Source organism: Saccostrea echinata, unplaced genomic scaffold (genome assembly GCF_033153115.1).
Source record: "Saccostrea echinata isolate AGI-Se365-2 ecotype Australia unplaced genomic scaffold, CSIRO_AGI_Sech_v1 ptg000036l, whole genome shotgun sequence".
Classification (NCBI taxonomy): Eukaryota; Metazoa; Mollusca; class Bivalvia; order Ostreida; family Ostreidae; genus Saccostrea; species Saccostrea echinata.
In genome coordinates, this window is record NW_026889785.1 from 7,446,270 (window position 1) to 7,518,358 (window position 72,089).

The window sequence follows — 72,089 nt, forward strand, 5'->3', positions numbered from 1 at the left end:
TTGGCATAGGCAACTTTCTATCGCATTTCCTCTAGCAACTTATTGAGGCTTTTTTCACCGACTTAGTATAGCTTTTCCAAAAAATAATAATAATAATAATAATGAAAAATAAATAAATAAATTTAAAAAAAAATTAAAATAAAAATAAACATGTATAAACATTTACTTTCTTTTAAGAACACTTTTACATCTTTTTTTAAATACGTACATATAATTATAGATAAATACTGTTGCTTGAAGTTTTGACTTTGTTGCTTGAAGTTTCGCTCAATATGAGAGCCTATCTTTAAGTAAGAATTGTAAGCCTTCGATACCAAACCTATGGAGAGAAAGATCATAGGCATCTATGCCTGCTTTTCAGTCCATTTCAGGTAGAGCATTCGCTCCGTGATCGGGAGGTCGTGAGTTCGAATCTCGGCCGCGATCGACCTATGTCGATAAAAAATAGGTAGCAACTGTTCTAGCGCTCGGCACTTTGAAGTGAAAGTTGCCGGTCTTTCGGATGAGATCTTAAAAACCGAGGCCCCGTCTCATGGTAGATTCAAACTTTTTTTTCACAATCAATTTTTCCCCCAATACACTAAATTCCTAAACTTTACCTACGCTACAGCAAACAGAGGGGGGAGGGGGCAGTCTTTCAATGAACATTTTCAAAGTTTGGGGAAAAAGTGGGAAGGGGCCCTGCGTCCCTGATTCTTCGTGCCTGATAAATAACTTGTTTTCAGACAGATAATTTTGTTCCACAGTACTTATATTAAATTGTGTGGTACACATTCACAGTCGTAATGAGGTGAAAAATTTAGTGACAGGTAACCTTGCTGAAAAGTGAACCCCTCATCCGATACAGCTTTTTAATTATTTTTTTTTGTCCGAAATTCTTTTTTGGACCTTTCTGTCGCTTTCTCATTCTAGTCTTTTTTCAACTTCACTGGATCCTCGACAGATAAGAAATCACAACTCTGTTATATGTGGAATGATCTTAAGTAGAATATACGGGTAAAAAATTTTACTAGGTGAAATATGAGTCTTTGTTTTTATATGCATAATATTAACAGCAATGTCTACAATGTAAACTTATGCAGATGCAACACGCTTATATTGTGCGTCGAATTGTAAAATCTGAAAATATATTCAAACATCAACCGTGCACGTGTGTAAATGACTGAAAATACAAGACTTCAGAATATTAATTAACCTGATCAGTCCTGACCAACGGCATCCAAAAGATTAAGAATTTATCCCCCCCCCCTTTCCAAAAAATAATGTGTTGCAAGGGGACCTATTGTGACGTCATCTTTGAGTTTATTGCGTAATTTATTTACATACATGCAGACGTCAACTAGGCCGTTTCAGTAGCAAAATGAAATAAAGGCTCGAATTTTTAAAGCATTTTCTTTTCTGCAATAATACCTTTAGTGATTTCATTAGTCAGCTGAACATTTTTATTTTATTGCTTTAGTTTATTAAATTGATCTCTTCCCTTCTTGCTGGCAACATTATCAAGTGTAAGGCTTACTTGTATAAAATAGTATGCCATTTCTATAAAACATTTTTTTAGTTTTTATGCTATTTTCATGACAAATATATTTGTATGAGCAATATAAATATGGTCAATCAATAATAAATATATTTTGTAGCATTATTACACGAAATGCACCATTATTATTACTCCTAGATAAGAATTAGCCTCTCGACTAACTTGGTATCCGCCACCGGAAATAGTCATAAAATGTCAAAATTAACATACTGCACATTCCTCGATCAAATTCTTACCATTATTTTTGCTTGTCTTTTATCAAATTATTTTCAAATATATATGTTTTATTTTGCTCGAGGGATGTGCACTACTTCAATTTTGGGAATTTGTTGTAAAAATAGTGGAAAAAATAGCAATTTCCGGAAAGAACGGATGTTTAAATCCTGTGAATACCTCTAATCAACGTCTTTGTGAAATTTTGTTATGCATATATCAAAACTACCAATCTTCTTCTACATGTACATAGCAGTTATATTTTTGCAAACGTGTATTTGAAAATACGAAAAATTGTGGGCCTTCGAATAAAACGTAACGTACTTAGTTCTTTCTGGGTTGGATTTTTTTTCACTGGGGTGGACCTTCCCCCTGGAAAAAATTCCTGGATCCGCGCCTGATTCAGGCATTTAGATTGATTGAATAATTGTTTAATTCCGTGATATAATATTGTCAAATTTATTCATTTTATTTTGTTACGTATGGAGACATTGCACATGCCATATTTTCTAAAGAACAAATTAAATTTTGTTTCCCGTGTTCGATGTATTTTTCGTAAGTTTCCTAAATGCAGATATTACATGCTGCTACTCAACTAAAAGCACATAATAATTAAACATATTGAAAAGATAACCAAAGCTAATAAGTTCAAATGTTTGTTTTTGCTTTAATTGTATTCCGAAATTTTAATTTTAATCAATATTTTTTTTTTATTTGTTCCGTATTGACTAAATATTTATTACGTAACTTTTAATATTTCATAGATTTTTTTTTAACAAGACGCATGAATTCAATGCTTAAACAGTGAAAAGGGTAATCATGATCAGTTTAATATGTTTGATATGACCATTTTTCTTCCAGAATTTTACTGGAAAATAATGACGCAATTTTATTGAAATCTCTAATGAGGAAATATACATGTACGGCGAATGAATGAAATTGTTTGTATGACAATCTATTTTCGAAAAAGATTGTTTCTTTTGTTTATTTTTTTTATTAGCTCTTCTGAGCCAAAGGCTCAAAGAGCTAATGCTATGGCCATTTGTGCGGTGTGCGTAAACTTTTTAGAATATGGGGCATAACTCAAGAACCCCTTGGCCAATCATTGTCAAATTTGTCACAGGGTATCCTTGGCCCAAGGGCTACCATTTATACTAAAAGTAGGGTTGGGACCCTTAAACAAGGGGATATAATCAGGAAAATAAAACCAAAAGTACTGTTTGCTAAAAAATCTTCTCCAGAACTACCAGGCTGATTTTCACCAAACTTACATACAAGGATCAGGATATGTTGAAGATTAAAATTTGCACGGGGAATTACCTTGGGGCAAAGGGCGTGGTCTCAAGGTCACTTCAAAGTTGACCAAAATTTTACTTTATAAAAATATTGATATTTTGCTTATAAAGACTAGGATCATCAAATCTTGTAAGTTGATGCATCTTAGGACTTCACATCATGTTAACTCAAAAGTATCACGGTGACCTACTTTTTTAATTTTGCGGGCATTTGTTTTGAAATTAATTTTGAGACATATTTTGCACACTTTTAGGCCTATGATCATCAAACTTTGTCAGTTGATGCATCTTGGGTCCTCAAACAACGTCAACTTAAAAGTAGGTCACCTTGACCTACTTTTTGAATTTTATGGCTAATCCTTTCTAAAACATTTAATCTCATTAATTCAGACACCGAGAGGTTTAGAATCATCAAATCTTGTAAGTTATGCATCTTGAGGCCTTAAAACATATTTATGAAAAATTAGGTCACTGTGACCTACTTTTTACATTTTGCAGGCATTTGTTTTCAAATTGTTTTAAAGGCATATTTTGAATACTTTCAGACCTATGATCATCAAACTTTGTCAGTTAATGCATCTTGGGTCTTCGGAAAACATCGACCAAATAGTAAGTCACAGTGACCTACTTTTGACATTTTATGGCTATATTTACGTATCTTAGGTACTTATTGGCTTAGAATCATCAAACTTTGTCAGTTGATGCATCTTGGGTTTTCGGAGAATGTCAACCAAAAAGTAGGTCACGGTGACCTACTTTTGAATATCTCAGGTACTTATTGGCAAAGAATCATGAAACTTTGTCAGTTGATGCATCTTGGGTTTTCTGAGAATGTCGACCAAAAAGTAGGTCACCATGACCTACTTTTGACATTTTATGGCTATATATAAGTATCTCGGGAACTTATTGGCTTAGAATTGTCAAACGTTGTCAGTTGATGCATCTTGGGTTTTCGGAAAATGTCGACCTAAAAGTAGGTTACGGTGACTTACTTTTGAATATCTCAGGAACTTTTTGGCAACGAATCATCAAAAACTTTGTCAGCTGGTGCATCTTGGGTTTTCGGAGAATGTCGACCAAAAAGTAGGTCACCTACTTTTGACATTTTATGACTTTATTTAAGTATCTTAGGTACTTTCTGGCTTAGAATCATATGATGCACCTTGGGTTTTTTTTTCCGAAAAATGTCAACCAAAAAGTAGGTCATGGTGACCTTCTTTTGAATACCTCAGGAACTTATTTGCTTAGAATCATTAACCTTTGTCAATTAATGCATCATAAGTCCTCAGAAAATTTCAATTAAAAAGTAGGTCACGGTGACCTACTCATGGTACATGTATTTTATAGTTAAATTGAAATATCTTCAGTCCTAACTGGTTAAGAATCATCAAACTTTGTCAGTTGATGCATCTTGGATCTTAGGATATTTAGAGTTAGGGCTTCAATATTAAAAGAAGTGATAGATTGTACAATTTATCAGAAGAGCGATTCAAGGCCCTTGGGCCTTTGTTTTATTTTGTTATAAGTCTATTGATCTTTCTATTTTCATCGTGTAGGATATATCCTAAATACATTCCTTACACTACAGATTATTTAGATTTTTTGCTAAGGACGTAAAAATTGCACCTCCCTCTGATGATGACTATACAAAATCAAGTTCACGTGTACAAACAAGTGTTATATATTTTTCCCTTTGAATTAATGCTAATCATGCATCAGGTTAATGATATCTTGGGGACTACGTAAATATTAAACAATTAATGAAAATCTATTTAAAACTACAGTAGAAACTTGCCTAAAGCGCAAAACGGGAAAGGGGGGTGGGGGGTGGAGAAAAATGAAAAACAAGAAGCAAAAACAATATATTAAAGGTGATTATTTTGAAAATTCTCACTATTGTTTTCGGCTTCAAGAAGAAAGAAAAAACGGCAAGGGGACAGCCGTCTTTGAGTTTAAAAAATATAAACTAAATACATGCATTGTATTACATCATAGCAAATGACTACATATTTCATTTTTAAAAAATGGGTGAAACTCGATCCATCCCCATCCCCCATCCGTTAGAGTACGTACGTGCTACGAAATATGCGATTTTTTAAATATCGACCTTCTCTCTACTAATTCGTGTGTGTTCCATTTACATTATGAAATATGTACATGTGTGTAGTTGTACCTTTGAAAACATTTATACAGACAAATACAATTAGAGAGAGAGAGAGTAAAAACACAGTTACTAAAACATGCGATTTAGTTTGAATTGTTTTGAATACATTATTATAATGCTTTAAACTTATTGATTGACTTCTTCAATAATTCTCAAGTGTTGAGTTTCTCAGTTAAATTAGTATAACATAAAGTGATTGAGCATTGGGGGGGGGAGTATCTTTTCTTTAATTCGGGGGGGGGGGTTGTTAAATCTCAATTTATTAAATAACTGTTCATTGGAAAGGGTCCTCCCCCCCCCCCAAAAAAGGGAGGGGCTACATTACTGCAGCTAGTTTTATTAAACCACCAATCCTTTTTAATTATGTTACCATGAATATTTTTTAGATACAAAATGCGAAAAAATGTGGAATTTTGTGAAGTCTCATTTTAAATTTTAATAGGGTGAGTTTATGTATTTTAAAAATATTTATGTTAAATCATAATACGATTGCTATCGCAGAAATCGGTACATTTATTTAAAATTTTGATAACGCCCAATATTCGGACACTCGGATTAGGGTTGAGACGCGAAGAACCGGGTCTAAAAAATTAATACACTATATATTTTTTTCTTTCCTGTTAAAAGATCGCAAGTGGACTCGCGTAACTGAAAAATATATTAAAAGATAAATGGGCTTCGTTCCAGTATTGCAAGTTGATAATAAACCAACAGGAAGGATTAATTACCAAAAATTAAGGCGATATACTAGTATATGAATCTTTAACTTTAGTGATCTAATGGAGGGCTATTTTCATAATTTGTGGTTGATATATGTTTGAGTAGACCATCCATCAAAAAATGCAGTTTATGTTTAATCTTGTATCAAAAGAAGCATGGAATCGGATACAAAGCTGACGGACTGCAGGTAACCTGGGATGTTAAGTTTTAAAAACTATGTACAATTCATGAGGCGAGTTGGGGGGTCCCTCATTTTGAAATGTTCCATTTGAGTTATTAAATATCTATATGTAAAAGTAACGAAAAACCAACCTTAGGAAAACAAAGCCCACTTAAAAAGTATGAGGAGAGAGTCGTGTATTTGGAAAAAAAAACTTAACCAAGTCCCTCCCCTATCCCCTCCATTCGTATACATGAATATACCCGGTACACAAAATATGTTTTTCACGTTTGAGCTGGTTGCTTCTGACTCGTATCCCACTAAAAAAAAAATCTGCACTCGCCACCGATTTCTGAAAATATTGTAAATTGTATACAAGTACAGACCGCTGTTTGAGACCGGAGAGGCCGTTAAATGTTTGAAAAATGAAAAAAAAAGCCGCTTTACCATTATTCATTTTCTTTCAAGTTAAACGAAAGAACATCGGTCACTGTACACGTTAAATCTAGAATGTGCATCCACTTCCTATAACTATGTAATTGTTGCATAATGCTTCAATATTGGCAATTCTATCAAAAAGCAATGTACATGTATATTCATTTACGTTTAATATGTACTCTATACAGATTGAAAATAAAGTAACAGTACTTATAAGGGTTGAGGTAAATCATTCACAATTTACTTGGGAAAAGAGTTGAGGCATACAAAGTTAGGACTATTCTATTTTCGACTCTCAGTTTTCAAAGTTCGTACTAGAAAATAATTATTTTTAAAAAATAAGTAAATAAATGAGAAATGACACATTTGATTTTTTTTATTTCATGTATTTAATGGCATAAAGGTTTGGCGTGTCAGGAAGACAAAAATTTCCTAACAGTATTTGAATTCTCTAAACAACAAGGTATAGCAATAAAATACGTGCGATTTGTTTTAGGTTAGTAAATTCTTGATAAAGGCGATACCCTCTATATTACACGGTCTTCTTATCAGTGTAGAGTTTCAGACTAGCTGGTTTATAAGTGAACGTGTTTGTTGGGGTATATCATTTTTTCTTTAGGAAAAAAACCCCATAAAATTTCAAACAGAATGCGTTCAGAGTACTTTTATTTTTAAACAATGTATTTATCTTCCGTACATTGTAAATACATACCAGTATGCAAAAAATGGAAAGTTTACCAATTCATATTCCGAAGTAATTTTAATGGCTATAATACATCCACTTTCCACTACATATACTTCACAGTAAATTTACCAAATTATCAATCGGTGCATAATTTAATTTAAAAAAAATATAAAGAATCGACCGTGCAACTGTGTACGTGTTAGAGATGACGTTATGTTCAGACAACACAATTTTTTTTAAATGTCTCTTTCTTTTAAAAAAATTACTTTGTCTCAGATTATGTGTTGAAACAGGATCTTCCTCGCCTTGATAAAATTTGTTAAAATTATACATAACGCAGGTGCGATTTACGTCATTGATACAACGTAAACCCGCAATTATTAATAACGTCACAACTATTGTAACGTCATTTACGTGTGACGTTACGTTTTTTGGCAATTCAAAAAATTACGTTGGCAGCGAAAAGGTTAAAATAGCAAATCATTTCATTTTGTGGTAATTTGAAGAACATATATATTTGTGTGATGTCATAGTAAGCATTTCCCGTAAAAATTAGGCCCCGCCTCCTTATTGCAGCCTTAACTGTGCTGCGCAGTTCTTACCATTTTGGCGCGTTCGCTGTTCAGAATGGCGCTAAAAGAGGGTACTCGTTCCCGATTATTATATATATATATGTGTGTGTGTGTGTACAGGTAAGGGAGAAAAAAGGGGTGAATCTAGGTTTTGAATGACAAATGAAAAAAAGTTAAAATATCTATTCTGGCAAGTTCTACAACTTTATTTTATACAAATCTAACACTATTACAAAAAGATATAATTTACTTTCGTAACACATCTCTACGATTAGATAATCGAGACATTGTTTTTCAATGGACAATAACACGTCTAACACGTATCAACAAATCGATATCTGAGTGTTCTGTTCCATCGAGTTTCAAGGGGGCAGTTGTGAAACCATTGCTTAAAAAATAAGGTTTGTTGATTGATTGATTGATTAGGGTTTAACGCCGAGTCGGCAATATTTCAGCCATATTTCGGCTGAACATTAATTCTACGAGGGCCGTTCAAAGATTACGCGGACTTGTTGCACAGAAAATATATTTGACGACATAATCAAGCAAAAAGTCACAAATGATATAAAAGAATCTATTTATATATGGTCATCAAAATTCCACATAAAAATATTGTAAATTAGTATCAATTTCGGGTGATTTAACAGGACATATCATGAAGTCACGGCGCAGTAAAACCTTCAACGTCACGGGCATTTTAAAAAATGGGAGCTTTCATTATCTCAGTATTTTCCCTTAGTATATGATACTGTTTAGTTTGGGTTACCTTAACCACTCAAAATAAACATCCATATACCATTTTTGATCCAGCTTAATAACTATAAAACTAGTATTATGTGTTCTAGTTTGTGTAAAACCCCAAAACTGCAGATATTTCTGAAGTAAAGTTTGACGTCAGTCGATCTCAATCACATTCTTAACAGTCCAGATCAGTGTTTTGTCGATGAACTTCTTCCATCACTCCTGGACTGTCTTTTAACTAAGATCTAACAGTCTAAAATTCTTTTCTATATTTTGTAGAGATGTGTCGGAAATTCCGCTGGTTTACTATATGTTTCATCAAGCTTATTTGGCGTTTTCCCAGCACGATTCATGACTTGATAAAAGTGCGCTACTCCGTCAAATTACGAGACGTCATTTTTGAAATTGATTTCGTAGGGGTCACATCGGAGAAAAATTGCAATATTTCTGTTAGTACTTCAAATATTACGTCAGAAATCTAAATACTTATAATACAACAATAAAAAGAAATTTTTAGAGAAAATTGTTGAATGATATCGTGAAATCTGGAAAATAAATAAATAAAATATTGAATACCGCATTTTTGTATTTCAACATTTTTGCCGTGCTCCGTACATCACCATCAGCAGTATCAAAACAGCAATAATTTTAAGAGAAATTGAATAAAATCAAAATATTTACCAAGGATTTATTGGAATCTTTCAGAAATATGTTTCTGTGAAATTTCAATTCTATATGACGTCTATAAGAGTAAATAATAGTAGAGTCCGCGTAATTTTTGAACGGCCCTCGTATATGATCGGTTTTGAAAGATTTTTGGTTTCTCTGGCGGCCCCCAGTGAGCCTACTCTTTTCCGAAAACCAGAAAAACGATCTTTTGCGTGCCAAGGGGGTTGCAATCCTTGACACGGGGCACCATTTAACGTCCCATCCGACGGACTTAAAAATTTAAAAATAAAAATATTTAAAAAAAATTTAATACAAAATGGTCGCATTTTGCTAGGTATAGGAAGTTTCTGGGTAGGTGTTGACTCATCATTATATGCGTGCCATGCACAACTACTTTCACCTGTTGAAGGAGTCCTCGTAGGTTCCGACAACGGGGTTGCTGTGTGTCGAAGATGAGTAGATGGCTTTGCTGTGCAGTCATTCATCTTGTGCTCAGTATTTACTTCACCATGATCCTAATAATCCTGAAACTCCATGACGTATTCCTCCATACCATCACTTGCGGGCTTGGCATAGCTATGGTCTATGCACAATGGTGGTAGAAAATCTATACATTCAATTAATTCTGGAGTGACCCTTAGTTTAGGTATGCCTACAAATGTTTCCAAGTCAATGGGGCCTTGCTTTCTCAATTCCCATATACGGTCAGCTATGACCTGACCAACACCTGGTAGGACTCCAAGATCTTCATAGGCACAGGTGTTGATGTTTATTTTGAATGGATTCTGCCTGTGTTTAGGCATCATGTTACTTTGGGGGGGGGGGGGGGCAGAATATATAAACAAACTAGTGTGTTTAGTTTATTTTACAAAAATGTACAATAAGTTATATAAATCACCAAAACATATGTTAGCAGCTTAATTTAATTCAATCTTCCAACTGGCAGGGAAGCGGATTCGGTATTACAATACCATGTGCTCGACCATGTGCATCTTCCGGTGATTAGCCTCACCGCGCATTTTTTCAACAAAATGCACAAAAACCATAATATTCGTCCAGAACCCTGCGGCCCTGATGACTATCACATCATGAATAAATAGAAATTCTCATAACTTTAAGCTAATTGTCAACCAATTTATAAAATTTACCGTAAATAAACGCGTGGGACTTTGACAGCTTCCCGCCAGAAAAAAAAATTAATGAATTTCAATACACGGTTTCTCGTGCAGAATCGATTGCTCGCAGCGGCAGTGAAGTATTGTATGTGTAAACTGACAACGCTGGTAAACGTTTATATGTGTATTCAGTATTAAATCATACAAGACTTGCAACAGTATAAATGTGCAATCTTTACTGCACGGTCTCACGCAACTGCACACTACCGTTCACCACTCAAACCAGACGACAACTAACTCGCACATGCGCATCACACACGGACGGTGCCAGGTTAAGTCGTTCCTGCACACACTCATACCACACTACAATATATTGCTATACACTAATATGCACAGTTTTCATTGTATATCTTGGGCTAAGTGGCATATATGATTTCAATTAAGTACAATAATGTCCAACTTTTTCAACATATGTGTAATTGAAAATTTAAATGTTTTATTTTATAATATAACATTGCAATTCCTTCAAAGGATCAGACCTCTATCATCATCGAAAATAAGAGTCAATAAGGCGAAGATGATGTGTCTCGCTCTGCTATTTAACTTTTCACACGGTTACAGATGTAAGAAATGTTGGCTACAGTTTTGAACTGTTTAACTGCAAGTAATGAGTGAAGCTTATGGTGCCAGAGGCCTGGAAAACTGTTCGCGAACTTCTGACATCAAGATGTCCCACAATTGGATGGACCAATAATGAATCGCGGATCGATGTTAACCTTTTAACACATTCACTATTGTTTGAATAGATTTTATTTTCCTAGAACCGAAAACTGGTGATAGTGTAGCAACTTATAGCAAATCCCCTTCTGGGATATCCGAAATTTCCTATGCGGTTTCAACGGGAACTTGTCTCGAAAACAATCTAGTCTTTGCAAATCAGGACCGGCAATGACTTCCTCAATATCACACGGTCTTTGCACTTTTTTCATTTTTTTGTTGGTTTTTTTTCCTGTTGATCTTTCATAGTTAAGTTGTATATCATTTTCTTTAAGTTCTTCAATGCCGACGTTCAGCTTTGCCGGATATAGTAAAAAAGCTTCCTAGGCTTGGACACCGGCACTTTTCCTGAGGGTGAAGTGTTACAGGATACTTGTCTCCTTTGCTTCATTCTACAATAAATGTTTGCGCCCCCGGGAGGATACACTCTATTATTCTAGATGGCATCCAAAAGCAAGATACATTAGGGTAGTACTTTCTGAAGAATGTGCAGAAATCTGGTCTTGGTTATCGTTGTCCTTGAGAAGCTGTACATGTCTCCATGGAAATCTCACTCTTTGTCATCTTTACAATTTCCTCATGTTGGCGGATGCTCTCTGGAAAGGAAACTTCATTCCTATCTAATGCACAGTACTGTGGATTTTTTAAGCTCGTCATCTTCCTCTAAGAATTTCGCCTTTGTAGAATGTCTGCAAATAATGCAGTGACAAAACCATGGCGTCAATGGGTGCTCCCTTTCGTTTGATTACAGTGTTGATGCTTCCAGATATGTTCTTTGTGATCCTCGAATTAGGGTCGTAAATACCTGGCGAGGAACCATGAATTTTTCCAAAGGGTTGGGGGGTGGGTGTTCATTCCCAGTCAAAAAAAAAATCACCCCCCCCCCCTCCCAAATAAACGTTAACTCCTTTCCGAAACGTAATAAAAAATATCAATCAATCAACAATCTTCACAATAAACAGTTAAATCCAGACTTGACTTCGGTTTCATCTGGCGTCACCAGTATGATTGGAGGCAACGTAAAGAACAACACTTCACCGTGTACTCGGAACTGCAGAAGAAAAGAACATCACAAAGTTTGTGAATGAGGCAGAAGATGGCATACCTTCGTCTTGAGGTACAACAGCTAATGCATGGGAAGAAAGAAAAGATTTGCTAATCATGTCATCAAAAAGGACATCCTTAAAAAGAACCGCCTGAACCTTTCTAAAGATTTAAACAGGAAGAATCTGTCGTTGCGAGCAGGACGAAAGGAAGTTATACACGTATACAAGGCTCGCTCGTGAGGAAATATTCTGCTGCTGTGATTGACATTGGTGGTGTTACTATTGAATGTATTATGTATTGTTATTTTTTTAATAAAGTCTAATGACACTGGATCAATAAAATAATAAAAGCTTTCACAGCAGTACACACACACACACACACACACAAAAACAACGACACGCTCTTCACAAAATAAAATGGCGTCCAGAAACAGAGCAATTCCTGAGAAATGGATGTCGACATCGTAGGACCAGCAAAGGATTGGCCATTGTCCACTAGACGATTGTTTTGGACTCCATGTTTGAAGCACTTTCAAAGAATTATTATTAGTGCTTTCGTTTGTATCAACGGTTTAAATCCATGTATTTTTTAGGGATTGGGTTGCGTTAATGAGATTGGCCAAGATTCCTCGGCCATCAACCTCTTTAATGCACTTTTCAGGTAAGGTTAATTAAAAAAATGCAACTTAAAAAAAAAACATTTCGACGTTACTTCCAAACCATAAGTTAGATATTTTAGAACTCAATTGTAGGTTATTCTCCAATGGGAGAAATTACAACCTCTACGCATGGAATGTCAGGGCTAGGCGATATGAGCATATAGACGGACGGGTAAGAAGATACGTTCCCAGATATTTACGTTAAAATCTGTACATTTCAAGAATTAAGATATGTATTCGTAAACTTTTAACATGCTTTCTTTTTTTTCTCTTTTTATTTCTCGTTTGCCAAGGATTTCAGATTAGCTGTATTCAGTGCAATTTCTGGTGTGACGTCAATACCCCGCCCCAAACTATACATATTCAATTATTTTAATTACATTGTAACTGGCCTACACCCCCCCCCCCCTTCACGTTATAAAATGAACCTTCCCAAGAATTGTTCTCAGTGAGCTCTAGGTCTGCCCGTGCAAAACAAGGAAAAGTGGCGGGAGCTACCGCGAGAGACGCACAAACGACATTCTAGACATAACTCCCGCAGATTTCGTCAACCCATGGTACTTTTTCCAACATTTTTCAAGGTCTGACAATGAGCTTTACCGATGGTGTAGGCAAAATAATCTGCTGGCCACATCTTTTGGTTGCCCTCTTGAGAACTGTGCTGGGGACATGACATAAGCTACTTTATCACGTGCTTCCGGTGGGGTCATTTTCCGCTGTTCCTTAAACAGACTTCACACCAAGTCCTCAACAAGATATTCATTTTTTGACAGAAGCAATTTGGTGTTGCAGGACATTGTATTGTTTATTATATGTTATTTAGAGAGATATAGTCTTGCTCAATGTTCCCGCTTTTCGGGAATGTCGTACACTACTAAAGCGTTAAACTGGGCATCTTTTATAAGAGAGGTGTTTAAGGAATACTTTCACACCACCATCCGCCACCGCAAATTTCAAGGCATTGGAAATTGATGAATCCCTCTTTGGCAGGCGGGTTAAATTCCACAAAGGCAACCCAAATCGTGGTTTGAAGGTAAGTTGCCTCCATTTCACATATTCATTTCAACCACTTTCTTTTCAAGTTTTGGTGGGTACAAATTTGATTAATGCATGCATTTTGATTTATAGGCGTCTTTGCTTAAGCAGGATTTTTTGTTTTATTTTAGATATGGATATTTGGCATCATTTTATACCCAGTGTCTGACATAAGTGACGAAATCCTGCTACCCATCATCGAGAGACACATAGAAAAAGGTTCATCAATATACAGCGATGGTTGGTTTGCGTACTGCCCTCTGAATGATCTCGGCTATCAGCACTTCACCGTTTTACACAAGTACGCTTTCAAGAAGTCATATATCAATAAAGAAACAAATGAAGAGGTCTATGCCCATACAAACAGGACAGAGGATGGCAGGGACCAAGATAACACAATTTGAGGGCCATTTTGTCGAGATCATGTGGAGGGCAGATGTTAAGTCCAATATTAACAACGGATTCTTCAACCACCTAAAATCTATTTACACCTCAAATGCGCCACCCAAATACCACTACACAACACCACTCTTTGATACATGGGCAGGGTTGGTAGAGGTATCAGAGTCCCAAGTAAAATTCTTGGGAAATTAATCCTGGTATGTTTCTCAGTGTTTTCAATAGGCATACTTCTGTATTTCTAAAACGCAGTTTATTTCCTTCTCCATAATTCCGTAAAAGTGTTTTATTTTATTTTGAGTGAATTCAGATGCAGAGACGGAGGAAGAGGTGTCCTCTGCAGTACTGGTTGGAAGTTCTTCCTCTGACTTCATACCAGCTAACAGGGAGTTGCCTTCGTTTTAATGCAATCCTACAGCTTTGGTGTTCTAATGCATGAACTATTTCCTGCGACAGAGGAGTCCAGCGACGAAGGGGAGAAAATCCTTATAGAAGGTGGAGGTGGTAATTATTCTGAAAGAAGGAATAGTTAAATGCAATACTTGTCCAAAACATAATACCGTTTTATATTTCTTATTGGTTATCAAATGATATTAATTTTTTCGTTAAATTAAATAACACGATTTCCAAAGTAAACTGCTTCATACCTTTTTTTCAATAGCTCCAGTGGACACGACGACCCTCTTCTGTGGCAAGGAAGAATATTCCTAGTGCTATGAAACAGCAAGGTATATACATCTATATTTTAAAAAAAGAAAAAATTACAACTTGTGTTGTGTTTCTTTTTCAAATATTTATTTTTTTTTTATTATTTATAGTGAACCATCAACACACCCATAGCTTGTAGATATGTGTGGTCCTTGGAGAATGGCTATAGGAGTTCATCCCAAGTATGTTGATGAGTTGACACCTGATAGATTCCTCCATATGAAGAACTTGTTGGACAGTCCATATGTTGTAACATTAGGTGAGATCAGGCTAGACAGAACTGTCCCTGTGAAGCTGTGGAGACATCAAGACGAAGTTTTCTTCCGCCTAGTGCTTAAGTTGACTCGTAAGGATAAAGTCATTGTTCTTCACTTGCGTGGAATTACCGCTGACCTTTTGAAGGAGAAAGTTAGACAAGGAGAAGAAGGAGAAGACAATTCCCGCAGAATTACAGGTCTGGATTATCTTCCGACTAAGTTCATGTGGAATGTCTCATTGATTACTCACTCTCTGCAAAATTATAGGTCTGGATTTTTTTTCCTACCAAATTATTGCAGAGTATTGTATTTATTGTTATTAACTACAAATATGTTTAAATTATCATCAATGTATTCTATGAATAAGTATGTATAATTTAGACCTGTTAAATAAAACGGGGAGGAATGTAGTGAAATTGCCTTATTTACATATTTCACTTTCTCCCTACTGGCTTGACCTCTGACCCTGGTCTATCCATATGCTTGGCATGTCACGTGATGCCTAGTATTATCGTCACTGAAGCTTCAGTCCTGGTCTAGAAGTCTTACCTACCTGTTGTGTTATTCTTTGCCTGTTTTTTTTGACTGTCGCCTTCGACATTGAAAGTACAATCGGTCTGCACTTTGTATAGTAGCTTAGGGCATTAACACGGGCCTGGAAACAGTTGCGGATCCGGTGAAATAGTGAAAATAGGCTTAATTTACATGAAATGTTGAGATTGTCCCTGTGCCATCATTAAGGATCATTGTGTAAGATGTACATGTTATATTCCTAAAAGCTTCAAATTCCTCAAGTTACTAGACCATACTATTATTACATGTAGAGAGAATTTAAAATTTTCCAATGCACATTTTAAAAGCAGCTCAATATTAAGGAATCCGTCAGTCAAACGTTTTGATTGCCAAAAAACTATCCTCTGCCACCTTCAAGAATACATCAATTTTGAGAAATATCAATTTTAACCTGATTTTTCTATAAACAGGTTTATTGATGTATGTCAATTTAAAAAAATCAGTGCTTCTTCCATTTAAAATCTGTACAATTGGGTATATTCACTAAAATGTAAGGGGTTACTCATTTTCAGCGTACATTTTCAAAGACTTTGAATCATCAGCATAATAAATCATTAAAGATTCAGGCATTTTTTTTTTGCAGAGAATGAATTATTTGTTTGAATTTGATACTTTGGGTATTGTCGCATAATTATAATCAACTTTTTCTTTAATTGATTAATTTTAATTAAAATTAAAGTGTATAAATTAGTGCGATATCATTAAAATTACATAAATTTGCTAGTTTTTCAACTTAATTTACTAAATGAAATTATTTTGAAAATAAAAATCAGTCGGTATACTTAAATGTCACTACACCTAACCATATGTAATACAAAAAAACTTGCTTTATTTTTCCAAATTAGTCCCATTCTATAATTGATGTTTACATGAAAAATGAACACCCCCCCCCCCTTTCAATATCTTTATTTATCTATATTTAAATGAGACAGAATCTGAATTTTTCAATGGTTTCCTATGGAATGTATTATTTACTTTGAATAGGAATAAAACAATGAGTGTATATTGCATATTTAATGAATTTATATCAATAAGATGTACATTTTCAAGTAATTGTTGAATTCTTCTAGGCCCATGTAATCTGCCCACAATTGTTCAGGAAGAACAGAATAGTCAATTAAATGTATGTATTTGATTACTCAAATTTGTTGAAAGTGAATATTAAACACTTAAAAAGAGTGTAGTTAGGAAAATCAGATCTTGCGGATCCGGTGAAAAAGTGAAAATAGGCTTAATTTACAAGAAATTTTGAGATTGTCCCTGTGCCATCATTAGGGATCATTGTGTAAGTTGTACATGTTTTATTTCTAAAAGCTTCAAATTCCTCAAGGGACTAGACCATACTATTATTGCATGTACAGAGAATTTAAAATTTACCATTGCACGTTTTAAAAGCAGCTCAATATTAAGGAAACCGTCAGTCAAACGTTTGATTGCCAAAAAACTATCCTCTGCCACCATAGCATTTTAGATAAGTCATATATAAACATTTCAATATAACAAAAAAAAAACCCAGGTTTTTCTGACCTGCCTACCCTTTTTCATTGCAAAAGTGTAATGAAAATACTCATTTTGATGGAATTTTAGAGGCAATGGCGTAATCCTTTATGTTTTCCTAGTTTGATGTTTTGCAATGATATTGTAATCTCTAAATAAACCTGTAATTGTACAGATCTATGAACAAAGCAAGCTTGGTGGTTTCTTTTTCAAATCATGTATCATTTATTGTCCAGGTGTTGAAGCACTGGTATCCTAAATGCAGTCAAATCAAACTAATCTCAATTTACATGCTTAAAGAAGCATTAGGTTAATTTGTAGCAAATCACATATTAGAGAATTTTATTTCTATGTTAATACAAATTGTACATTATTGTTGTATGACGGTTTTCTCTATGCTGCTATAAGCAATGTGAGAATAAACTGAATTGAAAATTGCATAGACTTTATTTTACTGCACATATCACTCAATATCTTTCTAATCAATGGCATGTTACCCTTTTAAAAGCCATAATATTACTATTTGTTTTTACGTATGTTTGTATAATTAATTATACCATGAAGAACCGAAACCCTCTAAAAATCACTATGATTCAACTTCTTGTATTCATTGTTAACTCCCAAGTTAATCGTTCTTTAATTTAGGTAAAATATTTCAAAGCATAAAATTGATTTTCTTCGCGTAAAAGCGTAATTTTATGATAAGAATCGGAAGAATTACCCCAAAAGCGGATGGGTAGACAGCTTTACGTGTTTATTTTGGGAAAAGAGCAACTGAAACTGGGAATAAAGCGGTAATTCCTGACAGGGGAAAGGGGTAAGGGCTGATATTCAGACCTAAATTTGGTTTAGAAAAATCACTGCATGGTGCATATGAAGTGGGAACCCTAGTTAGCAGTAATCTATTGGTTTTATTTATCCTGTTCCCAAGATGAAATATTACAAATTCCAAGGGAAGAGGGAGACTTCCATAACCATAAGATACTTTGTGCCAAATTTGGCTGAAAGTAACTCAGCATTTCTTGAGTCAAAGATGAAGATGCAAAATTTTTAGGTCATATATACATGTAAATATATATAAACTGATATACAGAGAGCAAGACAGATGCCGAAAACAGTAGTTGGACAGAAAAGCACAACTTAGCCCGTGGCATTTAAATGACTCAATAATTGAGCTAGAAACACCCAAATTCTATTGTAAAATAATGATTTTTTCAGAAAAGAAACAATAAAAAGCTATACCCTCAGAATAGATGAGTCATCAAAAATTTCATACCTCTTCAGTGAGATCTTCACTGGCTTCAGACCACTTGCTATTTCTTCATTCATGGTTTCTTCCCAGTTTTGTTGGTTTTCATAACTAGCACACAGAAGTTTAGAATCTTCACTACTTCGCCCCTGTTAAAAAGGATAATTCTAGTCATAGCTGCTCCAGCTAATTTTTTCCAGAGTATAGCATTTTCTCCTTGATTTTTCAGATCTGTTGTCAATTCACTCATTTGTTCATCCAGGTGTTTTTTAATAATACAAGGTCACTGGTTATGGGGAGTGCCAAAGTCTTGTTAAATTTATTAATCCTAGAGTAGTTAAAGCTACAGATGATACTGCAGGTGCCCAGTCTGAGCTATGAATTGCCAATATCCGTCACATTCTTTCTTCATTATGTCATCCATTTTTATCCCCTCGCGCAACTAGTTGCGGAGGGGATATAGCATCGCTGCTGTGCGTATGTGTGTGTGTTAGTGTGTCCGTTACAGCTTGTGGGCAAGATTTAAAGAGAACCTTTGCACTATCATTTCTCAGTCTTCATATACTTATGTGGCATTGTAAAAGGACGAACCCTATTCATTTTCAAGTTAATCGGTGATATAGTTCTTGAAATATCGCGTTTTTTCTACTTTCAAACCATGCAATTTTATGTGCGAGTTGACAATACTCACTTCCGGTAAATTTAACAGGTTAAAATTCGGGTCGTTTCGATAGAGCCGCTTCGGTAAGTTCTACTTTGTATTCGCGTATTGTCATATTAATGCGTATCTTGAGAAAAGTTTGTATGAATTAAAATGTCATCTCTGTCACTGAGTAACTGAAATAATTTGATGAACGTCGCGGTTTCAATGCACTACACGTGTGTGTTTACAATAGGGGCCTGTGGAATTTAATCTTGAGGCGCACATAATTCTTGAAAGCTATAAATATAAAGTTTCACAAGTTTCATTGACATCTCAACACCGGTATATTGTCATTTTTCACTACAAAAAAAAAATATTACTTCCGTGCGTATTTTCAGATTTGATGCATATTGCATGCTACTCAGGTAGGTAATTCAATGAAATTTATAGCCCACGTGATATGTTTCTGCTAGGAATAAGGGAAACTGCCCAATCACGTATGCTTGTTATGACCCCCCCCCCCCCCCCCCGATGATATCCACCTTGAAGTTTGTTGAAATTTAATCAGTGTTGCAATACATTTTAATTTCTTTACCTTATTTTAAACTTTATATATACAGTATAGTAATACTGGGTACCCTTGATTACTAGGCCTAGATGATTGTATCTTGTTTCACGTCCCTCTTAAGAATTTTTTTCTCGTATGGAGACATTGCCATTACCGGCGAAGTTCCTGGCGCGAGGGGATGCCCCGCTTAGCGGTGCTCTTGTTCTTATGGTATTGCCTCTATTGATTTCTGCAACCTTCATTAAACTATGTCCAAGATTTAACGCCAAAGACGGAATAGAAAATACAGATATTTTCTCCTCATTCTGATGGTAATAACCAGCCAAGTCTTGGACTACTTTAACAACTGTATCTAATGGTATTTAATGTTTCTTGAAAGTTTTCTACCTCTCTGACAGAATTAAGCTTCCTTCCTGATGGTAGCAAGCTTCCAATGGTGTCAAAATCAACATTCACAGAAGACACTAAATGACTTTTGGTGGCAGATATGTCCTGTAGAATATCTATCTTGGAAATAACTGAAATTTGGAATGAAATAAGCTGCTTAATTTGATTATCTAGAAAATGAAATTTAAAATAAACAAAATAAAATGTATACAAAAAATATATATACAGTGGCGCCTCGTTTATCCGGACGCCTCTGTCCCCAACGAAATCGTCCGGATAAATGAATCAATAATTGAATCACATCTCAAAAAGCACTCTCTAAGCATGTATACATGTATATGCACATTCTTGTTTCAAATGTGACAGCAAAGAACAAAAAATTTAAATTATATTTTGGTTAATTGTTTTAAAAGCAGTAATTGATTAATGAAAAAATACATTAAAATGTAATTTACACAATTAAAAAAATGGATGGGCAATTTTATGCCGAGACCTCCTTTTTTAATTCTCCTTCTCTTTGGCATGTGACTTCATGGGTTGAGCAAATTTTGATCTACTGTTGTTTTATTTCGCCGTATATTATAATTATTGAAGCTCATATGATATGACAGAACTGTTCAGCATCATCATTGAAAATGTTCAAATATAAACTAACCCTGTATATTCCCCGTATATTCATTACACAGGGTTACTATAAAATTAACTGAACACTGCAGGCACTGGACTAGGACTTACCACACAACAAGAAGGCAAAATCCGTCAGGTGCTAAGGGAGGAATGTGACGCTTTCTCTAGGGGAGATGACGACATTGGCCATGCTACTGACTTGGAACTTAGCATTCTTTGAAAGATACTACCCCAGTACAAGCTTCATACAATTCGACCCCAAGTCCGCTTTACCAAGAAGTGAGAGACTATTTAACTGATCTTATAGGCAAGCATTTCATACTCAAGTCCAATTCACCATATTCGAGCCCAATGGTATGTGTGCGCAAGCGTGATGGTACCTAACGCCTGTGTATTGACTATCGGAAGGTAAACAACAAGACAGTGAAATGGGCAGAACCGATTCCAAGAATACAGGACACTTTAAACCAGCTGTCGGGAAGTCGATGGTTAATAGTTCTGGACCAAGGAAAAGCCTATCACCAAGGGAACATGTCAGAATCGAGCAAGCCAGTAACAACCTTTGTGACTCCTTCGGGATTATAAAATAACAGGTCCATGTGGAGCACCATTTGCTCAAAGGTTGAGCTTGGGCTGGGTGATCGTGGGAGAAGTTTGTATTGGCAAGTTCCATAGAGACAACATCAATGTATTGAAAACCAACTTACTTGTGAATGGTAGGAGAACAATTTTCAACCCATGTAACTCAAAACTCGTCTTGCGTGAGCAACCAGTTGAATCTCCCATTGGAGAAAATCTCTTTGTTAGAACCCAACAGGATGAAAAAATGGGAATGTCTTACGAAGATCGAAAGTTCACAGAGTTGATGCACTCAACATTCAGGAAGAATTCATCTGGTGTATGGATGGCCCCCCTACCATTCCAAAGTCAAAGGGCACGGCTTCCCAACAACAGGCTACAAGTATTGCAAAGAGCTCGACAACTAGAGTCGAATCTTAAAAGGAGTCCAGAGAAACTGAACCACTTTATTACCTTTATGGAAGAATATTATTGAGAGAAACATGTCCACAAGGCTTTGACTGGGATGAACAACTTCCTGAAACACATCATAAACGTTGGCAGAACTGGATGGACAACTTGAATCTGTTGGATGGATTCTGTATTCCTAGAATGTACGTACCAACTTCATACAGTCAGATGAAAGTACCGGAAGTGTTAATTTTTTCCGATGCTTCAGAGAAAGCCGTAGGTGCAGCTGCTTATCTCAAGACAACAGATGACCTCGGTCAACAGCAGTTGGGGTTCATTATGGGCAAATCCAAATTAGCACCTTCAGCTGGTAATAGTATATCTCGCTTAGAGCTTTGCGGAGCAGTCCTGGCGACAGAAATTGGGCAGTTCCTTGCAGAACAGCTTGAGATACTTCCAAATAAGATGAAATATTTTGTTTATAGCAATGTTGTTCTCGGTTATATAAAAAATGACACACGGAGATTTTATACCTATGTTAGCAATAGAGTAGCCAGGATTCCTCATGCTACTTCACCAGAACAATGGAATTATGTGACTACTCACTTGAATCCTGCAGACGTTGCTACAAGGGATGTGTCACAAGACATTTTGACAGCCATACAAATATGGTTGAAAGGACCTGAGTATATTTTAAATGGCATGGAAACATCAAAAGAAGAACCAGAAATGTTTCCCCTCATTGAACCAGATTCTGATAAAGAAATCCGTCCAGTACAGGTGCTACAATCCACTGTCTCAACACACTTACCACTAGATGAACGATTCTCGAAATTCTCAACATGGAAAGGGTTAGTTCATGCAATTGCCATCTTGAAACATAATGCACGCTGCCACAACAAAGAAAATGACTCATCTTGCGAAGGATGGCATTGGTGCCAGGAAGCAACAAGTCCAGTTGCACTTAGGCAGAATAATTCGTGCAACAAAAGCACTATTACAAGGAGGTCAACAATCTAAGACTAGGGTTGTCGCTCAACAAGGAAAGTCACATCATATCACTGGCGCCTTACTTGGATGAAGAGGGTCTGCTGAGGGTTGGTGGCCGGTTAAATCGCCTTCGAGATAGTCAAATTTTTAGTATTTTGTTCTTTTCATATAGGTTTCTCCTATTAAGTATGTAAGAGACGGCAATCTTGCAGTGAAGTCAATACTCTTGAAGGACAACAGCACAGTTGCCAAAGTTTGTCTTTTTGACAAACTTGCAGAAAATGAGTATGCCGAAGGAAACAATTTGCAAATTACAGCAGTGTATCCAAAGAAGTACTTAGGTGTTGATCAGTTGACTGCAACTGCAGTATCAAAATGTCAGGTATATAACAAGTAAAAAAATATTAAAAATTTTATATAATACTTTTTGTTTAGAAGTATGTCTGTGTTTATGATTTTATTTTAAATTTTTTCCTTTTTTACAGTTTTTATCTGACCAAAATTTCCCCGAGATGATTGAAGAAGATTTACAGCAGTTTCAGAATGACCAAGACTTTTTTCATTCTGTTAGTGATTTGCAAGCATCAGTCGTAACTTTAACGGACATTCTTGAAATTGACATTTATGATGTCTGCGCTAAAGATGGTAAGTATGAGAATGTGCTGTTTAGTCTACTTAAGGTGAAGTTGTGTTTGTTTGATGTCATTATTTTAAACTAGAATTCCTCCTACTGTGCATTGTTTCCTTTTTTATAAGGATATCTTTTTTGCATTTGTAGGACTAGAATGCGTCATATTAAATGATACTTCTATTTATCGATAACGAAAAGTTTTAGAAAGGGGTCACTGAATTTGGTATATGCCTCATAGTCATACACGAGAGCTTGCCTAGAAAAAAGAATGATCTATGTCTTTAGGAAAACCTTTTGTTGCCGATTTGTTTTCTACTATTTCTTTCAAAATTCGAAAGCAAATTGATTTTAATAAGATCCTTAAGAATGGAAACCTTTACTCAGTTTCTTTTAATTACTCTAATAAATTTTCTTCACTTACATGAAATTCCTGATTATAATTTGTCATTGATATTCTATCCATTATCAATGCCCTGGTGACCTGCTGCTGGGACGTCATGGCACAGGCGTAGAACCCCCTTCCTCAACTCCTCAGGAACGACTAAAAGTCTGGTCTTCACAACCCCCCTCCCCACCTCCTTCCAAAGGACCTTGTCCTTATCTAATGTGAAGGCCGTCCTATGTAGCCAATAGTTTTTAATTGCGGGACCTGCAAGGAACATCACACCTTCCTCTAGTCCGAAATATCTGACTTTTTCCTGGCTTTTTTACTATTTTTATATTTTACGTGCCAGTTTCCTGGCACGTAAAATATCAAAATCGTAAAAAAAGCCAGGAAAACGTCAGATATTTCGGACTAACCTTCCTCTTGAACTACACCACCGTCTTACCAGTCAAGAAATTGACTGATTTCCAAGTCCCTTAACTAGCATAGGCTCATTTCCTCTGGTGTCAAACCTACGAATGACAAGGGGCTGCCAGAACCATCATGGGGTGCCCCCACTACTGCGACAAAGTTGGGGTGCTTAGTTAGGCGAATCTTAGTCCGGAAGGGCCCATCTATTGACTCCTCACCACCAATGTCAACTTCCGGGGGAGTGTAAGTACCAATGCGACCTATGTTTTCACATATTAATTAGTCTTGACTTTTAATATACGTATTTAAAAATAACTTCCTTACTGCATAAAAAGGAAGACCTTGATATCCCAAGAACTTTCCTAAATGCAACAACAGCACAAGCAATCGTTGTCTTAATTAAGAAAATAAATGTCTAGGAATTGGAATCTTCTTAGTAATTTAAAAGAATTCAATTACGGTATTTCTTTGTTTCCTATATATTTTATCTTAATTCCTGTTAGCATATGTATATGTAGCAAATGCAGATAGCGAACAGGAACAGATGATGCAGAACTTTCATCTTTTATAGATCCTGTAAAAACTGATATATTGTTGTCCAAAACACAAAAGAGGTTTCAGGACTTTCCATAGAAACAACAAAATACAAAACCTCGGCACTTGCTTTAAAGATTGGATATTCTCTCAAGAAGTGTGCTGGAACCATGAAAGGAAATGTCCTTAAAATTGGTGATTATAATATGGTGGCAAAAAGCCAGCAAGTTCATTGAGCTACATGATCTAAAGTGGAATGAAGAAGTGACACCTCATGCCCACAGAATCTTACAGGAGATGAGAAGAAATAGGGTACATCTAATGCCATTAACAAATGATGTTATCCTCTTGAACAATTACTTCAACAAGAAGTCTGTGAGCCAATGCTCACTAATAATACCCCCGCTCTGATGTGAATACACAAGTTCATTTATTGACAGACACAGTGATGATCAGGAAATTGACATCGGAATTTTGTATAAAAATGAATCCCCACATATAGCATGTCTAAACAAAGAGTGTGTTAAAATTTCAAGCATCTGCGATGAGTAGTTGCTGAGAAAACTGCCACCAAAATTTGATATGTTTGGTACGGACAGACGCACGGATAAACAGGAAGTTGACATCCGATTAGTACAAAAATGAATCCCACCATATGACATGCCTAAACATGGGTGTGTTAAAATTTCAAGGATTTGCGGTGAGTTGTTGCTGAGAAAACTGCGACCAAAATTTGTTACGGAAAGACACACAGACAGACAGACAAGGGTAAAACAGTATACCCCCTCTCCTTCGGAGGCAGGGGTATAAAAATGAATTTCAGATAGCATACGACAGACTTACAGAAGACAAAATGAACGAGATGCATGGTCCAGTCTCTGTGAGATCATATTGGCACAAATACTATTCAACCGCAGACGACAGGGAGGGGTTTCTAAAATGAAGGCTGTAGACTATCAGACTTTTGCTGAATTTATTACCGACTTTCAATATTGTTTCGCATTCTCTATTTAAATCGCTTACTCTGATTGGTCAATAGCAGAAGTTGACCGTTCACGGTAGCTCAGTCTGTAGAGCGCTTGCTCCGTGATCGGATGGTCGTGAATTCGAATCTCGGCCGACTTAAGTCGATAAAAATGGGTAGCAACTGTTCCTTCGCCATGCGCTCAGCACTTTGAAGTTAAAGTTGCGGGTCCTTCGGATGAGACCTTAAAAACCGAGGCCCCTTGACACGGCAGGCGTTGGCATGATAAAGCACTGCTCAATGGCCATGAGTGCCGAGTAAAGGTCAAAATTTGAAGCCCTTCACCGGTATATGGTGACGCCTCTATATGAGTGAAAAATTCTCGAATGGGACGTAAAACAACATACAATAAATCAATTGCAGAAGTCAATTATGTTCAAAATGTGTAATTTCACTAGATAGTAAATCCGGTTAAAGTCAGTCTATTCAGTAAGGGTTTATGTGGACCTGAGTGGATCAGAAAGCCTGGACTTTGGAAGATTTGCATGAGAAGTCATCTGAGTGGATCAGAAAGCCTGTACTTTGGAAGATTTGCATGAGAAGTCATCCGAATTCAGAAATTGAAGGAAACATCATAGAGTTAGAAATATTCAGTCTGAAAATGTATGCACTATTTATTCACATATTAAGATTAAAACAAATTGAATACACCCGTTGGAACGTAAACTGTTTTGTAAAACAGGGCACGAGCTCTGTTAGCTGCATAGGGGTCTGTATAGCCCCAGCTGTCAAGCAATGGAGGGAGGAGTCACAGATATAGCGACAGACGCTGATTGGTTAGGCTGTATAGCCCTCCTGTCAAACAGACCAAAGAGGGGGAGGGGTCACAGATATAGCCCCAGACGATGATTGGTTGGGCAGATATAGCCCCAGACAATAATAAGTAAAGGGGAAGAGAGTCAGATATAGCCCTAAAAGATGATTGGTTGAGATATAGCCCCCTGGCAAATCAGAAAACGGTCAGATAAAGCCCTCAGAAATAAATAGGTAATAGAATAGTAGGAGGAGTAAATGCTACCGGTGTAATATAGCCCAGCAAATGAATGGTTGTAAAAAAAGGAGGGAGTGGAGAATGTTATTCAGAATATGTATATAAACAGCTGTAGTAATATGTAACAAGAGGCCCATGGGCCACATCGCTCACCTGAGTCATCTTGGTTCCAGTTCTTCAAAATTTAAGAATTTTTTTTTTTCACCTTTATACTGACATGAAATATTATGACCTTATATTATATCAATTGAATTAAATCCACACACTATGGAAATGCTTGAATTTCAATTTCACGGACCATATGTGTACTTATACCTAGAAGTATGAAGGCTTTGGACATGTATATACAATTATTTCTTTTATGACCTCAAAGCTTTTCCAAGATTATTCTTCATTAACAAGTACAATCAGTTATTTAGCTCCCTTCAGTCAATAAGAAAAATGCATAATTATGATTGTGTTAGAAAACTTTATTCATTTACAAGAAACTTATGTAAGTCTTGAGAGATAATCTGCACTTCACACTATGCAACTTTTCAGAGAAAAAAATAAGAGATAAAATGTTAAACAAGCTGGTACAAATCAAATTTTGTTGACACATTTGAGACTAGTATATATAATTTGAAATATATTACTCATTTGTTGTTTAACAACTTTCTTGTATATACATGTGAAGTAATGTCTAAAACATGCATTTAGTAATCATTATAATTAAATCTGAAGTTAAAAATTTCAAATAACAATAAATAATAAATGAAAAGTTATAAACAGCATGGAAAAATTTAAGTACTCACATGAAAATCCAGACATAATATACATGGGTGTCTTATGTTGGTCATTTAAAAAATATAATCACTCAATAAATGTAACCTTTCCCAACGAAAAACGAAAAAGGGAAAGATTATGTGTAAGCGATTGAGAAAGAAAAGGTTTTACCATATACATATTAATATTTTGCCTTTAAATTGTTCAATACTAAATGACAATAATGATGTTTATTTTGTATGTATATAACTGCAGTACCAGAACCTCAGATTCTAAGAATGTTATTGAAAAATTAAAGGAGCTCTTTTTCTTTCTTCTGCATTTTTTCTTTGAATTCTAAATGTATTAATATCATGAGCTATCATATTTAAGAGCATTTTTTCTAACATTTTTTGTGAAAGAGGTAGGTTTACCTCCCTTTACGGGCTGGCCATTGACCCCCTCTTTCCATACTTACCTGTAAATTATACATTTTGTACACAATAAAGTTGAACTAATAGAAATCATCATTAGTTTCTCGATAATCACAAAATCTACATGTTCCATATGCTAGGTGAAATTCATCTGAATCAACAAATCTGAGGTTTCACAATCAAACATCTACTGTGTAATGTAATTATTTAACTTCTAAGCATTGTATGTTATTTATACACATGCTTTCAACAAGCATGTTTTAAAAAGAAGTTCAAAATACAAATAACATGAAATTAAAGTATATTTACTATTTTTGTGACCAATTTTATCATACTTTTCTAGCATTAGCAAGTTAGAAAATTGACTGGCACATATCCATGCAAGTAAATGTTCAAAATAATTGAGCAAATGTTACAATTCTGTCCATGATGAGATCCAAATCGGTGGTTTCCACATTCTATAAGGTGCCACTTAATCATTTCAGTGATTTATTATATCTGTTTGGTGTGTCAAAATCACATACAGTAGCCTAAAAAGAGTTAGAATCACAGATAATGGCATTGGTCTAGAGTCACAATCACGGTAGTCTATGAAAGAATATCCTTCCATTGCAGAATGATCACAAGGTATCACAATGAAAAGCTCCCAACTGAAAAACTCAGTTTCACTGTATAAAGTATAATCCATTGAATGTCATAAAGGGACAAATGGAGGATGATTTCTGAACCATCAATACTCTTTGTAAGACACTATCCCTCGAAGCGGTAATACATGTATTCAGAATGTAAAAGATATATCCTATAAAATTAACTACAAAATGAATATACAGAATTACATGTAACTATAATGTAAGTAAAGAAAAACTCAACAAATTTACAAACAATACATACAAAAGTACACATTGTTATATCAGGTGTATATATGCATTTACATGAAAAGAGTTGTTCAGAATTTTACAAATCTTGAGAAATAAGCTGAGACTTCAACAGTAGACCTACAGGTAATTAGTGAAAATGTAATTATTGTATGAATACAGTATGACCTTATCATTTTAATTTAAATATGCATTAAGAATTCAGTGCAACTTGTAATAGAAAAAAATGAAATTATTTATGGTATTTTTTACAAAGGAAATCTTAATTAAGCAAGTAAATATAATTATATACATCAATACAATAAGAATGAAATATGCAAAGGACATTCAGGTTAAAAATTTAAATGTCATCTCAAAAACATATATATAATATTACAAGTATAAAGTACAAATTCATATTTTCAAAGGTTATTTTATAATTAAAAAAATATAAAAATGCCAAAATAGGACTAATACCCCAACAATGCAACTTGGAAAGACATATACTTCTCTGCAATCTTGCAAAATTATACTCCACATTTCCATGGCCTGAATCTTGTTGAGATGACTGTAATAAGCTGAGGGTCACGATAATCTCTACCATTGTACTACCATACAACCTTATACAAACAATCATGGCATGAGATCATGAAAGACCCCTTTTTCATCAGCAACCTTTGCCAAAATATGTAATGGTTTTTAATCTTAAACCAAAATTTTGTCTGTCAGAATTATATCATTTGAACTCTCTGACCTTTGTCTTGTCTGAATATACCTTTATAGATGGTCAAGAAATTATCATAAAAATTACAAAAAAAAAAAAAAAAAAAAAAAAAAAAGCTTTAGATATTGACAAAGCCACAGACAGATGGACATGTTGATTCCAATATACCCCTCAAACTTTGAGGGATATAATAAAAGACTGGGACAAAGGGGATGAGGGAGGGGGCATTCTTACGCATCTCCCTCTGAAATTTTACTTTGGTGCCCCATTGTATTTAATGCATAGTCTTATCAAATGTGCAGTACACCATTTTATGATCTGACCAGTATGCTTCAATCACATCTGTTCCACATGGGGATATGTTTGTAAAAATCAAATCAAGTTTAGAACCAGAGTCATGAGTAGTCTTACTCACAATTTGTTTACAATTAAAGCCTTTTTCCATAAATGTTAAAAATTCTGTATGCCCAGAAAACAAATCAAAATTAAAATCTCCTAAGAATACCAAGTCTTTCTGGTCATCAATCAAGGGTTTTATATGCATTTCCACAAGTTGTTTAAAATCCCCAAAAGAGCAAGATGGATATTTGTAAATTACTACAACTTGGACATCTCTACTTTGGTTTAGTTGTATATTTACCATGATGAATTCCATAGAACCACTGTTTAGCTTTGAGACGCAGGTTGTTTTGTAATCATTTTTCACGTACATTGCTGTTCCATGATGTGGACGTCTATCCATATTATCTGTATGCTCATGGTTAAATACTGCTGTGTATCCCTCTAGTTGATAATTCCCTGCTATATCTGCACTAGTTAATCTTGTCTCTGCGAATCCAACTACATCTGATGCAACAATATTTGGTTCATTTTGAATTTGCGCAAAGTGTTTATGAAGTGATCTACAATTGTTGAAAGCAATTTTGAAAGAATGCAAATCAACCTGGTATAATGGGACATAACAAAGTTGTAGTGGTACATCTTTTTTCATTCTTTCCATTTCCTCTACCACTTGTTCATCCATAGCCAAAGCCTGCTCATTAAAGTTTAGGATGTGAAGATGATCTACTGAACGTACCCGGCTTAGTGCTACATAATGAATATGAGGATTTTTTCTTGCTTTAGTCTGAGACAAATCAATTACAATTTCATAACAGTGCAACCTTGGGCTTTATGAACTGTTTTCCCTGCAGCTGGTCGTAATGGAAATTGAATCCTTTGAAATGTATTGTAATTCAATACAAAAGACCGCTGAACTTCAAAAATTGGTGTCCAGTCCTCGGTAATTCCATCATGAAACAAATGTTTGTATTTCTTGCGGGTTGTTTTCCCAATAGCAGAGTCAAAAAAAATTACCCAAATGATGCTTGGCCTTGATATGCCTTCCATTCTCCTTTCAATTAATTCTACCTTACATGATGACCCATTTGTTAAACCATCAGATACATCAACATTGACTGAGATATCATATATCATCCCGACAGCAAGAGTCAATTTTTGCATCAAATTTGCAGTTTTGCTAACATCATCTGCTTTCAATAGAGACCTGAGGAGCTTTTCCTTAAGTTCCTTTGAATAATCCTTAAGAACAGTATCCACTGAATTCACTGTCACCTTTTCTCCTTCAAGTTTTTCAATCAACTGATTGTTGTATGCATCTACTTTAGAATTCTGTGTAAAGAGATGAGGAGCATGGTGTGGATAATTGTCACTTGTTTCCGTTATCATGCATTTGTTTATTACATTCATATCTTCTGCTGTCATTGCATTGTAACGAAGGCGATTAAGAAGTTGAGCAAACTCAAGATCATCTTTCTGGCGCATTATTTCATCCAACTCAAAAATATAAAAATGCTCCTTCCAAAGATTGTTTGCAAGAGCTTGAGCAGCATGATTTAAATCCTGAAAGATCCAACGGTCCATCACAGGTTTAAGTTGAAAGAAATCACCAACAGCTATGATACTAATGCCACCAAATGGTTTCTTGATGCCTGTGAGAAGCTGTAGACGACTGTCAATGAGTGCTAATGACCTATTACCAACCATCGATATCTCATCAATAATGATCAATTTTAGGTTTTGGTACTTCGTACGAAAAGTGTTCAATTCATCACAATGCAAGCTTTGTTGACTTTGATTAATTTTTTGATGGAAAGCAGATGCTATAGTTGCCCCTCCAATGTTATATGCTGCCTTGCCAGTATATGCACACAGAAGTATTCTTATGTCGTCTGGATTTTCACCTTCTATGGAACATAGATATCTGTGCAGAGCTTGATAAAGTGCCCTAATCAAAACAGATTTGCCAACACCAGCACCTCCAGATAAAAATGAGTAAATAGGTTATGTCTTTGTTTTGACCCACTGCAAGACATGATTGAAAAATTCCCGCTGCTTTACATTTAGACTTTCTAAAAGTTTCAAGTATTCACTGTCTGGTAATCTTACAGAACTTTCTTCTGTTATTTGTCTTGTAGATGGAATGCCAATATCAGCTCCTATATCATACTGTCTCTGTTCAATAGGCCTCTCAGGATTAAACTGAATAAAGTTTTCAGATTCAAGAGATCCCTCATTCTCATCTTCTGCTTCTCTTTGTTGAGCATTTGGTGCCAATTCATCAAAAGCTTCTGAAAAATCCTCAATTGCCATTTGCAAAGCTGCATCAAGCTGTTCAGCATTGAATTCATATTCCTTGACCTTGTGTGTAAGAAATGACTTCTTCAGATGAAATGACATCTCAAATGTGTTCGTTCCTGAAATAAGATCGATGGATTCATTTCTCCAAGGCATAAACAACATCAGTTTTTCTCTATAGTAATTTTCTGGATCAGTTTTGATACTAAACCGCACATATCTAATTACCCTGGGTACTTTTCGTCGTCTTATCTTTATGCCATTTCTCAGAGTAACAAGTGTATCAGTTTCACCGAAATCAAGATCTGATTCATCTTCATCATGTGATTTGTTGTCCTGATCATCATCATCATTCACTTCATTTTCAGTGAACTCTTGTTCATTATCTTTAGGGAAAACAACATCTAGTTGTGATACATAATCAGCTAAACACCAGTTCTCAAGTTGTTTTGGGCGTTTTGCATACCGTTTAATAACATTGCTGCATTCCACATCTGTTGAATTTGGTGTCAACTTTTCCAATTCAGCATCTGTTTTGATGAGAATTACTCGATCATCTGATGGACTTGTGTTGATAAAAACAACATCTCTTGATGCCTTCGTCATTGGCATTTGTAATACTAAATATGCTGCTTCTTGTGCTCCAACTTCTACACTGTTGAGAAAATGATTTCCAATATGACGTATCTGTCTTTTTATGTCAAGATTTCCTTCTCTAGCCTCCTTTGCAGCTCTGTTAAGTAAATCGCTCATCCCTCTTTGAGATTTACTTATATATGAAACAATATACATTGCACATGCATATGGGTCCAAAATATACTGAATATCAATGTTAGCTTTCCAAGCATCAAGAACAACACTGTTGTATGAGTTTACCCTCATATCACATGGCCTTCTCTTTAGAAAAACCTTTGGACCTCTCAGTGAACTTCTAATGCATTTAATGTAATCTTCCTCAGATATCTTTAGTACTGTGCTCAGGAGTTCCTTGTAGGACAAATCACATCCATTTTTCATATCATTTAGCTGTTTTTGAATTTCTTCATACATTTCCCTGTATTTGTCAACATTACACTCTAGTGGCTCCAAAATCAAAGTCTCTTCAAGAGGAGGAAGGGGAAAGCCAAATCTGCATACAGCTTTACCTCTCTTTTTGCATGTTTGTGAGTGTTTGTGTACTTGTAAGCCTGTCAAATCATCCTCTTCATTCTTTTCACATTTGAGGTATTTATCTACATAATTTACTATCTCCTTTTCATTATTTTCATGATATTTTGGTGCATTTTCTATCCAAACTATCATATGAACATGTGGTGACCCTCTTTGCTGAAATTCAATTCTATAAAAGAAGTCTTTTACAAAGCCAATTGGATGGTGGTCACTCCTCAACACCAAGTTCACAAACATACGGAACCTATGATCAAAGTACCTAGTGCATGTGATAGGATCCTTTTGTACCAATTTTGATTTTTCAAACCATGACATGTTATCAATTTCTTCATCAGTGTATTCTTTTCCATCATTTAACACTCCAAGTGCTCTGATGAGATCATTCCATCTTGTATCAGCTGCAGACAGTGATATAAACCATGTTGGTAAACCTAGCTGTCTGATCATAGCAAATACATCTTTTTTTCTAGTCTCAAGATATGCAGGTGAATTTCGTAACTGTCTAAAGACAAAGAAACCTTCATTGTGTCTAATAAGATTACTCACATTTTCAAGATTTTTCATTTCATTTGCTGTCATGGATTTTCCTTTGGTTTTGCATTTCCTAAGAGCCAGGTTGCACTTGTCTGTAACTTGCTTCATTTGTATTTTTTTCAACTTGAAAAACAAATTTGGAACAGACTGGGCAGCACGTCTATCAACACTTCTCAATTCCCATTTAGCTATATCTGCATACGAAACATGAACTTGTCTTTCATCATCTTGTAATCTTCCCTTTCCACAAAATATTCTTGGAAATGATAAATATTCTGCAGTGGGATCTTGATATAAACTAATGGGCCGTTGTCCTTCTCCTGGAGCAAAGGTGTATATCTGATTCATATCTCGAGAAGCGTCATCTAACAGAGTATCACAATTACCATCCCTACCAACTCCATCTACTTCACAGAATTCATCATCATCATAATCTGTCTCAATATTATCAATATTTTGATCTCTTCTTGTCTGTGTTTGAACTAATTCTTGAATGATTTCATTTGCTGAAGATGTGATTTCTTGAAACCAATTTTCATCAACATTAATGTTTGCATTCTTATAGAAGTCACTGTTGTTCAAAAGCCAATGTAATGCCATCAGTACTTTTGCTGGTCGTACATTTTCATGATAATCACATTTTTGGTAACAAAGCCTTTTCTTTAACTTAACAGGAACTGTGATATTTTCATCCATCTTTCTAGGCAAGCTATTTACCGTAGGTTGAATATCCACAGGAACATTCACAACATTTCCTTTCACAGAATATTGTCCACCCCTTGGTAACTCTCTAATTTGCATGAAAGGAATTCTAAGTGATATTAGTCTTTCTTCTAATGGAAACAAATTCAATTCTCTTGGCTTAGGTGGCCATATCATACCATTTAGAACAGACAGCTTGGGTACTTTTCCTTCTCTAATTGATGAATAGCAAGTATTGCAAATCCACTCTGCATTTCCAACAGAAATAATACCAGTAAGATATTTGATTTTACTTAAGTCATCCAAATTTGTGTTTTGCACTTTTAAAACACTTTCTTTGAACCATGTTTGATGACAACATGAGCATACAAAAACTGGACCATGTTTTATCTTTTCATGAAAATTGATGATGCAATCCTGTATGTGTATTCCAAACTGTCTTTGCCTATTTCTTTCACTTTCTTTGTTACAGTATTCTTCATCTATTCTTTTATCTTGTTTCCTTTGTTTATTGTTCAGCATTTCATTTTGTCTGTAAGAAAAGTCATTTCTTCGAGCTTGCATTTTTAATCGTTGTTTTTCGAGAACGAGAGGGTTTTCTCTATATTTTCTTTTTGAAATTCTATTTCCATCATTTTCTTTTTGTTTTACTTTATTATTTAATCTTTTCAACTTCCTTGCAGACTTATCCTTTATTCTTTCTTTCTCTTTCACTTCTACATTTTGCCTTTTTATTTTTCTTGCAGTTGTTTCTCTTTCATTTTCTTTCTCTTTTACTTCATTATTTTGTCTTTTCAACTTCCTTGCAGCTTTATCCATTTCTTTTTCTTTTCTTCTCACACCTACATTTTGCCTTTTTATTTTTCTTGCAGTTGTTTCTCTTTCATTTTCTTTCTCTTTTACTTCATTAGTTTGTCTTTTCAACTTTCTTGCAGCTTTATCCATTTCTTTTTCTTTTCTTCTCACATCTACATTTTGCCTTTTCATTGTTCTTGCAGTTGTTTCCCTCTTGTTTTCTTTGTCTTTTACTTCAACATTCTGTCTTTTCACTTTTCTTGCAGTTTCCCTTTGATTTTTTTTATTTCTTACATCATCATCTTGTCTTTTCATATGTTTGGCCTTGGCATCTTTGTTTCTTTCAACATGTTTGAATTCTTCATTCTGTCTCTTTTTCTTCATGTATTCTCTCATATATGTTTTCCTGGATTCAATTTGAGAGTTTGGTTTTATTGTTGATGGTAGGTTTTCATCCATTCTGTAAAACTTTTTCTGCAACTGATCATTTTCTGGGAAGCTATGATATAAAGTTGTGATTGAGATGGGTAAAATTTCAAACTGCACTTCAAGATCAATATGCATGCTGTTATACATGTTGTACATATAAGACACTAGGTCATCAATACTCCTGTTGAGCACTATTATAGATTTACCTTCACATGAAGACATGCCATCACTATCATGTGAATGCGAGTCAAAAAAGTAGTACTCATTGTTTGACACTTTATATACAGCAGAACAAATGGCTCCTATCATTATCAATAAATATCTTGACATTTGAAATGCCTCTTCTAAAGCCAAATGCAATGTTTTAATTTGCCTATTTTGTTCATCAGAGACAACCAATCCCCAAATTGTTTCAAATTTTTTAATAACATGATGATTCTCTCCAAGTGATATGTTTGTTGGCAATTCATCAAAATTTAAAAGTTTGTTGAGAAACTTTCCTCTTAGTTTCAAACTTCTTACAGTGTTCACATAAATTTGGTCTCCTGATATTAAAGTTCTGTCTATGAATTCTGAAGTAAATGAAAATCCTTCATAACATTTAATCAGCATGGCAAGAGCATTGCAAGTACACTGACTTCCTCTTGAAAATGTTGAAAATCTTATGTCCCCCTGATAGAATGACCCGAATACTTTTTCCCTAGTACATACCTTGTCACCTTCGTAATTATTCTGTATCGTTTTTTCTCCAACTAAATTGCTATCAGTATTCAGTGAAGATTCGGTGATAGTTTTGTTTGCTAGACTTTTTTCAACAATACTATTTTGCAAATTCATTTGAGCAGATTCATTGAGCAAATCTTTTTCACAAAGTTCATTGAGCAAATCTTTTTCACAAAGTTCATTCTGCAAATTTGTTTGACAAGTTTTTTTGGTTTTCCTGTTTTTTTGTAACCTGAGGGCAGGCTCCTCAGGGTCAACATTGGTTTTACTGTTTTTCACGAGGCCAGTCTCCTCAGTCATTCTAATGTCAGACATTGTTTTACTGTTTTTAAAGAGGCCAGTCTCCTCAGTGAAGTCCAGGTCAGACACTGTTTTACTGTTTTTCATGAGGCCAGTCTCCTCAGTCTTGTCAGTCTGTAACTCTTTCTTGGAAGTGCTCTTCTTCCAGTACTTCTTACGAGGCATCTACAAAACAACATTTTTATAATAACCCTTAAAATGGTCACAATAAATTATTAGATAATGTTTGATTTTAGATACAGCAATCACTATGTTTTCCAAAAATAAAAAATTCCAGGGGGGGGGGGGTATCAACTATTGATGGATAAACTTCATACTAAATTTGATCTCTATTAGACTTCTATATTATCATTAAAGATAATTTACTTCTTAGAGGGTACAAGTGAACAAAATTTGATGTCTGTAAAGCAAATGGTTCTCAAAATACTAAGCTGACAATTCCTCCTAAATTGTTTGACCTTTAACCATAAAATTATCAGAGGTCAAGTGATAAATAGTACCAAGTTTGATGCCTATCAAAGGTTTCACAAGATAAAGCCATCTTTAAAAGAAAGTTTGTTTGCCCTCTTCCAACTCAGAGTAAAAAAAAAAGGGGGTCAGAAGGTAGCTGGGAAAATTTTTCTTCCAGAAATTTTTAACATGCTTGTTGATGAGATGAGAAAATTCAAGGGGGGGGGGGGTTTAAAAAATATAAATTCTTGCAGGTTAAAAAAGTTTTGAGTCTGGTCAATTTTAACCAGTTGGTCAGGAGAGTGCAAACAAATAATTATTTAAAGATGGCCTAATGAGGCCAATATTTACCAATGTCTAGCTGACCCTTGATCTTGTCGACTTGAAAATCAATAGGAGATATCTAACAGTTACCGAGTTTGATATCTGTTAAGCAAAATGTTCTCAAAATATGGAGCAAAAAATATCTTCTTATGTCTTGTGTGATGACCCTTGACCTCAATTCTACAGAGGTACCAGAGTACCGAGTTTGATGTCTCGGATTTTGGAGATATTGAGTGGTCAATATCTTCTCATCTCTAGAGTACTTGGACCCTTGACCTTGGGATATCAAAATCGATAAGGGATATCTACTCTTCAGGGGATACCAGTGTAACAAATTTGATGTGCCAAGCAAATGGTTCTCAAGATATTGAGCGGACAACCCTTGGTCTACCAACCACCTGTCATACCAACTGAGGGGGTCTTAGATCACGTTATAGTTACTTCAAATAGAAATTTAATAACTTTGAAAAACATTTACATGTTAGTTATGTGCATTACAATTGTCCAAATATGTCACTAGGGTCACCAAGATTTTATTAGCAATGCAGAGAGAGAGAGAGAGAGAGAGAACTCAACCTCCCTAATTACTTTATACATCAAAATATAGATTAGTGCGGTTTTTTTTTTAAATGAAAACTTTTTTCTAGATAGGGATCTTCCACCTGTCATAGATAGTCTCTATATAAATTGTATATATCTCAAGCAAAGAGCCATATTTTTTTCCGAGTATGCAGTTTAATTAACATTTGACCCTTTTTGACCTAAAAATTAATAGGGTTCACCCACCTTCCTTGTATGGTTCATCAAATCTCCGATAAACTTAAGTAGTTGTGTTCTCTGACTCTTAATATTTTTTTAAATATTAAACACAATTCAAATACTGGGAAGATTAAAAATACATGTAAACCAACATTAGTTAAACCCTTCACATTTTTCAGTGGGTCACTTTTCATGGGAGTAAATACCAAGTGAAGTGTCCTTAAAATTTTCAGAGTGCCTGTCTATATGATTTCTGTGCAAATAAAAAAACATGATAACAAAATAATAGGAAGTTTCTTAGTAATATACTCATATGAAGTTTTTACCCAAGTTTACCAGGCTTTTCATGGTATAGATAGTTTTCAGTAGGCCTAAATTAGCAAGAGTTATTTCCCGTTGGTTGCCATATTGGAGGTCAACATGCTCATATTCCTTCATTATTCAACCAACTTTAACTTTTAATATTGGCCATTTTGGGGTAGGAAGCATTCCTTTCCTGAAAAATATAAATTTGTTAAAGCCTCCTTTATTTCATAGTTTTTATTCTACAAAGATTTTCCCCCAAATATTTCTGCTACACCATCTTAAATCTGGTAAGACAAAGAGGAAAAATTACCAGGTTGACCACCAAGATGGCGGCCAAGGGGAATAACTCGGAGAGAAAATATGTCATATGAAAACTATCTATTGCTGGACTAAGAAATTTCAAAGTGCTGGTTCATTAATTACTAAAAATGATTGAAGTGTAGCTCTAAATAACATTAACAGTAAGTATATACATAATACATGTTCATGTAACCAGAAAAAAGATGCTAGCATTTAAATCATTTGATGAAAGCATCTTTACAAAATTGTCACCACCCTTTATTGAATACAAGGGAAAATAACCCTACAAATTAAATCTAAAATTTGAACTCTTGTATTCTGTGTAATGAACATACCTGAGAAAAATAACCCTTAAATTTAAATTTTAAAAAATTAATTTATTGCTAAAGCTATAGATAGTTTTCAGCAGACCCAAATTAGCAAGAGTTATTTCTCATCGGCCGCCATATTGGAGGTCGACATGCTCATATTCCTTCATTATTCATCCTTTAACTTTTTATACTGGCCATTGTGGGGTAAGAAGGATTCTTTTTCTGAAAAATATATATTTGTAAAAGTCTCCTTTATTTCATGATTTTTATTCTATAAAGATTTTTCCCAAAATATTTCTGCTAGACCCTCTTAAATTTGGTAAGACAGAGGAAAAATTACCAGGTTGACTATCAAGATAGCAGCCAAGGGAAATAACTCATAGAGAAAATATGTCACATGAAAACTAGTATAAACTATCCATTGGAAATTTATTTAGAGTGTACTGTGCATCAGATTTAAAACCACAGAAAAAAATATTGATGGACATTTCTTTCCTCTGGAAATAAGAGCAATTAACACAAAACATAAATAAATAAAATAAATACTATATTGTAGTGTGAAACCAATTATTAATATATTTAATTTGTCATAGTATGAGCTTGAGGAGACCAACAAATTATGTAATTTTACAGTAAAATCTGGCAAAGGGGACATCCATTTGATTCTTAAAAAGAGGGGGGCTGGCATTTTTTTTTTTTTTTTTTTGAATTCAGATTACTTTCATGCCAGTAAAGAAATCATTTATTTTCAAGATGATGAAAATCTGCAGAAATCCAAGACTCTATTTTATTGGAAGGTTGTTCATGAGAACTATTACTGTAAAATCACATATTTTCATATGGGTCTCCTCATACACTGAAAATCTCGATTTAAATGCATTTGTTTACACTTAGAATTCATTTTCTACGTCTTGCACATGTGCATGTTCATTTGTTTTAAATTGCAAATGATTTAATAATTTAATTCTGTTTGTATTCTAGCCTCTGATTGATTAATATCCCAAAGGAATACAAACTATATCTGTATAACTTGGTTTGGTATGGGGACCCCCCCCCCCCACCCCCGACAACCAGGTGAATCATCTGTACCCATGCAATACTCTCATTTCCAGTCCTCGGGATTGATGGGAAATTCCACATTTAATAAATGTACCATTAACTTCAACCAGTAACTTGATCTTACCAAATGTAAACAAACAACATGGCTGCTAGGCCAATGTATCAGTTTCTAGATCCCTCACTTCCCATCACTTCCGTTACTATGGTTGTATTATTGAGCGGCATATTTGAACTAGTAAAAAGCAACGAAATTCTACACCCACAGTTGTTTAATGATTTTAAATTATAAGGAAAGACTCTAATTCTTGGCCAAATTATTTGAGTGTAACTTGGTTTGGGTCAGTTTATGCTGTTTTATAATCAATTTCGCAGATCATAAAGCGTAAACTAACCCAAACCAGGTACAGTAAAGCATGCTTATAACAGAGTGCCAGGGAGGGATTATTTTGCTTCGTTATAAGCATAATCCGTTATATCTAATAAGTTAACAATATATTCCGAGTCATGGGGAATGAAAATCACGTGGCTATGAGCGTCAATTCGTTATAAGCGTGTTTTACTGTAATACTCGAATAATTTGGCCAAGAATTAGAGTCATTCCTAAAATACTGTTAAAAATAATCATATAGATGATGCAATGACATTACACAGGGTAGAATTATCAATTTTCATCTTTTTACTGTATAATAACTATTTACCCATTTATTAAAACATTTTTAAATGAGTCAAACAGTTTTTCAAGAATAATTATATGAAAAATAAATTATTATACTGACAAATATTCCTTATTGGTAAAACAACTGTATGTACAGAACATTGGATGCCTGATTTATGCAAACTTAAACTTTCTATAAGCATGCATGTGATGGTATTTGAACATTACCTAAAATGCAACTATAAAAAAATATCACACAACACTTTCAAGATTATTCATCACCTTTATTACTTTGACAGATTTGCAAGCATGACATGCCAAAACGACCATAAACTTATCATAAGCATACACACATCTCCTTCTTTAATGTGATGTGCTTGCTGTACCACCACAACACAAAATTTTGATTGCTGCATTGCAAAACTGACAAAATCCTACATGCCTCATCTCCCCCTTTACTTAGGTAGAATCAAACAAGAGGAATATATTATGTTTCATGCAAGACAAGTCCATGCCATTCACTTGAATTTACAAATTACTTAGCTGTAACTCCACAGATGTAGGTACAGTACATTTAGCTACGTAGCTAAAATTACCTACCAGTACCGTAACTTTATTTACCTACCTCAGGTAGCTTTATATAGCTATTTTAAGGCAACTTTTCACAATTTTGCTTTTTATTTTAAAAAGACAAAAAATCGCAAGTAAATGTCTACTAATATTTATTCAATGTATTATGTAAGAATTTTTTTGTCAGCGAGGTGCGTTTACTAAAGTTAAACACATCACACAGTATTTGTCATGCAGTTTTTATTTAATAAACGGATATGGGGCATTTTTTAAAAATATGATGAAAATTCCCATATATAGAAAAGTTTTTTATTACTGAAAAGAGGAATAATCCCGTTTTGTAGTAATACTTCCTCGAAAAACGAACTGTGCCCAACCTGTTAAATTTTGCAGCTCTTCCACATATTCATTTTAAAAAATATGGAGCTCGGCATATCTCTACTTCCATATCGTAAATACCTGATAATGAATAAATACAAGAACAGACAGTGCATTTTTCTTTCATCAATGAACGTTACCTTGAAAAATATAGCACAATTTCAACTGTATGAAACCAAAATTACACGGACGATGGGTCAATGCTCTTTCGCTTTTTCAATATGGCCGAAACAAAGAACCTCGTTTTCATATTCAAAATATCGAACCCGATCCAAAAATTAATATTCCTCATATTGCAATTTGCGACTTAATACCGTTTTTTTTAATCAAACACATTTATTATCAATTATTAAAATTATCAATCAATGTCATGTTGATATATTTCTTTCAACTCTTTTGTGGCCTAAAGTTAAAATTATTCTTATGTAAAACTTTGATTCATTTAATTATTATTCATTATTCACTGTTATTGTTGCAACAAACTTAAATCTACACTAGCTGAGGATGCTTCCATATCAGTATAACTCATAATGACACTACTGTTCATCATCATCAGATTTTTAAAATTTTTAAATATACCTGTTTAAAACTTCGAAGCACATTGTGGCCCCACCCTGCCCTAAGGGGTCAAGATTTGAACAAATTTGAATCTACACCATCTGAGGATGATTGCATATAAGTATGATTGATCACAGCTTTGATGTTCTTTAGGAGAAGATTTTTCAACATTTTTTCCTATATACGCCTTTGTAAAATTTTGTTCCCCCATTGCGGCCCCACCCTATCACCTAGGGTCATCATTTCCTGTTCTTGAGAAGATGATTTTTAAAGATTTTTCCTATATATTTTTATGTAAAACTTTGATCCTCCATTGCGACCCTGCCCTAGCCCCAGGGGTCATGATTTGAACAAACTTGAATCTACACTACCTGAGGATGCTTCCGTATAAATATGACTCATCATGGCTTTGCTGTTCTTGAGAAGAAGATTTTTAAAGATTTTTCCTATATATTTCTATGTAAAACTTTGATCCTCCATTGTGGCCCCGCTCTACCCCCATGGGCCATGATTTGAACAAATTTGAATCTACACTACCTGAGGATGCTTCCATATAAATATGATTCATCATGGCTTTGCTGTTCTTAAGAAGAAGATTTTTAAAGATTTTTCCTATATATTTCTATGTAAAACTTTGATCCTCCATTGTGGCCCCGCCCTACCCCCATGGGCCATGATTTGAACAAACTTGAATCTACACTACCTGAGGATGCTTCCATATAAATATGACTCATCATGGCTTTGCTGTTCTTGAGATGAAGATTTTTAAAGATCTTCCCTATATATTTCTATGTAAAACTTTGATCCTTCATTGTGGCCCCGCCCTACCCCTGGGGGTCATGATTTGAACAAACTTGAATCTACACTACCTGAGGATGCTTCCATATAAATATGACTCATCATGGCTTTGTTGTTCTTGAGAAGAAGATTTTTAAAGATTTTTCCTATATATTTCTATGTAAAACTTTGATCCTCCATTGTGGCCCCGCCCTACCCCCGGGGGACATGATTTGAACAAACTTGAATCTACACTAACTGAGGATGCTTCCATATAAATATGACTCATCATGGCTTTGCTGTTCTTGAGATGAAGATTTTTAAAGATTTTTCCTATATATTTCTATGTAAAACTTTGATCCTTCATTGTGGCCCCGCCCTACCCCCGGGGGTCATGATTTGAACAAACTTGAATCTACACTACCTGAGGATGCTTCCATATAAATATGACTCATCATGGCTTTGCTGCTCTTGAGAAGAAGATTTTTAAAGATTTTCCATATATATTTCTATGTAAAACTTTGATCCTCCATTGTGGCCCCGCTCTACCCCTGGGGGTCATGATTTGAACAAACTTGAATCTACACTAACTGAGGATGCTTCCATATAAATATGACTCATCATGGCTTTGTTGTTCTTGAGAAGAAGATTTTTAAAGATTTTTCCTATATATTTCTATGTAAAACTTTGATCCTCCATTGTGGCCCCGCCCTACCCCCGGGGGACATGATTTGAACAAACTTGAATCTACACTACCTGAGGATGCTTCCATATAAATATGACTCATCATGGCTTTGCTGTTCTTGAGAAGAAGATTTTTAAAGATTTTCCATATATATTTCTATGTAAAACTTTGATCGTCCATTGTGGCCCCGCCCTACCCCCGGGGATCATGATTTGAACAAATTTGAATCTACACTACCTGGGGATGCTTCTGTATGAGTTTCATCTTTCCTGACCCTGTGGTTCTTGAGAAGAAGATTTTTAAAAGATGCTATTAATTTTTCACTAATTCTTAATTATCTCCCCTTGAAAGAGGGCATGGCCCTTCATTTGAACAAACTTGAATCCCCTTCACCCAAGGATGCTTTGTGGCAAGTTTGGTTGAAATTGGCCCAGTGGTTCTGGAGAAGTCGAAAATGTGAAAAGTTTACAGACAGACGGACAGACAGACTACAGACAAAATGTGACCAGAAAAGCTCACTTGAGCTTTCAGCTCAGGTGAGCTAATAACATGCAGCACATTAAAAAATGGAGGATTTTCTAATAGTGTCATCAAAGAGACCTCATGAAGAGGAAAAAGATATTGAGCGAGTTAAGCCAAACAGCAAGAATACGACTAACGAATTTGACATAGGAAATGATTGTCACGTTTCCGCACAGAGACATGAAGGCAACTTGTACATACATATACGATATTTTGAGACCAGTCCTATTGGGAGAAAGTATCCTTCAACGCCAAGCAGTGGGATAAAATTGTTCACCGATAACGTCTGCTGTATGCGTTATTGTTCCTGAGGTAAGAAAGATGATTTCCGAATAAATTAAGGTTCATAGTAGATTCGAAGTGACCGGGCTTCTGCGGATCGAAAGGACACCTTTATCTTCCTGTAGCTGGAAAATAATTACATTGATTTCAAAACATTGTTCAAAAAGATGCAGGTCTTCAAGGTCAATTTCCTCGTAGCCCTGGACTGTTGTACAAGAGGAACTTCATGTACTTCTGGAAATAAATAGCGGTAGCTTTTTCTAGCTGATAGCGCCCACTTAAATGCATAGATAAACAGCGGGAAGCACACAGGTTGTCGCGGTCTGTTCCTCAATAAAGCGCAAATGTTTTGTTAGAGATTATGTACTCTGGTAATACGATACCCCCAGCACCGATGTTTTGAAAATCACAATCTGCAGGTTTATCATGTAGAATAGTTTCCACTTTGTGTTTTCCCCATTATTTGTCATCAAGTCTTGGAGAGACAGTTCTCATTTTGCTTTCAATCTCTTGATGCTGTAGGAAAAGGCGCAGGAGAAGAGTGTTATTCCTGGCCGGGATGTAATATCGATAGTCTCCACATGCCTCAAAATAAATATAAGCGAGAACTGAATTTTAAAAGTTCTCCTTTTAGATTAAAAATACGTTCCACTTCTTGAATAATATCCACAACTGAAATCTTAATTTTTAAGAGATTATTGAATGTTTATTGGACTCCATCTTCTCGGGTCTTCTCAAAAGTAAACTTAGAGCTGGCTTTGAAAACATCCTTAAACTTTTCATCCTCCATTGAGGGAACAGACTTTTCATCGTGTCCGGTTTGTTCGTGTGTTAGGTTCCTATGAAAATAAAGTTCCCTTCGAGATGGAAATCGCAAGCTGCATGTCTTACAATACGAAGACGGTCCGGATTCAGAGACTTTCACTCAACTCGCTGCGACGGGAGGGGGATGGTTAATCGTCAGGCTGTAAATTTTGAAATACACATAGTGAAAATGCATCAATGTTAAAATCTTCTTCTCTGCCCCTGGGTATTATTCAAACAAACCAAGTGCATGGTTATGATAAGCATTGATGCCTTTTCTAAGATTGTGAATGTCATGGCCCCTGGGTCAAGGGTTCAGGTGTTAGGGCGGGACTCTATTGGTTATATAGTGAAAATGCATTACATGTATTTCTTTGAAAATCTTCTTCCCTACTCCTGGGTATTATTGAACCAAACTAAGTGCATGGTTATGGTAAGCATTGATGCCTTTTCTAAAATTTTGTATTTCATGGTCCCAGGTTCAGGGGTTCTAGTGTTAGGGCGAGACTCGATTGATTATATAGTGAAAATGCATTAATCGTTTTAAAATCTTCTTTTCTTCTCCTGGGTATTATGTAAACAAACTAAGTGCATGGTTATGATGCACAAGGATTCTTTTTCCTACATTGTGCAATTCATGCCTCCAGAGTTTGGGAGGGGGGTTCTATTGATTATGTAGTGGAAAGCTTAATTTCTTTGAAAATATTCTTTTCTGCTCCTGGTTGTATTTGTTTGTTTGTATGTTGTTTAACGTCCCTCTCGAGAATTTTTCACTCATATGGAGATGCCACCACTTGCCGGTGGAGAGCTGCAAATTTTGTCCTATACTCGGCACTTACAGCCATTGAGCAGTGAGGGATCTTCTTCGTGCCAGCACCTACTGCGAAACGGGACCTCGGTTTATACGGTATCATCCGAAGGACCGGTCTCCACGTCCCACAGTGGGATTCGAACCCGCGACGTGAGGATCAACTCCCTACTTCACGACTCTAGAGCAGACGCTCTTACCACTGCGCCACGTGCTCAGTGCCCACGACGCTCCTGGTTGTAGAATTTTGTATAGTTATGATGAACCTGAGTGCCTCTTCTAGAATTTTGAGTTTCATTGCCCCAAAGTCAAATGTTCTGGTGTAAGGGTGGGGATCTAATGATAATATAGTGAAAATGCATTTATTCTGTTAAATAAACCTGTCTGCTCCTACCCTAACAAAAATTTACTGTAGTTAACTATAGTTTACTATAGTTAACTATAGTGAAAACTTTGATACTTTGATTTACTATGAAACTTTACTCTGGAACTTTTTTGAGATTTCAAAGCTTGAAATCTCTAAAATTCGATAACAGTAATGTAAAATTTGGGGAAAATGTGTGAATATACAAATAATAATTCAATTTAATATAAAAATGTGCAGGTATGAATTGAAGTACAAAAAATATAACGCTCTGAAATCCATGGTAAAAATACTTTGATTTACAATAGTGAAAAAACTTTGATACTATAGTGAACTATAGTTAACAATAATAAACTATAGTTAACTATATAGTTAACTATAGTACTTCTTATACGCCCGTCTTTAGACGGGACGTATTATGTTATGGCGTTCATGTCCGTCCGTCTGTCTGTCTGTTAGCTATTCTCGTGTCCGGCTCATAACTTTAATACTATTAGGCCTAGAATTATCAAACTTTGTCAGCTGATACTTCTTGGGTAGAAGGTGTGTCGCGCACTAAAAGTAGGTCACTCTGACCTTTAATTAAGATGCTATTGCCATATATTAAAAAATCCTGTCCGGCTCATAACTAGAAAACTATTAGACTTAGAATCATCAAACTTGGCCAATTTATGCATCTTAGGTAGAAGGTGTGTCGCGACTTATTTCAAGGTCACTGTGACCTTTAATTTAAGTGAAATTCAAAAATAAAACTAGATTACACAATCCAAAAAATGCAAGAGTGTTGCAGTATCCTTATTAAAATATCTTAAATCAAGACAAGAGGCCCAAGGGCCTTAACGGTCACCTGAGAATAATACAACAATTTAGAGGATCCATAGAGTATAAAATGAACTGAAAGGTGAAGCTTCGTTGCCCAAAAGCAAGAAAAATAGGGTGATCAGGATCAACAAAATAATTAGTCTAGTATTCATTAACAGTTCATAAATTAGGTTCTAATCTGTTCCCCATTTATCACTATCACCATACAGTCAAGTCATATGTATTATGTTTTTTCTTGTTTAAATGATTTTGTAAGTTTTTGCGGTTTTTAGCGTGCGCCGCATGATCATTTTTGGGGTATTAGTGCACCCACTCTTTTGTGTTTTGTGCATTTCCGGTTTATCAAGCATGGTTTTGTTGGGCAGATGTATCGGTGCCACGATGTAAGTTTACCTTGTTTATGTTGCAAATGCCTATGATTTATAAATATTAGTTTATGATAAATTACTCAGAGAGTTGATAAAGTGTTCAATGGCTCAAACTTCTGTCCTTAACCTCGCTGTGGCCGTAATGTTGCGTAACTAACTTCATGTGAACTCCGGCGAGTGCCTTTCTGTATAATGCAGCAGTGACACCTATTGTCTTAGTTTCTCGCTACCGTACACACTCGGATCACCTCAGTCGATTCTGTCTACACACAGAGTAACATCACAGACTTTCTGATTGTTTGTTTGATAATTCCGGTATTCAACAGACTCGAAATATTTCGTAATTAGTATTACTAAAAATGAAACTTCTTTATATACATAACAAAGATTCCGACTGGACTATAAAACATCAATTAAATTTTTTTAGAAAAGTTTTGGTTTAAACCTTTATGAAATTAAAACTATTAATAACCGTAATAATTGAAATAATTAAGAACGTTTTATCATGTTAAAAAAAGAAAATATACAATGTTACGAATCATACATTTTAGTATGAAATATAGTATACACTATTTAATTCACCATATTTAGATTAGCATACAAAATGTGAGCACATTAATACGACTACAATTAATATTTTGCTGTTAAATCAGGCGAGAAATTATAAATTAAAAATAATGATCCCGTATCTATTGAGAGGTCAGTCGCTCACACACACAGTAAAAAAAAAATACATGATTGTCCGTGTGTCAAAGTTTTGAGATCTGAAATGTTTTCGCCTTAGTTAGTAATTAGACACTTGTTCATTATACTTCCCCGTCCATCTATTTTATTTTTCCAATTAAATCAATAACAAAATGGCACATGCACTTAACGTTACGTATTTTTTTTTTATTATTTGTTATCTTCTTAACCTCGCTGGGCTTAACGCACGAATGAAAATGGGCGACTAATTTTTTTTCACACCTCCCGGTAATTGCTAGCTATTTTTTTTTAAACAAATAAATAACTATATGGTTTTTCTAAGATAGCCAGGTCTCTAAACTTTCATTATAACTGCACATGTGGGTTTAACATCATACGTTGAATCCTCAATGATCAAAATGTTTTTTTCATTCCGAAATCATTGATGGCTTGTTCGAGTTGTCTGGAAGATGTCATTGAATCTTCACGTTTTTTAGTCATATTTCTCTCCTCCTCTCTCCTTTTTTCACCATTGAACTGGGATGTCGATGGGGACATTTAACTTTTAAAAATTCACTAAATGTAGTAATTATAAAATTTCAAAAATTAATTTTATTTAGTTATTCTCAACTCAAATTATGGGAAAAGAAACAAACAAAAATTCATCCAACACTTGATCTGTGGTTTGCATTTTTCGACTTACAATAACCCAAGAAAAATTATACTAAATATAGTATGTCAGCTTTTCAAATTAATCTTGGATAATTATATTTTTCCTCTCCATTTGGTCATGAAATTGACAATGATCAACTAATAGCAATGGCCTTAAATGTATATTTACAGACTCAAAGTGCTAAAAATGTGTTTGAAGCAACTAAAAATAACTAATTAAAGAATATATTTTAAAAAAATATGCGAATTCAACCTTTAAAAAATGGAATAAATAGCAATACAGCAAAATATCCTGAATAAATTTCACATTTCACGGCATTTGCAGGAAATCATAAATTAATTCATTCAATTATTTATTAATCAATCTTTCTTTTAAAATTTAATTATAAATATCAAGCTTAATGGAACCAGTGGGAAGAGGGGGGGGGGCTTTCTTTTTTTTTTTGGCTCGCTAAGGAATTCGAACAGCACGGTGTCCCTCAAATTGAAAAAAAAAAATTATTTGTTTGACCCCGGCAGATCCAGGGCTGTCTATCTGATTTCTCTGTCCAACGGAGCTACATGTACAGGTCTACTTTCCGTATAAGTATAATAACATTGTTAGTGAAATTAGGCCTTCCAATGTAATACTCTAAGGGTATTCAAAGTGTATATTGTATATGAAACACAACTTAAAGTTTGGAAACACAAACTTATTTAACACTGATTGATTATTACTCTTGCAATTAAATTGGCTCTCTCTCTCTTTTACAGAGAGGTTCTGTATACTTTTATCTGAAGTGCACTCAGTCTACTATTTACACAGCAAATAACACATCAGCTGCATGTTACTTTTTTCGTCCTAATTTATTATAACTATAATAATTATTATCAATATTAAATTTTCAAATAACTCCCTTTGTTGTTTGTTTGCTATTATATTTGAAGACTTAGAGAAAGAGGAAAAAATACAATCCAAATGATAAATAAAAAAAAAATAAATAAATAAAAATATGATTTATCATAAATAATTAAAATAATGAAAATATTCTGAAGTTTTTTTTTTTGATATCTAATTATTTGATTATGGATATCAAAATAAACGTCTCAATACGTACAATCTATTTGCGTTTCTATTAATTCAAAAATATCTTAAGTAATTTGAAGCTCTCAAGAAATTATAAATATATTGCTTCCTGTCGTTGTGTAACCTCCCCTTGTTGATATATCAGGACACTCAGTCTTGACACCTATTGTTTAAATCTCTGGCTACTGTCCGCTGTTTAATCCACCGTTTTCCTGTTTGATATACATTTTCTGTTGAGTGTACACGTTAACCCACAACCAAGATAAGCCACCCTACCCACTGAATCATTCTTTTCATTTTTTGATATTTTATTTGCATTGACAAATTCAATTCAAACAATAATTAGTTGGGGTTTTTTTTTTTATCACAGGCCGTGTTAAAAAAATAATTATAGTGACAGGGTAAATGTATGAGTGAGAGAAAGAGAGACTTAATTTTTTGAGAAAAAATATTTAAAAAATATATAATATACTAATGTAACTTTGCCTACCAAATCAGGTTGTTAACCGCATTATCGAACTATGGAAAATAACAATGTGACATTAAAATTGTTCAACACTATGAATGATAATTATTATATATAATTTAATTGCTCAGTAAATTCAAAACTTTAAGACTAGAGGAATCATAATTATCAATTAAATGATCTTAAATATAATTTATAGGATTTATTTTTTACCTTTTTATATATGGTACTAGTGTGTGCTAAGAGTACTAACAGCACAAATTTATCACTCTTGAAATAAATATTTTATTCGCTTAAATCTAAAATACCAAAGGCTTCTGAACAATAAGAGAAGTAACAAGAGAAGAATAAAATTTAGGAAATTCGAAAGTTAAATTTCATTCATTTAATAAGTCTAAAATATTCGCAGTATGGTTCAGTGATGTACAGTGCCAAACTGGGATGCGTACATTGAACTTCAGTGATGTACAGTGCCAGTCTGGGACGCGTACAGTGAGCAACAGTGCTGTACAGAAGTTGAGTACTGTACACGTCTGTGATGTACAGTACTGTACTGTGGAGGCGTACAAGGACAGACAGTGGTGTACCGGGTCGTACAGAGGGGACGTACAGTAAAGTACAGGGATGTATAGAAAATAACAGTGGGTTTGTACTGTGATTTACTGGGGATTACAGTAGGTACAGGGATTTTGTACAGTGACTGTACAGTGTTTATACAGAGAAAAGCAGTACTTAAACAGTGGATATCAGAGTTTCATCAGAGATTTTTCAGAATATCAGGGAATTTTAAGTCCAGTAGTGTATGTAACCGGTTTCAAATGGAGGGAGTCTGGAAAAAGGAGGAGACAAAGTTAGCTGCTGTTTGTTTATTGGCGCCGACTCTCGAATACAAAAATTAAGTCGTACCACTGTACAATAACAAAATACACATTCTTGAACACAGTAACATGTATGACTAGAAACTAATGCATTCATATAATCAAGGAACAATACTGATACTTGTATGTAGAACTTCAACAGTAACTTGTAATGGCAATGTAAATAAAATGACGAGATCTGTGAATTAATCCTGGTTATCCTGAGACTTAAACTAATGAGACTAGATTGATTGAAGTAATATGACTGACATAATAATATTGACATTTTGTGACACAAAGTATCACAACCACAAAGTAGCTACCTTAAACTTAATAATGAATTTAGACTGAAATACTATTAATAGTGATATGCTACACTAATAAACACAACTCTCAAATAACAATCAGACATCATACAATAGCCAATTAGACTTTCACATTAACATATAGTTATACTAATGGAAATGTAAAAAATAAAATCTGTATGGGCGCAGCCATATTGGAAATGCCCGGATGTAGAAAATGCGGGAATCATAAATGTTGCTTTGACATCAACTACTACCTGACTCAACTGAATATTATGCTATGAATATCATTTTCTACATGTGTTTTATAAATCATGAACTAAAACATAAATAGGCATAACTGTATGAATTTTGGCTACTTCACTATTAACTATTCATCACGTGATCTTAAAGCACATGGATTTGCACTGATCGCTTCGATAACAAAATCTGCACAACTAACTTCAAATGCATCTAAATAAACATGTACAAAATTAGCAAAGTATCTAACATGTAACCTTGTACAAAATCAATCAGATAAAATAGCAAAGTATCTAACATGTAACCTTGTACAAAATCAATCAGATAAAATATAAAATAATCTGTTAATTACCTGGAAAAAGGAGGAGACAAAGTTAGTTGATGTTTGTTTATTGGCGCCCGACTCTCGAATACAAAACTCAAGTCGTACCAAGAATCGTCGACAACAATCCGACTGTACTGCAACATCGCTAAAGTGTTATACATAAAAAAATAAATGGTACCCCCTTATTTTTCATACTATCACACTCTCTCCCTGCAAAATAAATGTCGCCTCGACATTTGAAAAATACCAACAAACAAAAATTTGATTACAGATTATTCATAAGTTTCTTTCTTAAAAATTCTTACTCTAAAATCAATCATCTGATCATCATCAGGAAACTTGAACCATATTCTAACACACATATACTACAAATACATTTCTTCAATTATGCTCATATATGCTGACATATCATCCTATCTATTGACATGATTCCACATGTATTAGCATCAAAATCAGAAATTGTAGTTGATAACATTTAGTTGACAACTAAGATTTTCTTTAAAATTTGTACACATCAGTTGGCCACCTGACATGAATACAGAACAAAATAATTCTGAAAAATATCAACCCTTGAGTAAACATTCTTTCTGATCAAAATACAAAATACAAGTTCATGTATAATCTTAAGGTAAAATGACCCTTATGCAACACCATACATATACAATTTCAACTTGTTGTTTATGCACAATATGAACATCACTCTAAACCATTATTTCATGTCCACACGCAATAACGTTGGTCCAGGGATAGGAGCTTGGTTGTCCCATGTGATCGTAAGTCAACCTTGATGGCGGTCTTGACACTCGCTGTCCCCTCTATCTAAGTGTACCATAACTGTTACTACTGCTGTCACTGTTTGCATCATCAATACTCCCAGCATGTTCTGGTGAATCTTGAGAGTCCTCTTCACCATTTGACTCTGCACTGACGAATTCAGATGAAGATCTTGATCAACTCGATGTTTCGGAGTCTTGTACCGTAACATGTCCTGGGTCAGTTACGTCCATTATTATCGGTTCAGAGTCTTCATCATTAGTTGACCTACCAGATGTTGGTGGTGCGTCGCTAGGTGAATTTGGGATAAATGTCTTAGCATGAGGATTCAGTTCACTATTGATGACAATGTAGTCACTGTTGCTACTTGAATCTGAAACTGGATGAATTTGGTCTTGTGGATGTTTTGCTGTTGACTGTGCAATGTTTTGAGATGATTTCTTAGACTTTCTGTTCTTCTCTTGTTTTTGTTTGCACTCTCTGATTTTCTTGGCACACATTGTTGAAAGTAAATCATTGCACTGAAGAAGTAGATTTCTGTGTAGGCGACGAATGGGTCATTTTCCGTCTTCAGATTGAATTTCATAAACAGGAGAATTGCTGTTCATCCGACCAATAACAACATGCACAGTATCTTCCCAGTAGGATCTTAACTTCCCTGGGCCTCCCTTCTCCTTGAAGTTTCTGACGAGAACTCGGTCTCCTGGCGCTAATGCTGCACTGGTAGCCCTCTTATCATACTGCTGTTTCCCCTTTAGTCCAGCATTCCCAGCCCTCTGACAAACAATGTTATATGTCTTCTCCATTTCTGAAATCCAATTTTGAACATACTCTAAATGTGACTTGGCCTTCAGGCTTTGATTCCCATGTGCTTCCTGAAAAATAACATCAATGGCTAGTCTAGGCTGTCGTCCAAATAGTAAGTAGAAAGGTGAGTATCCTGTCACATCGTTCTGTGTGCAATTATATGCATGGACAATTTTGTTCAAGTGGGACTTCCAATCAGCTTTTGCATCGGCTGACAAGGTACGTTACATCCCAAGGAGGGTACGATTAAAGCGTTCAACCTGGCCGTTCCCTTGAGGGTGGTAGGGGGTAGTTCTGGATCGTCGCATACCACATAATTTCTGAAGAGCATGGACGAGTTCGTTTTCACACTCTCGACCCTTATTAGGGAATCCAAACCTCATGATGAAATCCTGAAATATTTTATCTGCTGCAGTTTTCCCAGATTTGTTGCGAGTTGGATAAGCCTGAGCAAATCTGGCAAATTGGTCCATTACCACCAGTATATACTCGTAACCCCCTTTGCTTTTCTCCAAATGTAGAAAGTCAATAGAAACCAGTTCAAATGGAAAGGTTGTTGTAATGGGCTGCAGTGGTGCCAACTTCCGACGAGAAGTTGGTTTATCCTTAATGCAAGAACATACCCTGGTAATGAAATGTTCAATTTCTGCTGCCATACCAGGCCAAAAGAAACGTTCACGTATAAATGCAGTTACTCTGTCAGTACCCAAATATCCCATCTTAGAGTGTAACTCCTCTAACACCATTCCACGGTACTGTTCTGGGAGTACAATCTGGAATCTTTGCTCTTTCTCTGGTCCTCGAATCACTCGCTTCAGGACACCAGTTGAGTCAATCTGCAGTTTAGTCTTCTCACGTAGTAGTCTCTTAGACCCTTCTGGGAGACTAGAAATTACTTTCCCTGATAGACTGATTTTATTCTTCATCAGGTCTATTACTGGACTGATATCTGGGTCTGTTCTCTGTGCCTTTACCAGCTCATCAAGCGATATTGACCTGACATTCTCTTTTTCTGACCTTATCAACTGGAAAACATCTGCTGTACAAGTGAGTGATGCAACTAATGGCCAGTCCCCATTGCCTCGGTATGTGGCACAATTCACAATGGAGTGGATTGTCCCAGGAGACAGCTCCTCTGTATAATCCATGATATGGTCCTCGACTAATGGCATCTGGCTGAGACCATCTGCATCCTTGTTATTCTGGCCAGGCTTATAGCGAATCTCAAACTTGAGTTCGGCAAGTTCTGATCCCCATCGCAGACGAGTCACATCAAGCTTTGCTGTGGTCATGACGTACTGTAACGGATTACTGTCGCTTTACACAGTGAAAAATGGTGCATAGAACAGGTAGTCACGAAACCTCTCTGATACTGCCCATTTCATGGCTAAGAATTCAAGCTTACTTGAATGGTAGTTCTTCTCAGCTGGGGTCAATGTTCTTGATGCATAGGCTATCGGAGCTAATCTCCCATTCTCTTGTTTCTGGTACAGAATGGCTCCAAGGCCTTCTCCTGATGCATCAACATGCAAGGTGAATGGTTCCGCAAAGTTTGGATATGCCATGACTCTTGGTTCCAGCAAAGTCTCGATGAGACTATTTAAGTGGCTTGGTGTTGTCCAGTCCAAGAAATATGTTGACTTGATGGTGCATGTCCACCCTTCTGGGATGACTTCTTCTGTTTTCCACTTGATTGCTTTGTTCCCGAACATTGTAACAAGTCATATAGTGTTTTGGCACGACGTGAGAAGTTAGGTATGTACTTTCGGTAGTAACCAATGAAGCCAAGTAGTTGCCGTAATTCACCAATGGTCTTTGGACTTTTGTCTTTCAATTTCAATACGGCATCCTTGTCCTTTGGATCCATCATGTAACTTTCCTCCGTTACCAAACAACCAAGAAATCTGACAGATTTACGAAATAATTCGCACTTCTTTGGTTTCAACTTAATACCCTTATTCTTCAGTCTTCTCAAAACTGCCCTGAGATGTTCCAAATGCTGTTCGAAGGTTTGACTGTAGACAATTATGTCATCTAAATATGGAATACAGAATCTATCACGGTAGTCATGAAGGATCTCATTCATGTTCCTCTGGAATGTTCCAGGAGCCCCAGTAAGACCGAATGGTATGCGATTCCACTCATATAATCTCCATGGAGTCACAAAGGCTGTTACTGGCTTGCTTGATTCGGACATGTTCCCTTGGTGATAGGCTTTTCCTTCGTCCAGAACTGTAAACCATCGACTTCCCGACAGCTGGTTTAAAGTGTATTCTTGGAATAGGTTCTGCCTGTTTCACTGTCTTGGTATTTACCTTCCGACAGTCAATGCACAGGCGTAAGGTACCATCACGCTTGCCCACATATACCATTGGACTCGAATATGGTGAATTTGACTTGCGTATGAAATGCTTGTCTATAAGATCAGTTAAATAGTCCTTCACTTCTTGGTAAAGCGGGCTTTGGATTGAATTATATGAGGCTTGTACTGGAGTAGTATCTTTCAAAGGAATGGTAAGTTCCAAGTCAGTAGCATGGCCAATGTCGTCATCTCCCCTAGAGAAAGCGTCACATTCCTCCCTTAGCACCTGACGGATTTTGCCTTCTTGTTGTGTGGTAAGTCCTAGTCCTTCTAAACTAACAGGTGGATCCCATCTCCCCTGTAACTGATGTCTAACTTCAGGTACATGAGGTGACAACGCAAGTTCCATGATTGAACTAACACTATTGATGGTTCCAACCACTGTTCGCTTTGGGATTGAAAGTTCATTACTAGCCTCGTTATAGAACATCAGTTTCACTCCTTTCTCCATTTTGACAAGACACTCGCAAAGATGGAGTCCTTCAGGCAAGTTTTCCAAATACGGTTCTAAATGTCCAACTGTTTGATCTCTGTTATTCCTGGTTCTCACTTGAAGACGCACTTGTTTTCAGCTCCTTGCAGGAATAGTCACCATTCGGTTTCTTGTTTTAACAGGAATCCTCTATCCATTCAGGTTTTGTTTGATGGTCTGTACTAAGGTGACGGAGACATTAGATGGTAGTGAAGGAATTGCTGTGTGGAGATCAGTATCTACGTTAGAGTCGCTATCACGGATGTATTCCTCAATGACATTGTAACCAATAATGGGGTAATCCTTGGCTGCAGCTGATGTCACCAAAAACGGGGTAGTAATTACTTGGTTTCCAATTGTCACAGCACATTCAACCCACCCACTGAAGTGAATGCTTGATCCATTAGCTGAAAGTACTGTCAAGTCCTCACTAATGAGTTCCTTCAATGGCCTCACTCTGTACTCTGGGAATGTTTCCCTCCACCACTCTTCATGGACCAGAGACACTTGAGCTCCTGTGTCCCAGAGTGCCTGCACTTTATGGTGATTCAATTTGCAGTTAATGAGACACATTTTTCCAACAACTTTTGTGATCTTAGTCCGGAAGCGAGGTGAGAGTCTATAAACAAGGCCAGTCACTCTACTATTACTCTGAACTTGAACACATGGAGAACTCTGGGACTTTTCATCCGGTTTTACTGCCTGTCCCGTGGCAGCAAACCGAGCCCGTTTTCCGAAGTTGGTTAGTCCTGACGACGGGATCTTATCCTATTGCGGCATCCTCGGGAAAAATGTTCACTGCTGCCACAATGCCAACAATGGTTACATGTAGGGGCATTGTTGTCTGAACATGCCCTGCACTTTCGAGCCTGCGGTTTTCTCGACCTCTGACTTGATGGTTGGGATGTTTTGGTGACCACTTCTCTCAGCTCATTAATCTGTGATCTTAATTCCTTGACTTCTAATGACAATTTTCCTTCCTTAAATTTTTTTTTCTTTTGCAACTCTGGTGTCTCATTTTCTTGGATGCATGCAATCTGATACCCTTTTCTCTTTACAAGTTTGGAGGACCTTTCCTCTTCCTTCATGGTAACCTTCCTCATGAACTGGATGAGTTCTTCGAGGTTGGGCATTCCTTCCAAGAATCCAGCCACCTCTTGCCTGATGACTTCATTTGTCAATCCCGTGTCTAGAGTACGGTAGAATACTCTGTCCACTAAGTGTTGATCATATTTTACTTCCGCTTTTTCTTCCTTCGAAGCAAAGAGTATCTTCTGTCTTAAATTTAAAGCTCGTAGCAGGAAGTGATTGGGTGATTCTTACTGATTTTGAGCTAGCTGACACAGCTCTGAATATAGTTCTGTAGCGGATTTTTCCTTGTAGTGAGCGCATAATATCTGCCGTAATGAAGCTAGGGTCAGATCTGTCTTGCCCTCAAGGTAACACCTCATTCCAGTCCCCACTGGTACTGCGCGGATAACGGCATCTGTTATTTCCACTGTTGTAAAGCCCTTCTTTAATCCTTTTTCTATCTGTCGTGCTAGGGATACAAATGACAGTCCCTTTTGGGCCTCAATTTGGCCATGAATTTTGAATTCCTTTCGAAAGGAAGTGGCAGTGGACACAGTCGGTTTCACATCCGTCTTTGGAATAACGTTTGGAATGGCTTTTGGTTCTTCCTTTTCCATTTTAACAGTTGTCGGCCCTGATTTTACTTCTGCAAACACTTCCAAAGCCAGAAGCGCAATTGTTCCCTTTGTTGTGTCTTTAAATTCCTCCTCTAGCCAGTTCTCCACTGCCTTGATGACCTTGCTTCTCAACACCAACATGTCCACAAAACTCAATGATGGCCTCCAGGGTCGCTAAACACAACACAGACCTCGCTTGCAGTAGACGATCCTCAAACTCTGGTGTCTCCATCCCGGACGAGCCCCCAAAAAGTGTAACTGGTTTCAAATGGAGAGAGTCTGGAAAAAGAAGGAGACAAAGTTAGCTGAAGTTTGTTTATTGGCGCCGACTCTCGAATACAAAGATTAAGTCGTACCACTGTACAATAACAAAAAACACATTCTTGAACACAGTAACATGTATCACTAGAAACTGATGCATTTATATAATCAAGGAACAATACTGATACTTGTATGTAGAACTTCAACAGTAACTTATAATGGCAATGTAAACAAAATGACGAGATCTGTGAATTAATCCTGGTTATCCTGAGACTTAAACTAATGAGACTAGATTGATTGAAGTAATATGACTGACATAATAATATTGACATTTTCTGACACAAAGTATCACAACCACAAAGTAGCTACCTTAAACTTAATAATGAATTTAAACTGAAATACTATTAATAGTGATATGCTACACTAATAAACACAACTCTCAAATAACAATCAGACATCATACAATAGCCAATTAGACTTTCACATTAACATAGTTATACTAATGGAAATGTAAAAAATAAAATCTGTATGGGCGCAGCCATATTGGAAATGCCCGGATGTATAAAGCGCGGGAAACATGACTTGTTTCTTTCACATCAACTACTCCCTGCCTCAACTAAATATTATGCTATGAATATCATTTTCTACATGTGTTTTATAAATCATGAACTAAAACATGAACAGGCATAACTGTATGAATTTTGGCTACTTCACTATAAACTAATCATCACGTGATCTTAAAGCACATGGATTTGCACTGATCGCTTCGATAACAAAATCTGCACAACTAACTTCAAATGCATCTAAATAAACATGTACACAATTAGCAAAGTATCTAACATGTAACCTTGTACAAAATCAATCAGATAAAATATAAAATAATCTGTTAATTACCTGGAAAAAGGAGGAGACAAAGTTAGTTGATGTTTGTTTATTGTAGACTGGTACCCTGACATTGGTTAACGGGCGCAAGCGCCCTAAAAAACCAACGACAGGTAACCACTGCCATTTTATTGCGTCACAGGAACAACAATGATGATAAAAATCTATATTTAAACTAGCGTAAATCCATAGTGCTTGTTGTAAACAAACCTTCTTTCTGCACTCCACACTGCTGTTAACAAAGAAAGTAGACGGATTTTAACCATCTAAAACCGCTACGAAGTGCTGCCTTAAAAATCATTGGCAAGCGATATCATAGGCCTTATTTAAATAACTCAAATCTATGATTATATCAGGGACCTATATAGTATTAGTATATAGGTCCCTGATTAAAACTTGCATATTTGCCATTCACCCATTGGTATGGTAAATCATTGATTCCACTACGACACAAGATGTTCCCTACCTTTATTTATGTTTTCAAGTTTACACGGAATGATAGCGTTTAACTCGCCTCTCCATACTCCATAAATCACTGTATATTTATGTGTTTATGCGTCAGGATCGCAATGTTAACACTATTGGAACATTCTCGGGTTCATTGTGACATTTGTAAACTATATACTCAGTCAATACAGTCACTCATGTTATTTAAATATTTCCCACGTTTTTCATTGTTTTATTCTTCAATTTAGATATGCAACGTTTTGTTATCTCTGTTATTTAGATCACTGGATCCATCTAACATTCTTCTCCGCAAGCATGGATGCTATTTATTTTTAGAATGCGCAATTGCTATGCGCGACAAAACAGAGATTTTCCACTGTCATGGCGGCGGTGGTTACCTGTCCTTGATAGGACACAGACTACCAATTATTTTGCTATACATTCCTTTACAATGTAAAAATTAATTTAAAAAATCACACCGGCTCAACTTACCTGAAACTTGGCATAGAGTAACAACAATTCAAGTCCAAAAATTTTTCAGGCTCTCGGGAAAATTCATAGTCTGCAAGTCCTGCTATGGCATCGCAAATAACCCCTACCCTGCTTATTTCACTTTTCCTTCGAGGAAAGGGTAAACATGGGCCTCTTTACACCCTTCCTACTACGCGCTTAAAAGCAAAATTTCCCATTATTATCAATTTTATAATTTTTTTCAGACCCTCTCCTTTCCATCTATGCCCAAAAATAACCCCATTCCACCCCATATACATCCCAAAGAATTTTTAAGAAAAAAGCTCTATTTTTAAACCGGCACTACTTGCGTGGTCAATGAAATAGGGGTAAAATTAGTAGTCTGTAACCTAATAAGGACACAAACCTTGTCTGATTTTGCTGAAATCTGACATGCCGGTGTCTTTTGTTTATACAAAGTAGCTGATGATGTTTCATTGAAATTGATGATTCCAAAGCAGAGTTATGGCCCTTTAATTGATGTGCTGGAACACCTTAAATCAGAGGATGAAATGAGCATAAGACACACAGTTCTCAAATTTGAAATGCTAACAACTCACATATGTTACAATTATTTTCTCTCTTTATATTTTGGTATACTAGATAAATATGTCCTATACAAAATTCAAGAAGCAAACTTTACCTATAACATAAATAAATATTTTAAACAATTTTTCAAAAAAATACCTTCAAAAAGCAAAAAATTCTTGGAAATTTTAAAAATAAAAATATTTAGCAAATTCTAATTTTAGTAAAACTTATATTAAAAAAATTCTACAATATATAAGCTTTAACAAATCAGTATAAAAATTAGGGAAAAAAGATTAATACCTTTGTTATAAGCAGATTATCCAACCTGGTTCATTCAGCCTCTGTCAGGAAGTGGTACTTACTACTCTAATTGGATTATCCCTGGTCATATTTAGACTTCTTTAATGGGTATTTCATGTAATAATAAGCATGATTAGACAATTAATAACATAAATTTTATAAAATTTTGGTTTTTATAACTCTGATTTTACAAGAAAAGGAATTTAAACATGCATTTTACCTACATACATTTTTCACTTTGCTGTAGAAAAAGGGGAGGTAACTCTGCAATAGAAAGGTACAAAATAACAGAAAATAATTAAAAAGCATTTCATATACTCTCAATGGTTCAACACAGAGAAATACATACCATGTCTATGTCACATATAATCACTCCTGAAGTTACTTGGAAGTTGACTACTAAGAACAAAGGGTGGGGGGGGGGGGGGGTTGTAGAGATGGTTATATTAAAATGCACATGAATTCTGCCTGCTAGGTGGATCACTATTTTTGCACAGTGTACATCTAAATTCTTGAAAACACACCTGTCCTTGTCCAAAAAAGATGATTTTGTCTGATATGCGACCACAGACAATGATGTCCAAGACACCTCAAGATTAGAAGAAGTCAGTAGGACTAAACATTCCACATGAAATGTTGAGCACCTTACTAACCTCCCCTGTCTTGGACAATCACAGATCAGTGCCAGCAATCAGACAGCAAATGTGTAATTCCAAAAGCTGAAAGAAAAGGAGAAAGTTTTAGAGACTGTAAACCAGTTTGGCGACAGATGATGGTGATAGATGAATACATTACAAAAAGAAATTGGTACAAACTTAAGAGACAGTTGATTTATACATTTAGTTAAGGCTACTGTAGAGTAATGTTGTTGACGGCTGTTTCATGTTTTCTGAATACTCATTTGTCTCTGCTACTGGTAGAAATTTGTTCACTTCTGACTGACAACTGGCCTGAATTTTTAAAAATAAAAGAAGTCTCCTATTCAGGCCACTGCATACAATGCCACCACATCAACTGAAAATGAGCCACTGAAAAAAAATACTCAACTTTTAAAGCACTTTTAACTTCAATTCACATTCATAATTAATAAATAATTGTATCAACTATAATTACATATACACCAAGTGACTAAAGTTTTAGGGAATAATGCATTTCTCTAATACTAAGAGCAGTGTAAAAGAACAATAAAATGTTAGAACATACCTGTGTTTTTTGTACTCCATTTGAAATTTAAAATAACTGGATAGGTGAGGAATGCGCTCTATGTCAGCTACAACATTAAATATAGAATCAAAATTCATATTGCATAAATTCTTGACACACATTAATTGCACACATTACATCATACCCTTTGACAAACACGAGCAGGTGCCCCCTCCCCTTATCAATTTTTTAAATCAATCCAACTTCTCCAAAATACAATTTTTTTCATTAAATTTGTCAACAATTTGCATAATTAGTTATAAATTATCCAAAAAGTGCCAATAAATTGATTAACGTGAGTTTTGACCTTTGACCTGATAGGACACAGACTACCAATTATTTTGCTATACATTCCTTTACAATGTAAAAATTAATTTAAAAAATCACACCGGCTCAACTTACCTGAAACTTGGCATAGAGTAACAACAATTCAAGTCCAAAAATTTTTCAGGCTCTCGGGAAAATTCATAGTCTGCAAGTCCTGCTATGGCATCGCAAATAACCCCTACCCTGCTTATTTCACTTTTCCTTCGAGGAAAGGGTAAACATGGGCCTCTTTACACCCTTCCTACTACGCGCTTAAAAGCAAAATTTCCCATTATTATCAATTTTATAATTTTTTTCAGACCCTCTCCTTTCCATCTATGCCCAAAAATAACCCCATTCCACCCCATATACATCCCAAAGAATTTTTAAGAAAAAAGCTCTATTTTTAAACCGGCACTACTTGCGTGGTCAATGAAATAGGGGTAAAATTAGTAGTCTGTAACCTGTAATTCCTAGCGGCAGCGACTGGAATCAAGGGCAGAGAACCAGTGCTATGTTTATTGGCGCCCGACTCTCGAATACAAAAATTAAGTCGTACTAAGAATCGTCGACAACAATGCGACTGTGCTGCAACATCGCTAAAGTGTTATACATAAAAAAAATAAATGGTACCCCCTTATTTCCCATACTATCACACATATGTACCTCAATAAAACTGTTGTCTTAGTCAACGTTGAAGGATGTCTTTACATCTCAAAATGATGACCCGTGTAGTATTTGTGTGATAGGATTGGATTTAATAAAATTATAGCTTTTATAACTGTTATTAAAATTTGCATTAATAATCGATGGAAAAGTTTAAGTATTGATTTTTACTAATATTTACCATGATTTCTTTCTGATCTCCCGCTTTTCTGTCAAACACATTGTAGTTTCAGTTCAGAGTTAACAGCAACAAAATTTTTGATTGGTTAAAATCTTTATTTCACATTCTGAAACTTTCTAGTTTTACAGTATGATTTGGGAAACGTCCTTGTCTGAGTTATACATAGAATACAGTTTTTCATTGGATAAGAGACACATACCTCCAGTCCGCGGTGTATTTAGAGTCCACTATTTCATTTATAGATCAGTTGGTTTGGAACCTTCTCAAAGGTTCGTGCCAGCTCACTTTTTCTGATAAGAGGGGTGGATCCCGGTCTCCGTCTCTGTCTCGTTCAAGTTGCCATTTTGTTTCCTTCATTTACACGTCCACTTTTGTTAATTTCCAGTTCCTTATTTCTATTTTTGGTAAACCGGTTAAGTTAGGCATAGTAGATTTTTCGTGCAGGGGTGGGTCACTTCTCTTCGGACTTAGCATTGGTATAGGACGGGTTCTGGATACTTTACATCTGTTAGGTAGGCACTATTTTTATTGAGGCCCATTTAATAATAAGATAGGTCGTTAGTACATTAGTTTTTGTTGTAAATATATAAATGTAAATATTTTGTGCTGTTAATAAAATATAATTGTTGCCATAATAAATACTTGTTAATTTGCAAACGCTTGTTATTAAAATTCTTGGTTTGGTAAGTCACTTACGTGACTAATTGAAATACACAGGTTTATTGGTTAGTAAGAACTTGGAATAAAACGCGAAGTACTATTATTGATAAAGAAAATGTGTGTTATTTAATGAGTTAAGAAGTACTTTCATACGATCAAATCCGGTTACATTGGTGCCGTGAGTGGTACCTAAGACCGAAGCTAAAACCAAATCTGGTTACATTTGAATTAGCGTTGGTTTTAAAAATAACTGAAGTAATAACAAACTAAAATTACATATTCAAAAACGCTTTTTATATATAAAAAAAAAAACAAAACAAACAAAAACCTACCATTATACACCTAACAACACATTAATAAGAACGTATTATTATGGATCCCCAAAGAACCAGTAGAAAAGGAAGTATGAAGTGGGGATATATATATATGCGATTCCCGCTCTCTTCGTTTACCTGCAGAATGTGTTGTGAAACAAAACTCTGCAGTTGTATATGTTATACCTGCAAACAATTAGTATACTGTATGCAATGTTTTCGTTTGCTGCTGGACAGCATGTGCCCGCTCAGTCGAAGCGGCATTGCAACAGTTAAATTCTTATACTGATTAATTATGAATAATATTATATGTTTAAAATAGACTTTTTTTTAAAAATAATTTTTTCCCTTTCTTTCAGATGATGTCTTTCTCATAAAAGTGAGATGGTTGGGGAGGGGGGAGGGTAACTTGATCAGTAAAGATAAGCAAAAAACTATTACTCTATTTTACTATGATTTTAAAATATAATAATTTAATTTACTTCTCCGTTAATTGGTAGTATCTTAAAATAGGTTTGATTTACTTTTTTTTGCAAACAACTAGTGTATCTTCATGAATGGGAAAAGGGGGAGGGGGGGGGGGTTCTTATAGCATTCTCTCTAAATGTGTATATCATCCAATGTTTATAACGTAGAATTACGCACTAAGGTTTTATTTGGACAAGTCCAGTTTGAAGGGTGACCGACGTAAATGCTCGACAACCAGATAATGATACTAATTATGATAAGTAAAATAAAACAATGTCAGTTTAAAAAATGTCATCATTTACTATTAATGAATAAATAAAAGATAATATAATTATGAAAATTTAGTTGTAATCTTCAGTTCTAATCTCCTTAAAATGTACTGTGTATAACTACCCCCATCAAACCTACCAGACAGACAAATATACACATGACATAACACCCAGACGCGGCTGGTCCGCTAGAAGAGGGACAGTTTTCGGCTAGCATCAAAGGAGGCGCTAGCGCCAGGGTTATTCTACTTTTAGAAAGAGGCGACAGCATTGAATTTTACGAAACAAGGCCTTTTTATCTCTATTAAATTAAAATATATTTAAATTACATATCTATTATTTTCATTATTCTTAATAATTAACGCATTGGTAAATCAGTTGTATTTCTTTTTGTCTACAATTTGAACTTTTCAAACTCTTTCACCACTACACCTACATAGACACTTCCAGTGGTCAGGGAGAAGTTCCATTTTAATAATAAGGGGTGTTAAGTATTCCTTTTAAAGGTTTTGGTTATTTAATTAGATAAAAGTTCTATATTTGATGTATATAGTATGAAAACTGCTGTCACCAAAATTTAATTAATTAAAATCAAAGATAATAATGATAATATCGTAATTTTTTATATCCAACAATAATCTATTCCACCCCTTATTTGAATGGGTTATCATTTATTATAAAAGGGATGAGCAGAGATTTTCGACTTTCATCTTTGGAACGTGTTGAAATCAGAAAGACGATTCTAGTGTTAATTCTTGTATTGCTGGCGCACGGAGGGACAGTTCGGTGTGGGGACTTCATGGAGTTTGAAGAGGGGAACTTTTAGGCTACAACAGTCGCCATCATCAGTAGATTGAGAGGGGATGTCAATTTGCTAAAATTTCAGCATCTCCAGAGATTCATTGTCCGCCACTCAAATGTGAAATGCGAGGGAATTCTAAGGAACTCTTGGACGACTATTCAGATGAATGGACAGACATGTCAGGTAAATAGACTAATTGTAATTTTTTTTTTAAGAATTAAAATTAATTCATTTTTTTAAGAATTAGAATTAATTCAAGCAACCTTATTTTTTAGAACAAACATCAGAGCACCTGGACTGCAGACACCTTCACCGAATCCTCCCAGAGCATTACAAGGACGGTTGAACTAGTCGCAATCACATTCAGTAAGTATTTTATATTACTGAAGTTAAAAAATTGCTTACAGTTTTTCCCCTCAAAATTAACTAGCTTCGCTTCTAAAGTTTCCCCTCCACAAATAACTAGCTTCTAAAGCTTTTTTAATTTTTTTTTTTTCGTATATTTAGACAAACCGTGGATAAATGTTAGCATTGGCGTGACAATTCTTCTGTTAGTTTTGTCGTTCTATGTCGTTACGTGCGCCATTCGGAGAAAGTGTCAACAACCTAGAATTGACATCGATTCCCAATCCCTTACGGAGTTTTATGCTGTGGTAATGAGGGAATTTAAAAACGATTAATCTTTTGCAGTACTCTACTTTTTGGACAAACTATGTGGATTCATGATGACCACCCAGTCGGACAACCTCCTCGTCCACCCACACCTCCACCGATCCCTCAGCCCAGGCAGCAGCTGCGCCGTTCAACCAGGCTTAGAAGACCTCCCAATAGACTTGCCCTTTGATTATTTATATTTTGAAATGGACTGCATTTCTTGATACACGAACTATTCTTGATTACTACAAATTTCATCATCACTTTTCTTTGAAAATTTGTTATCTTTTCTTTGAAAACTGAAATTTTGTCACTGTTTTGTTAAATAATCATATCTTTTGAAAGTTAGTTTTTCCTCTCCTGACCACCACATATCTTTATTAATACATTAAGCATTATTTGTTAAATTATTTATTTTCTGGAGAAGAAAAAAAACTGTAAACGAAATTATCAAACTTTTTCCTCAGATATTTTTGTAATGATTAAAATCTGAATTGTCTTGTAACCTTTATTGTGATTGTGTAAATTATTGGTGAAATTAAAAGAACTAAATCTACATAGGAACTTTTTTGTTATCTCTATTTAACATTTTCTCTATTTACAATGTTGTCGCCCGCGTGGCGCAGTAGTTATAGCGTGTACTCTAGAGTCGCGAAGTAAGGAGTTGATCCTTACGTCGCGGGTCCGAATCCCACTGTGGGACGTTGAGACCAGTCCTTCGGATGAGACCGTATAAACCGAGCTCCCGTGTCGCAGTAGGTGCTGGCCCGAAAAAAGACCCCTCACTGCTCAATTGCCGTAAGTGCCGAGTATAGGACAAAATTTGCAGCTCTCCACCGGCAAGTGGTGGCGTCTCCATATGAGTGAAAAATTCTCAAGAGGGACATTAAACAACAAATAAACAAACAAATTTACAATGTTATAATTTACGAAGAATTGTCCTTGGCTTCATTTTCTCTCATTTTGTCTAGTTGACAGAGAATGTTTGAGAGTTTTTCCACAATTGCATTTTATTGAGACTGGAAGGACTGAAAAAGAAAGAATTCTTACAGTAGTATATTCATTAGCAATCGGAGAAAGATTGTATTAAACAAACAAGGATGTTATGTTTTTTTTATGTAAGGCAATGTAAACTCTCCCGTTCCTATCTAATTTTTAAATAATTGGAGAAAGACGTATCCGGGAACTGTATTACCCAAACAAGGATGTTTTATTATGAAATGTATTGTAAATATTAATAATAATAACATAATTCAAAGTGTTAGTTAAAGAAAGTCATAAGAAATTGAATACATAGGACAAGAACAGGTTAATCTTTCACTTCTTGTCATGGAATACACTTGCACTAAGTGCGGCAAGAAATTCTGTAACGTATTTACAAGGCGTCACATGAAATTACATGTAGACAATGTATCGTTAGAGTGCAGTTTTTTTGGAAGAAAATTAATCTCAAAGATAACTTTAAACGTCACGTAAAAACATGCAAGAAGAAAAAAAGAAAAAAAATACGAGAAATATTATGCCCCCGGATCGAAAGATCCCGGGGGTATATTGTTTTTGTCCTGTCTGTTTGTCCGTTTGCCTGTTGTCAACTTTAACCTCGCCCATATCTTTTGATTGGTTTCATTGCACAACATTGCACAAAAAACAAATACTTCACACACTGATATCCTTAATAATAAACACCAGGATTTCAGACTCAAGGGGGCTCTTGGAAAGTGGTAAAAAGAGATTTTATTATTTATTCCAGCAGCAGATAAGATGTACTGCATTGTGTAAAACTACAAATATGCAGGATTGCCTCTCCAAAAATAATGCATTCGAAGAAATCAAGCAAAATCAAAACTTTCACTGCAACTTTATAGTCTTATCTTAATTAAATAATCATAATTTGCTTGTAGATTGTATTCCTTTCACCTCGACAGCTTGTTAATTAGTATTGTGTGTGTGTGTGTGTGTTTTCTTCTTTATTTTCTGTTTTTATTCAATGACATTTTTTTTAATTTTCTTTTTCACATAGAATTTGAATATCAAAAATATGAATTTACATGTAACATGACATGAATAATTACACATTGTTTTCAGTTTTACTCTCAATTCAATTATTTGGAAAATCGGCGAAAAACTTCATCTTAATTCAGATAATGCTTTGTATGTATGTATTTTTAGGTCACATGAGTCACTCAGGTGACCTATTGCTATCTGTTTTCGTCCGTCGTCGTCCGTCGTGCGTTAACTTTTGAACATTTTTAACTTCTTCTCTAAGACCGCTCAACCAATTTCAACGAAATTTGGTATATAGCATCTATGGGTGAAGGGGAACATAAATTGTGAATTTCATGATCCCTGCCCCCCTGGGGCCTGAGGGGTGGGGCTAAAACCACCAAAATTAATGCAATCTTTAAAAATCTTCTTTACTCCTGGACATCAAGCAGTCAAACTGTTGGCATCATTGTAATAAGCATGGAGCCCCTCTACCAAAATTGTGAAATTCATGGCCCCTGGGTCAGGGGTTCTGGCCCCAGGGTGGGGCTATATGGATCATATAGTGAAAGTGCATTATTTCTTTGAAAATCTTCTCTGCTCCTGGGTATTAAATAAAGTTACTAAGTACATAGTTATGATGAGCAAGAGTGCCTCTTCCAAAATTGTGAAATTCATGGCCCCAGGGTCAGGGGTTCTGGTGTTAGGGCGGGGCCCTATAGATTATATAGTGAAAATGCATTATTTCTTTGAAAATCTTCTTCTCTGCTCCTGGGTATTAAATAAAGGAACTAAGTACATAGTTATGATGAGCAAAAGTGCCTTTTCAAAAATTGTGAATTTCATGGCCCCAGGGTCAGGGGTTCTGATGTTAGGGCGGGGCTCTATCAAGTATATGGTGAAAAAGCATTAATTCTTTGAAAATCTTCTCCTCTGCTCCTGGGCATTAAGGTGATAAACTAAGTACATAGTTAAGATGAGGAGGTGGGCCTCTTCCAGAATTGTGAAAGCCATGGCCCCTGGGACAGGGGTTCTGGTGTTAGGGCAGGGCTCTATTGATTATATAGTGAAAATGCTTTAATTCTGTGAAAAATCTTCTTCTCTGCTCCTGGGTATTATTTAAACAAACTAAGTACATGGTTTTGATGCATAAGGATGCCTTTTCAAAAATTATGAATTTCTTGGCCCCAGGGTCAGGGGTTCTGGTGTTAGGGCGGGGCTCTATTGATTATATAGTGAAAATGCATTGATTCTTTGAGAATCTTCTTCTCTGCTACTGGAGATTATTTAAACAAACTAAGTGCATGGTTATGATGCATAAGGATGCCTTTTCAAAAATTGTGAATTTCATGGCCCCAGGGTCAGGGGTTCTGGTGTTAGGGCGGGACTCTATAGATTATATAGTGAAAATGCATTGATTCTTTGAAAATCTTCTTCTCTGCTACTGGAGATTATATAAACAAACTAAGTGCATGATTATGATAGACAAGGATGCCTCTTCCAAAATTTTTAAATATATGGCCTCAGTTTTTGGGGTTCTTGAGGAAGGGGGGGGGGGGCTCTATTGATTATATAGTGAAAAAGCATTAATTCTTTTAATCATTAATTAATCCTGTCTGCTCCTTAGTGTTGAGCTGATAAATAAATTGCTTAGCTATGATGAAAATGGGAGCTTCGAACAGAATTTTTAAATCTTGTGGTCCTAGGGTCAGGGGTTCTGGCATAACGAGGGGGGGGGGGCTTTTGATAATATAGTGGAAAAGTGTTAATTCTTTGAAGTCCATAGTTATGATGATGAGGGTAACTCTTCCAGATTTGTGAATTTCTTGACCCTTGGTCTTGGGTTCCGGTGTTAGGGTAAGGCTTTGTTGAATCTGTAGTGAAAATGCATTGTACCTGTGAAATTCTTCTCTGCTTCTGGGCATATTGGAAGCAAACTGAGTAAAAATTTAAATGATATGAGTAAGCGTATTTCTACCAGATTTTTAAACATCTGGACCATTGGTCTAAGCATTCTGGTCCTGGGCAGGGCTCTATTAATTTGTATTCTACTGAGAGAAGTTATTCCCCTTTTCCATTCACCTTTGATAATTAATCACTGTAAATAATGTATTTGAAAGGTTAATAGAATAAGATAATTATGCAAGAATGTTTATCGTATAATTAAAAAAGTACTTTCTTAGTTTTAATGAACAGGTAGACCTGTAAGTAATAGATAAATAAAAATGAGACAAAAACATAAATAACAAAAACAACTTATCTTATTAAAAGTTCTTCAAAGACCATAAGAGAGGTCAATGCTAGAGGTCTTAATATGGGTTTAAAAATAGTACAGAAGCACTAATAGTTGTTAATAGTCTGCATAGTGTTAAGTGGGGGACAGATTAGAACTTAATTTATGAGTTGATACTGAATACTAGACTAATTATTTTGTTGATCCTGATCTTCCTACTTCTCTTGCTTTAGGGCAACAAAGCTTCAACTATCAGTGTATTTAACTTTTAAATTGTTGTATTATACTCAGGTGACCGTTAAGGCCCTTAGGCCTCTTGTATGGATACCCAATGACATGCATAAATAATCTAAACATACCTTCTTTTTTTTAATGTAGAATCTTGTTTATTGTGATATGGGCAGACAAAATCAGGAACCATTTCTCTGCAATGAAGTTTAATAAATGATAAGTTATTACTCCAATACTCAGAATTTGTCATGCAAATTTAAACATATACAAATTAAGAGCATAGGATAAACATGTACATGGTGGGCTTTTTATACCATTTAAACAGTAGCATAAGAAATTATTTTGAATTATTATAATTGCACTCAAATAAAAACGTGAAAAATATTTTAAAATCATCGTAAGTAAATGATAATATAACAAAATAAAAACATAATACATCTTACTGTTTTAGGACACATTGAATCACGTGACAGAATACTTGTAAACCCCCCCCCCCCCTCTATCTATCGTGAATCCTACATCCTATCCAAACAAAACCAATGTCAACTTGTAGGATAGCAGCACTGTACCCGATTTTACATTAGAAAAATATTAACCCCCCTTCTTCCTCCGCAAAATAGTAAATTTCATGGCCCCAGGGTCAGGAGTTCTGT

The 72,089-nt window shown here is 35.4% G+C and overlaps 1 protein-coding gene across 1 annotated transcript; it reads right to left on the bottom strand.

The window, feature by feature from the left end:
* Nucleotides 1-31,768: 31,768 nt before the first annotated feature.
* On the bottom strand, nucleotides 31,769-53,706 carry LOC133199957 (uncharacterized). Its single transcript, XM_061335742.1, has 5 exons — nucleotides 53,478-53,706; nucleotides 53,262-53,356; nucleotides 36,648-36,880; nucleotides 35,448-35,762; nucleotides 31,769-35,000 (listed from the first exon to the last, which is right to left on the bottom strand). Exons 1-5 carry the CDS (start codon nucleotides 53,704-53,706, stop codon nucleotides 31,769-31,771), a joined length of 4,104 nt encoding a protein of 1,367 aa, XP_061191726.1.
* Between the last annotated feature and the right edge of the window lie 18,383 nt (nucleotides 53,707-72,089).

Coding starts and splice junctions, on each gene's coding strand:
- LOC133199957 (XM_061335742.1), bottom strand. CDS start 53,706: ATGTGTGCCAAGAAAATCAGAGAGTGCAAACAAAAACAAGAGAAGAAC. Junction 53,357..53,477: donor CGACGCACCACCAACATCTG/GTAGGTCAACTA, acceptor TGAATTCGTCAG/TGCAGAGTCAAATGGTGAAG. Junction 35,763..36,647: donor CCTGAGGAGCCTGCCCTCAG/GTTACAAAAAAA, acceptor TTTATATCATAG/CTTCCCAGAAAATGATCAGT.